The sequence below is a fragment of the Schistocerca serialis genome, chromosome 2, assembly GCF_023864345.2.
Source record: "Schistocerca serialis cubense isolate TAMUIC-IGC-003099 chromosome 2, iqSchSeri2.2, whole genome shotgun sequence".
NCBI classification, from domain to species: domain Eukaryota; kingdom Metazoa; phylum Arthropoda; class Insecta; order Orthoptera; family Acrididae; genus Schistocerca; species Schistocerca serialis.
The window spans coordinates 948,588,465-948,660,553 of record NC_064639.1 but is presented as its reverse complement, the minus strand read 5'-3'; the positions used below and the strand labels follow the sequence as shown (position 1 = coordinate 948,660,553).

The following is a 72,089-nucleotide window of genomic DNA, read 5'->3' as shown; positions in this document are numbered from 1 at the left end:
GTACAAGGTATGTGCATTTGATTGTTAACCTCCTTTCCTTTTCTCACAAATTAGTAGGTACAGAGTTGAACTTTTAAGTAGTTGGACTTGCATTTGGATCAGAATTTATTCCCCATCCAGCCATCCAAATGTAGGTCTGTTATTACCACCACAAATCACATGAGGCAAATGATTTCCTGTACATGGACATGTCATGTCAAAGCTGCTACTCAGTCTGTCTAAACATGATGACAATGATGTATGCAACTCAGATGCTTTTGCAATTTTTCATTCAGAACAACTTTTTAGTGTGAATAAACATTTGCTATATTTCAAAGAAAAAAGTGATTTATTTTAAGCCCGATTGAAAACAGATTGTTAGTTTGTTGACAGCATTTTATTAAGTTTTCCATTGTGGAGAGTTTCATAGCTTTAAACCTACAGATTTTATATTACATCTGAAGTCTCTTACACTGGAGCGAAGAATGCAAACCAGCATTCACAGATGAGTTGCCAGCTTTCACTACAATTCATTTCTGTCAACAAATGTTTACACTGGAGGGAACAACAGAAAACATGAGAGAATGAGCATAGTTAACAGCTATATGGACTGTGTTGTTGCTTCTTGGTGCTAATAATAACCACAGGTTTCACTAGATACAACCATAATTACCACCATGATGCAAAACTGTGATATTCAGAGCACTGTTTTTGACGAAGAAAGCAAAATGGTCTAGGAAAAAAAAATTTAAAACAATAATGGAAATTCCTGGATGGAGCAATACATAAAGTATCGCCCATAGCAGATTTGTGCAGGGAGTACTGTAACACGTAACAGAAAACAGCATTTGCACTAGCTTTTGAGCATTAGCTCTCTTTCTTGCAAAGTACTCGCATTGACATATATTGTAAATGGATACATAAAAAATTTACTCACAAAGCAGTGGCAGGGAACGAAAACACACACACACACACACACACACACACACACACACACACAAGGGTTTAACTTCTGCAAGCTTTCAGAGCCATTGGCTGCTCCTCGTGGCAGAAGAGTTGAAGAGGGAGGAAGAGGGGCATAGGAAAAGGACTGGAGAGGTTTAGGGAAAGGGGTACAGTTCAGGAAAGTCACCCAGAACCCCAGGTCAGCGGAGACTTACCAGGACACACATTGGCATGCACGTTCCCTTGGCAATTGCAGCCCCCAGCTTTTCTTATCATTCTTCCAAAACTGTGCACATGTCACCTGACACTTTCTCTTTATAGTTGAGGAGGAAATTTAAAAGTGAAATACTAATTACAGGCTTCCAACATAATGTGAAGAAAGACTAGCATTTTCATTCTGGTTATTAGCACTTAATGGATTTGTTAGTAGAAGACGTAATGGTAGGACAGAGTCTTCAAAACCAGATTTTAAATTCCAAAACATTTGCAGCAGTTCAGTAGTCGCAATATCTAAAATAGTCTGATCACTGACATGTGCAAAGTGCTTCATGGATTTTAGTGATGTATTATCAAGAAGATATTGTCAATAAAATATGCTTAATGAAATGAGAAATATACTTATAACCTGTCGGATAGACTACTTCATAAACACCTGCTACCGTATATGGTTTGTTAGAGGGCAAATAGTGTCATTGTGGTAAAAGATTTTTATTTGAAAATTGCATCAAAAATCTGCAGCCAACGGTGACACCTCAGTTACGTAATTACGGTTACTATGAACACAAGCAATCAGAATGATCAGCTCTTTTGTGTATTTTTAATTTTAATCAGCATCAAACACGTATTTTTAGTAGTTTGCCCTCCAGGAAATTTGTGGTGCTAGTCCTTTTTAATAAAAAGAAATACAAAGATTGTGCCTATTCACTCTGTTCTCACCAATGCAAGCAACTAATGAATTTGCCTTTCTGACATCCCCAGTTAGGGATTTTGAGTGCCTCAGCAATTTTCTAGCACTCTCTCTCTCTCTCTCTCTCTCTCTCTCTCTCTCTCTCTGGGGATATCTACATTCTTATATCACCAACATTTCATTCTCTTCAGACTGTTCTATCATGCATGCAACTTGTCAACAACAAAAATAGTTTACAAAGCAAATGAATACTTTGTGCTACTGCTGTCAAGAGAGTACATGAACATCCTTTGGTGGTTGGTAAAAGATTGACAACCAGAGGAAGCAAAGTGAGCAGAAGCAATGCGAGTGAACATCACTAGATGCTCTTCGCTTGCACTTGCTTACCATTTACACCATTTAGAATTCTCATTAGCTTGTGTTTACTGGCATAAGAAGTGACACACACCAGATTGGAGAATAACCATGTTAATGCTGGCATTAACAAAGGAAATAATATATGTTCTGTACAATGTTCACAGAATGTTCTCTTTCAGAAACATTTGTTCTAGTTTACTGTTTGCTCTGAAAATTATTATACCAATAATACAAGTGAGACTGTAAATTTTGATGTTGTATGAATTGTAACGCACATTGCTCCTCCATTGACAGCAGTTGATTTAGGGTAGTGATATTCGTGGTATCTGTGTATCAGGCATTATGAGGTTATTTGTGTATCAGATGTTAGGAGAAGACCCATTTAAGAGGTAGATAGGATTATGAGGCAATAAGAAATTGTATGTACACCTGGGTCACAATAACTAAGTGACTGAGTTAGTCATGGAAAGCAGTGGTGTTGGTTAGCTGTTTTTGTACACCCCTGTCTCTGCAACAGTAACAGCAGTTGAATTCAGTTCGTAATTCTTTCATGCATTTCCTTGTAACATGTATTACTGATATCACATTGTAGCTTCATAGTAGCTTCAACACTTTGGTGTTCACCTTCATAATTAGCTGCAGATATTTTTAAGTATTACAAAAAAATCAGCACAGAGAAACAAAGTGCATTATGGAAAAAGTACCACAAGTTATATTAGAGACCATCATTGTTGTTCGCAGTTCGGTATGAATACGTCGAGCAAAATAGAAGGCACACAAAGCTCATTCCCTGCTTGTGTCTGTGATAGCTCTTTCGTAGACAATTAGCCGTCATTCGCTTTGTTATTCTGATTTGGGTGTAGTTTAGTCAAGACAGGCACAATGACAAAGACAAATTTAAATAAAGAAGATAGTGATCAAATATTTTAGAGGAGTAGGAGGGGATACGTTTGTAGGTGTAGTGAACACTAAGGAAAATTAAACTTGAACAGTGTTGTGACAAATCAAAAATTAGTAGCCACCTATTGAGAGAATAAAACCATGAATGTATTGTAAACTGGAAAAATAATAATTTTAGCAGTGGTGTATTCCATTTAATATTATCCAAAGCTTTCTCTAAATCTTAAAAGTGCTGTAAACAAAGGTTTTTTTCTTCATCCTATCTTTTAAGATAATGTCAGTTATTCATCAAGTGTTCCTACATTTCATTGCAATCCAAACTGATCTTTCTTTAGGTCAGCCTCTACCAGTTTTACCATTCTTTTGTAGTAATTGATGGTGATACTTTGCTAGTACTTACACTTAAAAGCACCTATCTTCTTTGGAATAGTAATCATTTTATTTTTCTTGAAGTCCAAGGCTTTCACCTGTCTCATATATTGCACACAATTTGGAATGGTTTTGGCAAGACAGTAATTATGAAGGAATGCAGTCTATCCAAAGGGCTTTATTTTGACTTAGGTCTTCCAGTGCTCTGTCAGATTCTTTTTGCAGTGTTGTCTCCCATCTTACCTACCTCTACTTACTACACAATTGTCCTCCTGTTTATTCCCCTTATATAGACCCTCTATATATTTCTTCGAGTTCTCAACTTTCCCCCTTTTTGCTTAATACTGGCTTGCCATCTAAGCACTTAACTTTGGCACATGTGCTTCTTTTTTCTCCAAAGATCTAACTTTCTTACAGAGATGTCTATCTCATTGTCATGAATGCTTCCAAATCTTTGCATTTCTCTTCTAGCCATTCCTACTTTGCCATATTGCAGTACATGCCTGTTTCATTTTTAAGACTATCTGTAGTCCCCTGTTGCTTGCTTCATGTGCTGCATTTTTATATTTTCTCTCTTCATCAGTTGGATTGTGTATCTGGTGTTATCGAGGATTTCTACTGAGCTTTGTCTTTTTGCCTGTTTGATCCTCTGACGACTTCAGTGACATCTCTGAAGGCTAGCCAATTGATCTTCTGTTGTGTACTTTACCTCTGTTTCAGTCAATCTTTGCATAACACTCCAATTTGAAAATCTCAACATCCTCTAGTTTTTTAAGCTTATTCATATTTTTGTCTTTAATGTTCTGCTTTTCTGGAATTTACTCAGCTTTAATCTGTTGTCCATAACCAATAAATTATGGTGCTCTACATCTACTCTGGAAATATATTGCAATTAGAAATACGGCTTCAAAATATGTCTTACTATTATATAAATCTATCTGCAATCTTCCAGTACCTCCAGGTCTCTTCAGTGTGTGTAACTTTCTTTCATAGTTCTTAAACAAAGTATAATGAAAAAAACCTTAAATTGCAAAGGAAATGCGCCATATGCAACGACACACACACACACACACACACACACACACACACACACACACAGTGCTCATACAAAAGTCTGCCAACAGCAAAATGTGTCAAAGACTTTAGGAAGACCATGCAATGCTTCATAACAAAAAATTGCTTCCGATGATTGTGAAGTCACAACTGTTTACATTAGATTCATTTTAGCGTATGCGCAGTTCAGTCTCATTTGAGTAGTAGATTCTCCCGCTTCTGGCTAGAGGAATGTGGCTGTTGATGTGCAAGCAGTCACAGCGAGCAGCTAGATGCTACCGGAAAAAGGGGGTGCAAAATTCATATTCTTAAAGAAAAAAACTTGTTTCACAAAGCACCTAGCATCCAGCGTACGTCTATCGATTCATGTGATTTTGAAACGCATCCCTGTTGGTTTTTGTGAACACATTTTTAAGTTGGTTTCTGAATGAATCGTATGTTAATTTTTGAATGCGTGTGTAGTGTACGTGATGTCTCATGTCATGAGAATCCTCGTCACATCTAGAAATAAACTTTCCACAGACAAAAGGGGACAGGGCTATACGAGCTAAGCAGAGTAAAGCCGAACAGATGAATGCCAATCACTGTCTGATTATGTGGTTGATTGGGTTTTGCGAATGATCAGTGTTGTTATAATTACTAGCGAAATCCATGGATTCAGTCTACCAGAGTGGAAATAAACAACTAACAGGAATAACATATGAGAAAGATTACGTATTATCTTCTCGGTGTATCCAAGAAAATGAAGTTTTGACAGAAAATTTTTGGCCAGACGCTACACTAGTAAGGACCAGTTGTACAGTCCCCAGCTAGCATCCGCTTAAGTTCTATTCTGGAAGTAACGCAGAAAATGTGTTGTACGAACATGTAACAACGCCTAATCGGAGAATAATCACGGGATAACTAAACCGCTGATTCTGACAGGGTTAGTGAAGTTAATCAGCAAACAAATTTTGACAATGGGAGGAATAGCTACAGAATTGGTGATGACAAGGTTGTTTTTTTAGAATAAGGAAGGATAAGAAGCAGGGACATCACACAAATTATGGAAGAATGACGATTCCAAATTTATATAAAAATTTCGTAATACTACTTTTCGATCTCGTGCTTCAGAAACTGGTGCGTCTGAATGAAATGTGAAACTATTTCCTAACGTAAACCTTTTTGCTTGTAGTAGGCCTAATAGGCATTTGATATTGGTACTTTTGTGAATTACATTCTGTCGTGTTATAAAAATGACCATAGTAGAAAGGCCTGTTTTGTTTTATCTAGCAGACAGTGACAAAATAGACTTAATCAGATCAAATACCACACCAATCTTGGGTATTATTTGTATAACAGCTTTTTCAGTATTAGATAACCGCATTTCGATTTTTCATGTAGCAAAACATTTGACGAACTTTGAGGTAATAAATTCTTTCGCAGAAAGGAAAGCATGCCATGTAAAGCTGTAGCAAGATCAGAGAGAGAAAATTCTAGGAGCTAAGGACTGAAGAAATGTGTACTTTCTTGCTTGTCTCTTGCCTTTATTGGTTTTATGTAGCCTACATTTAATTGTGTCACAAAACAGCAAGTCATTAGCTAATAGGCCATAAAGAGTGCAAATTTTCTGAAGAGTTCTTGTTCTCCTGATTACAAATAATCTCATCCACTATTAATTGCGAGATTTTTTAAAAAAGGGCAGGCTGTCAAACCGGTTGACGGGGAGCAGGAGAGGCACCACAGGACATTTCAGTTTCCACTGTCCTGAATATAGTTTGATGGCACCCATTAAAAAAATACACATTTCAATTCCACAGAGCAAAATACTGTGACGTGCGATAGAAGAATGCTGTATAAAGAGGTGTGGCACTGCACTTTGGCACAATTACGACCAAATAACATGTCCTACATTTCCTCCAACACATATGTTTTATGTTTCAGACTTTTCAGAAAGCTGTGCGCTACAAGATGAACATATTTTTCAAAATACTATTTTTTTAGTATTGCCCCGATTCGCAAATATTGTAGATCCGGGGCTGATGCGCAGAGCAGTCTAAGTTAAAGTGGGTAGTATCCATGTGACCCATACATTTAGTGATTTTTTTGCTTCCCCTTCGTTTACTCTCCCGTCAGAAGCTATCAAGAAAATTAAAATACATTCACACAATTACAGAAGGCTAAAATATTTTGTTGGTTTCAGATTTTATTTCGTTTCTACCGTTCTAACAGTCCAGCATTAATCTCCTTGCAGAACAAGGAAGTTATTTTTGTCTGTTTGCTAAAGAAATTTGACCTTTATTAACTTTTTCCACAAAGGTAGTTAATGTATTTGAAATGAAATGTTTACTTCCACAGTACTGGCTAGTTTAAACTGTTCACTGCTTTTCAAGAGGATGTTTTCATCTTCAAACGTGTGGCATTATGCAGTAATAAAGAACCAAACATGAGATAATACAATACTGGTGCTCCAAGAAAATTTACATCCCAGAAACCACACTGAAAAGCTTAACATCAGGTTGAGGTCTACTTCATTGGGAATCTGGACATATGAATATGCACTTTAAGTATGCAATATAAATGTGCGCATTTTAGTGTGGTTCACGAAATTCCGATGCTCTTGGATTATCCTCTGGTGTCTTGTTTCTTTTATGACATAATGTATGATCTTTCAACATTTTACACGTACATACATACGGGCTTTCTGCGTCATCGTAGCTGCGCAAGTGCCGTGTCACCTGTTACCAGCGCTGTCTGGCAACTGCTGAAATGAGCCTATTTCTAACAGTTCGCAGGAAAAAATGCGAATGTTTGTTTGAAAAGCATTACTTTCAAAGGAAATATCCGTTTACGTAAGTTGAACTATGTGCGAGAATGTACCATGAATCTCTTAAATCACGAGCGTTTGACTCTCATTTAAAACTCAATGATGATCCATTTAGAAGAATTTATAACCCTGAAGATCAGACATTTATGTCGGTAATAAAAATTTTACTGGCACATTTGTGATGTATCTGAAAGTGTAACATGTGCAAAAAGATAAACATTATATACGAAAGCTTGCAGCTTATTAACCTTAGAGGCCAATATTACATTTGAAAGCTTTGCTTTTCTTTTAGCAACACTATGTATATTAATTTAAACCATTAACATTCCTGTTTGTGTGTTCATGCTTACCTAACAGTGATGTTGCTGTTGGCTGACTACATCATGTGTCCTATGCTCTAATTATCTGCTGTCATCAGCTGGCGACAGCGACGTGCACTGTGACTGGCTTACAAAAGCGCATCACAATCTTGATTTCAGTGATTTGGAAAGTAACTTGCAGTGAGGTGTAATTTGAATGTATACTTTCGTAATACGAAAATACGCAGTGTACACGTTGTTGCACATCAAAGGTATTTCCAAAACGGGTCTTCTTCCCTAATTTCGTTTTCTGAAGTGCTGGAAAATTCTATGCCCGTGTATAAAACCATAACCATTCAAAGGATTAATAAGTTTTGCAGTTTCGGGGGAAAATATACTGTCACTTAACTCGTAAAAAGTGTGTTTACACCCAGGAGAAAGTGTATTTTTAATCAGTAAATCCAGGAAAAATCCAGGAATGTTTTTCCTTGTCCATGTATACACCCTGTATATACAGCAGCTATCTGCAAGTTTTTCCAGTCACTTGCAACTTTTGCGCTGGGCGAGAGATTTGTGATAAGCTAGGTAAGGGGCAAATGCTGTAGAGAACTCTTTGAAAAACTGAAATGGTATTCCATATGGACCCGGTGATTTATTTATTTTGAACTCTTTCAGATGTTTCTCTATGCCAGGGATACTTATTACTGTCATCCATATGGCAGTCTTTTCTGCTTGTGGGGAATGCACCTTAACAATTACACTACGCTACCAGTCTGTGCATTGGTACTTTTCAAGGTTCTAGATCATCATGTAAAATTCAGAATTTTTTTCTTCAGTTACTCACAAATGAGGTCTCATAAGGGTGAATGACTGCGGCATGTTATACCTGGGGCCCTAACCTATACACCCATATAACTTAGTGGTCATCAGAAGCTTTAGTTCAAGAACAGAACTTATCAGTTGTTATGAAAATTATTATGTCAAGAGTCCTCAGTAGACTAGCATTTGTAGCATAAGTTAGCTGACAGCCCCCACCCCCACCCCACCCCCCAAAGTACTGAGCATTAACTCGGCACCATTTGAAACACTTCAGGTAGATTATTCTGTTGGAGGTCCCTGCCAACCTTAGCAGCTCCAGAGTTGTAAAACTGTAAAGGACTGATGAAGTATTGTTGTGTTGTCTGTGTGTGCAGATGCATAGTTGATAAGTAATATTAATTATATTTCAATGCAGTATGTTCTACAAGAGATGATAACAAATGTTTTGAATGTCATTTTTTCTTCTACCCGTTACATTGTATTACGCCAACCTTAATTTAATTTTATATTCCTCGCTGCAAATGCAGGGTGGTTCCATGACGATGTTACAAACTTCAAAGAATGGTGTAGAAGGGTAAATGTGTCAATTTGAGGTAAGAGATTCTGGTCTGCAAATGACTGAGCGATTGTTACAAGTGAAAATAATTCAAAGACCTATGACAGTGGAATACATGACTGGCACTGTTGGTGCTAGGGTTACAGGGTAGTCAACTTTACGCAAGTGGTACTGTGGACAAAACCAAGAAACAAAGTGCAGGAAAAATGGGCTCTAAAAAACACAACTTCAGAACTATGAGCACTTCATCTTCACTACTGTAAAACACACCTCTCGAAAAGTGGCTGTAACTCTTAAAGTACATAGACATACCTTATCTTGGATTGATGTGTTTATGCTTCATCATCCTTGAAAGTTTGTAATGTCACGCAATCATCCTGTATATACCACATTCAAAGAAGACACATCCCTAATAATGTGCATTCACAGATCCACGTTACTTCCATCTGAAATTTATACTACAGCAGCTGATGAGTAAAAGTAGCACACAGCTGTGAGTTTTCAGTACTGGAAGACAGACAAGAAAACATTTCCCCCCTCACATCCTCTACCCCTGTATTGGCTGCACTACGTAACCCTATACCCCTGAGATAAGTGGCAGAATTGACAATTGTCAAATAAAATAAATCACATTTTGCAATATTACTGTATGTTTTCTTTTTTTAGTGAGCTGTAAAAGTGCACTCTTAAACTCTTAAGGGCAGTTGACGTTTGTGGATTCAGCTTGCTACATGTATATTACTATAAGATACGGCTGAGAACCATGGGCTGCACAAGTACCTTATTCGGGCCATGGTTTGTTGACCCCTCTCTCTCTCTCTCTCTCTCTCTCTCTCTCTCTCTCTCTCTCTCTCTCTACCCCATTCAGAATAGACATGGCTTGTTCGTACTAAAATGTCCTTCTAAACAAAAATAATCTGCGTACTAATTGTATAGTCGAGTAGCCAGTCTGAGCTGCCAAACAGCTACTATTTTCATTTTCCTGCGATATCCTACATGAGTAATTCATCAGCCCTTTCAATAAAGCCAGTAAATTTTAATTGAAGTTAATTGAAGTTAATTGGAAGTTCAATTATTAGTAATTATTGGTAAACAGCAACTCTGTGTAATGCTGTCTGTATTGTATAGCCCATGGCAAAATTATTACTGCAGTCATTCGTTACTGTAAAACGGTTCCAGTAAGTGGCATGCAGAATGGATAAGATAAACCTAAGTCTTTTGGTCAGCACTTCGGAAATGATCCTGCTTCTTTCCTTTCGATGTTAAATATTTTGTGAGTAATAATGTGGTGGTTGGTTAAGTCGTGTGTGTGTGTGTGTGTGTGTGTGTGTGTGTGTGTGTGTGTGTTAAAATTAAATAACACAATATTAGAGTAGAATGAGTTTTAAAGTTTTCTAAGTTATGTTTACTGCAACTCACAGAAATGAATAGTAGTGAGCATTACAGCATGCCTTCTCACCTAGCTATAATGGTAAGATTTCTCAAAGCCAATTCTGGGACTGTTTCTGCATTCTGTCATTGCTGAGATGTAGATACCTCCTTGCTCATTTTGGTGCTTTGTTGAATAACAGCACATAAGCAAAGTTGAATGTATTTTTCCTTTTAAAAATGACTTGTTCCATTGTTAGGTGCTATGTCTATATAAGGGCTGGACACCACTGCAAACAAAATAGTGTGGAATACCTTGTTTTTCATGAACTGCCACTCTTTCATTGCTTGTTTATTCTGTTCTTTTCCAGATATGTTTCATTCTGCTTTTATATAGTTTTTACAGTTTGCACTCTCTTTGTCAGGGTGGAAATAAAAGCAACAAAGAAAACAGCAACTGGCCTGAGAACATCGTTCCACCACATCCGAGCGAACTGCCTCTGCCCTCACCTTGCCTTGTGCGCGCCGACACACTGTTACAGGAGAACGATTCTTCTGAAAAACAAAAGCGTAAGTAACTTTTTGTTCTTGTTTAAGGTTAAATATTAATTTTACATCCACAGTGGTCAAGAACTATCACCTTCCAACTTCTGGAAAGTCCAGCTTGGAATGTCAATTAAAACAATCAATTTTTGAAAATATATTTTAACTGGATAGTAAAAAAAAAAAAACCTCGCCAAGTGACGGTAGGCAGTGGCTCGTCCATCTGGCAGTAGGGTTGAAGGGGAAGGAAGAGGGATGAAGGAAAAGTATTCTTTCCTTCTCATCCGATCTGGTAAGTCCCCCTTGATTTGGGGTTCTGGGTGACTTCTCCAAAATAGATTTTTTAACCTATCTAAAAAGGATAGATAGCTGCTCACTGTAAAGTTGACAATTCCTGACAAAACACAGCAAGCGTGAGCGCAAGCGAGCACATCTCATGCACATGTGACCATTATTCCTGCCAGAATCCAATGGAGTTGCATCAAAAGGGAGCAATCTGGAGTTTGGTAGGGAAGAGGGAGGGAGAGTGGGATATGGGTAGAGGGAGAGGAGTCAGTGCAGTCTGGCAGACCATTTTGGATGGAGGGAAGACAAGGCTGCCAGGTCCAGTGTTGGGAGGCTATGAGGGAGGGAGTGGGGAATAGAAAAGGAGAGGAGCAGAGCAGGGAAAAAACTAGGGGGTGCGATAGCAAAACTCTGATCCCAGTGATGGTGAGGGGACGTGAATTGGGAGAAGGTGGTATGACGGGGAACTGAAACTGTTGCATGAAGGGTCTGGGGACAATAGATTATTGCGAGCTGAGGCCAGGACAATTTCGAGAGTGAGAATGTGTTGCAAGGATAATTCCAGTCTGTATAGTTCAGCAAAGCCGTTGGCAGAGGGGAGGACCCAGGTGGCCTGGGTTATGAAGCAACCATTAATATCAAGCATGTTATGTTTAGCTGCACGTTGTGCCACAGGGTGGTGCACTTTGCTCTTGCCTACAGATTGATGGTGACCGTTCATCCTGGTGGACAGCTGGTTGGTAGTCATACACTACAAAAGCTGTGCATTGGTTGTAGAGGAGCTGGTATATGGGATGGCTGCTTTCATGAATGGCCCAACCTCTAAAGGGGTAGGACAAACTGTAAGTCAGGTCTTGAATAGGGTGTGGTGGGCGGTGATGTGGGCAGGTCTTGCTACTGGATCTTGCGCGGGGGTATGATCCCTGTGGCAAGGGGGTTGGGATTGGTAGTTGCATAGGGATTGACCAGGATTTTGTGTAAGTAGGGTGAGTGATGGAGCACCAAACCCCCTCATTTTATGAGGGGGGGGGGGGATGATGATGATGATGATGATGATGATGATGATGATGATGATGATGATCAAAGCTGTGAGAAAGGAGGTGGCTCAGTTGTTCTAATCCTTGGTGGTATTGGGTGACAAAAGGGCCACTTCTTTGTTGCTGGTTCTTGAGGGTGATAGAAGGATTGGGGTTGTGTAGGGAAATGGCACTGGAAATCTGTTTTGCATTTTAGGTCTAGAAGGTTAGTGCCTTTGCGTAAAAGTCTTTGAGACCTCCGTCGTACTAGGCAAGGGAGTTCTCGTCACTGCAAATATGCTGTTTCTAGGTGGCCAGGCCATATGGGAGAATTTTTGGTGTCAGCTGTCGAAATGGTTACTGTTAGTGGTTTGTGGGCAGATATTTGGATGAGGCCGTCAGAGACAAGGTGGTAAACATCAAGGAAGGTGGCATTGTGTGTTGAAGAGGGCCAGGTCAAGCAGGTGAGGGAGCAGGTGTTGAGGTTGTGAAGTAAGGACAGGATGTCTTCTCACTGATCCCAGATCATGAAGATATCAGTGAACCTGAACAGCACCAGGAGTTCGGGGTTTTGGGAGGCTAGAGTTTCTTCTGGATGGTCCGTAAGCAGGTAAGCATAGGAGGGTGCAATTTGGGTGCCCACAGCTCTGCCATTGGTTTGTTTTATACCTTCCCTATAAAGGAGAAGTGAGTTATGATGGTGTTAGCAAGGTGTATGAGGAATGAGGTAGTGGGTTTGGTGTCTGATGGACATTTGAAGAGACTGTGTTCAATAACAGCAAGACCATGGCATGTGATATGTTGGTGTATAGGGAAATCTACATCTACATGGATACTCTACAAATCACATTTAAGTGCCTGACAGAGAGTTCATGGAACCAACTTCACAATTTTCTATTATTCCAATCTTGTAAAGCGCGCGGAAAAAAACGATCACCTATTTCTCTCTGTTGTATTATGGTGGTCATTTCTCCCAGATTGAAATTTCTTGATAAGATTCTGCTGCAATGAAAAAGTCTTTGTTTTAATGATGTCTACCCCAAATCCTGTATCATTTCAGTGACACTCTCCCCGCTATTTCCTGATAGTACAAAACTTGCTGCCTTTCTTTGAACTTTATCGATGCACTCCATCAATCATGTCTGGTAAGAGTCCCACACTGCGCAGCAGTATTCTTAAAGAGGACAGACAAGCTTAATGTAGGCAGTCCCTTTAGTAGACTTGTGTCCTGCCAATAAAATGTAGTCTTTGGTTTGCCTTCCCCACTACATTTTCTGTGTGTTCTTCCCAATTCAAGTTCTTCATAATTGTAATTCCTAGGTACTTAGTTGAATTTACAGGCTTTAGATTTGACAGATTTATCGTGTAACTGAAGTTCAACGGATTCCTTTTAGCACTCATGTGGACGACATCACACTTATTGTTATTTAGGGTCAGTTGCCATATTTTGCACCATTCAGATATGTTCTAAATCGTTTTGCAATTTGTTGTGATCTCCTGATTTACTAGTCGATAAATGATAGCTTCATCTGCAAACAACCTTAGCTGGTTGCTCAGAATGTCTCCCAAATCATTTGTATAGATAAGGAACAGCAAAGGGCCTATAACACTATCTTGGGGAACACCAAAAATCGCTGCTGTTTTACTCAGTGACTTTCCATCAATTGCTACGAACTGAGACCTCTGACAGGAAATCGCGAATCCAGTCACATAACTGAGACAATATTAAAGTGGCATCAGCAGTGATGAATAGGGATACAGGCAGTAAAGGGGTTGGGATGAGAAGAGTCGTAGAAGGAAGTGGTTGCTGTTTTTGGCATGGGAGACTACAATTTGGGCAGTTGGTTGTAGGTAGTAGTAGTGTGCGGCCAATATTCTTTCAATGGGGCCCAATAACCAGCTACAATAAGGCTTCCAGGATTGTTGGGTTTGTGGATTTTGCAGAGGATGTAGGTAGGTGTGTGTGGGGGGGGGGGGGTGTCATGGGGTTGTTGGGGAAATAGATTCAAGGGAGAAGTTCTGGGAAGAGCCTTAAGGCTGAAACTAGGAATGGAAGATTACATTGGACTTCTGGGGGTGGAATCACACTGGTAGAATTTATGGATGGAGTAGTCAATCAATTGCCAGAGGCCTTCAGACAGTTAGTCACTACTATTCATAATCACTGTGTTATAACCTTCATCTGCAGGTAGGATAATTAGGTTGAGACCTGTTTTGAGGCATTGTACGGCTGTCCTTCCTTCTTCTGACGTGTGTGTTCTTAGGGAAGGGACCTGGCGAAGGATGGCAATGCCAAGTTGAAGGTATGGAATTTCTGTAAGCTGACACGGGAGTAAAATGGGATGAAACGGCTGAGCTACAGGAGTAAGTGCATGTTGAGGGGAGGGGGGGCAGGGGGGGGGGGATGGTTAGGTAGAGGTTCACAAGGTCTTGCGGCAGAGGTAGATGTCAAAAATAATGCCTGAAAATATGTGTGGCGAGGCAGGAAACGTGATAAATAGGAATGATCAGTGAGAGGAATCTAGGGCATGAGATGCTGCACCAATAATCCATGCAGTCACATAGAAATGTGTTGTGCGCAGATGAGACCGTGGATAAATTGTGGCTCAGATGCAGTGGGTGTATGGTTTGGAAGGTGATACAAAAATACAAGAAAGGGAGAGTGAATTTGCACTGAATAATGCTTTAGAGAATAGTAACAACTTAAAACATCTGGGGAATGTAGACTGCAAGTGCTAGGCAAATTCAAACACTGGAAAAACCAGGTTGAAAAGTCATCAGTATTGTGAAAAGTAACAATATTGTTACATTCCATCCTTTATTTTCCATATTATGAAAGATAGATTGTTCCTCACAATAAAGATAACATGTTGAATTGCAGACAGACGCACGTGTGCGTGCGTGCGCGCGCGCGCACACACACACACACACACACACACACACACACACACACACACACACACACACACACACACACACAAAAAAAAAAAGCACGAGCCTGTCTCCAACTCAGCATATCATCTTTACAGAGAGCAGCAACGTATCCTTTCCATAATATTTTTGACCCTGTCCCCTATAAATCTAGTACTGCAAAAACCCATCTCCGTGGCACAGGCATCCCAGCACCATCTCTGCTGTCTCAGCAAAATGCTGCTTCTGTACAATCACATCTCCAAACTTGAATCTCTTGTGCTCCAGCACTTGGAAGGGCATTCAAGACACGAGCTCTATAAGTTATCCAGCCTGCCGACATCCTATTACTGCCTCACGACACCTATCCTACTCAACCCATCCCATACTAGCACCCTAATTAGCATCCCCCTTTTGACTGTGCCACACTCCATCTTGCGCAGAGTAGCAATGAATATCTTTGCGTCAGAGCTCAACCATGGAGAGGAATCAATAGAAATTTACCACTTTCCGCCAAAATCCTCAGCCCACAGAAGTTCGTCCTATCCAAAGGCCTCACCTTCAGTCCTACAGCCAAATTTAAACATTCTGGACTGGTTAGAGATCTAATCTACTTCTCCCAATCCCAGAAATGGAAGCACCTTTTCCACTAATCCCAAAAACAAAAGCCAACCTAATCCAAACATTGAACCCTGCCTCTCACAGTATGTACTACCATCCAACCTGATCTTCGCCCACCCCTCCTATCTTGCCTAGCCACCCCTTGGTTCAGGTTCATTGATGATCTGGGCTCAGGGCCAGGGCACCCTGTACTCATTCCTCCATAATCTTACCAAATTCTCCCTCATCTCCTTCACGTGGTCCACGTCAGTCCAAAGTGCCACCTTCGTGGACATTGACCTCTACCTCTCTGATGGCTCCATCCACATTCTTGTTCATTTAAATGCACTAACCACCAACAGTACCTGTATTTTGACATCTGTAATCCCTTCTGCACAAAAAATGTCACATACAATCTGGCTGACCACGAATGAAGTATCTGCAGTGACGAGAATTCCCTTGCGCAGTATGCTGAAGGTCTCGAGAGCCTTCGTAGACTGGCACTACCCCCCCAAAACTAGTCCACAAACAGATTTCCTGTCCATATCCTCACCACCACATCCAAGAATATTTAGCTGCCTAGGACTGAATTGAAATGATCCTTGTCTGTGCAGTTTGTACGATATTGTGCTCTGTGCCTGCTAGACTGCTGAATTCATGATTAGATGACTGCATATTGGCATCATCCATACCCCATGGAGCACACAAAGGTCCCAATTACTGGTGAGAAGATCTTGTTGACCTTGAAATTTCACTTTTTTCTCTTGTAGCACAGAAAATTGTATTTTCTCTTTTCACTTGATTCCTTTTGGTCCATAGAAGAAACATGATCGATAAATCCGTGGTACAGCAAGAATGTGTTACTTGTAGCCTACTACTATCACTCTGCAGTTCACAAGATTGAACAAGAGTTAGGAAAGTCTTGAAGGGTCTCACTTGACTGCAGAAAAGGGCCAAACTACAGTTTTTATTAAGTTGTGCAGCAGCAGGAGGAAGGGGTGAGCTTTTGGGAAGTGGGAATCAGTGGTGGACAAGTATACTACAGTTATATCTACTTTATTGCCACAAATAGGGACCAGATTCTGTGCAGCAACATGCTGCAATGGTCTCCTTGCACCTCAGTAAGCTGTGTACAAGAAAGGGAGAACACACAGCCAGTTTGGCAATGTTCTGTATAACTGTCTTGACTGCTGGACAGTGCCAAAAACACTGGTGTGATAAGGGAAAGACATACCAATTTTGAAATTCACAAGGGGAAAAAATGAACTACCTGCCAACTAAACAAACCTAAGTTATATAGTATTTGTTGAAGCCACAATATCTCCATCATACTTCACAGTGCTAGATACACGGTTTTGTACAATTGCAGATATTCATATGTAAAAATGTAAGAGAATTTGTAATGAACAAGGCTACATCTAAGATTCCAGGATGGGACAAGTGACCCCTCTTGCCTCACATTCTCCCCCACCTTTCTTGCTTACACCTATGACTACATAAACCACCTCATAAACTTTTCTTTTCTTTTTTTCTTTTTTTAATGATTTATTTGATACTGATTAAAGCTTTTGAATGTGTGTGCAAGTTGTCTAGCACCAGCGCAACACTGGGGCCATTAACAAGTAAAATGCAATCAGGAGTCCAGTGATAATAAGTGCCTTCACTATGTTTCTTTTAAAAATTGGCGTATCGCCAACTGGAAGTATGCATCATTTGTAATGTTTATATAAAAATTTATTGCGTCAATGATCACATAGATCTATAGGAAATATTCACATTACAGGTTTCGGCAAATAATGGCCATCTTCAGGTGTGCTTAACCCACAAAAAGCTTTGTACAGACATCCAAATATAGTTGGGCACTTTGAACATCATAATGTCATTTAACATTTTAACGAATGTACATATTGTAACATAACTGTGGCATTGTTCAAAGTGCCTACCATATTTACTTGAATTTAAGCCGCTCTCGAATCTAAGCCGCACCTAAAAATAAACAGCTACGGTTGTTTGGTTCGATTCGTAAGCTTAGCAGTTAAGCCTTACCTGGTAGCAATTGCTATACATCAGGCGCTCTGCCCATATTTATGAGTACCCTTCCTTTTTCACGTGCTTCCTCTGTTTACAGTCAATTGCTTATTTTGCTTTGATCTGATAAGTGCTCTTCTCTACTTCTCTTTGTTATAGGTGTTTGTCATGCATTATTGTACTGTGTCATGAATTGTTTGTCGCATTCTGATAATGAGTGTTTACGACCTGTTGCCGCTCGCAGTATGGCTTCCTTTTGTGAGTGCTACTGCCACTTACAATAAAAAAAAGAGGAATTGTCTCATTAGCGAAACAATGGCAAGAGACTGCTATATGTTGTTACTTACACTGCTGCTTTCGTTGATAATGATCAACAAGAACCAAATGATAGACTGCATATGATAGATGATGATCTGAATGAGAGTTTAGCGAAAATTTTTCTCCATTTGAAATTCTTTGCAGATGCCTCTTTACACATTACGTTCTGCACAGAAATTAGTCATCTTAGATTTAAAAATTTAGTCCGTTGGCGTGCTTCATTTCTGACTGTCTCACTATTCAGCATAAGAATAGTAGGAATATAAAAATGACATGATACGTATATTCTTCCGCGTTTGCTGTTGTCTCACTCTAGTTTCATAGTTGATTAGGCAGACAGGATTTAAATGAGATGGCAGCAAACGTGGAAGAATACATGGCGTAATGTTTACATTTGTATTATTCTTATGGTTAAGAGAATACTGCAGGTGATTCAAGATTCATAAAAGTTCCTATTGGCAACCATCTCTTGTCACAGGTAGGAAAAAATTGAGAACATTGAGTTGGCCATATTGACATATAGACCCAACAGTCTTGCCAGTCGGATTTTCGTAATAGATTTTTAGTAATGACTTCAAATGCAGTGTGTGTTATCTTCAGTCCATAGACTGGTTTGATGCAGCTCTCCATGCCTTTCTATCCTGTGCAATGTAGAGTAGCAACACTTATAAAATAAGAATGAAAATAACTTAGAAATTAAACGCTGATATTTAAAACAAAATTTTATTAGGTTTGTAATACATCTTATATGAAATGTTTAAAATATCAGTCATGATTCTGAACCACTACCACTCGATTCTTTGTTGCTCATTTCTTCACACAGTGCATTGTCCTCCATACCATCTAGTGCATTGAATATCGAACATTTCTTAAACGCTTGTTGCACAGTCTGATTTGGAACACACTTCCATGCACCATAAATCCATTGCCACACTTGCGACAAACTTGTGCATTTTACACGTCCTGTTTGTGTCAGTTGTCTGTCACTTTTTGAAAGCCGGTGTGTGTACATGCGTTTAAGCCTGTCCTTAAATGGTTTATTGAGACAGAAGGCAATTGGTTGCAGAATTGACGTCATCCCGCCTGGAATTACTGCCAAGTCCGTTGTGCTTTCCTCCAATTCTCGTTTTACTGCAGGCGTTGTAGGCCTGCGTACGCATCTAATATCAACAGAATGCGTAAACTAAGCATTGTGCCAGGACAACGATTCCACACATGCCTAATCCATTCCAGCACCATGTCCGAAAACCACTCAGTTTCGTTTGCTCATACAATTACAGTTTTTGGAAACACTTCAGATTTCGGTAAAGTCTTCCGCCTGAAAACTATGAATGGGGTAATTTATGTCCATCTGTTGTGCAAGCAAGCATGACGGACGTCTGCCGTTTTTCACCCCCTGGTGCAAGAGCACTTGTCTTTCTTTCCTTTGGTGTCAGCCATATAATTTGACAGCATGTCAAAATATATGGGAGTTTAGTCAGCATTTCCTATCTGACCAAGAAGGTATTGATTTTCTGTACGCCGCCTAATTATGAAACGCTGAAATTCCACAAGTTTTTCTTCATAATTTTTCGGCAGCTTCTGCGCAACTGAAGTTAGCCTCCGAAGTGAAAAACCCCAGCGCTTGATAAACAGATCAGTCCGGCTGCGACTAGCATTAAAATTTTGATTTTTTTGCTCTGTAGCAATTTCGTGTGCCTTAATTCTTAAAATTTCGGCATTTACAGGCAGGAATTTCTGACACTGTTCCTTAACAAATTCATTTAAAATCACTTCTAGTTCATGATATTGGCCACACTTTGGCCCACTAAATGCTTTCCTGCTAATTAACATTTAAATAATTTGTCTCTCTGCAGTCGCCATCACCTGACGTTGCTCTCATCAATCCTGTGCCGCAGACATGCAGACTTTGTTCCGCAAATGAAATAACTCCCATCTTGAATTTGGCACTATAATGAAAGCGCTTCATTATGGTTCACTAACACCAACAGGCACTTCACAAAATTCCACGAAGCAATAGGTGCCACTACGTGAAATCTTAATGAGGCCTGGCGTATCATCTCGTGCAACAATCCTAAAGCCTTGTGTTTTGTTAATATTTTTCTGTAAAGAAATTTATTTTTGTTGCTACAAATATTTGAAAGGCTGCTACATTCGAAGATGAAAAATACGGAATTTCTATTTACTTCATTGGACAATGTGTGGAAATGCAGTGGTCGAAACTTGGGGCAGAGAAAAAAGCTCTTCTTCTACCCCTTTTTTTACTGACCCAGAGGTTTTGGCGCCAGCATTTATCTTTGTGCCTGCAAAGCATGCCTGTGTAGCGCTGCATATATTCGACGGCAGAAGTTAGTTGTGGCGGCATCTACCAACATTTTTTCAGAACTTCCACTTACTTTGCACTGGATTCTAAGCCGCAGGCGGTTTGTTGGATTACAAAAACCGGAAAAAAAGTGTGGCTTAGATTCGAGTAAATACGGTAACTATTTTTGTGTGTCTGTATGAAGCTTTTAGTGGCTTCAGCACATCTGAAGGTGGTAATTGTTTGCAAAAACAAGTAATGTGAATATTTTTTATAGATCTAAGTAATTGTTGACATAGTAAATTGTTGCACAAAGCCTTTACAGTTTTATTTCACAATGAGCACGGGTGGCAGTCTGGGGTTTGGATTTAATGTAATAATATATTTTACTTGCAAAAGCTTTCTATGGTGTAATTATAATAGCATGTTTATGGCTGCCGGCTGTTGTTGCATGGGCACTGTTCCTGCCACCACTGAATGCAAGATTTAAATGCTCGATCTGTTCCTTGAAAATTTACACTTGTTTAAGTCCTTTGAAAGATGTGTTTCTCAGAGGCAGGAGAAAGAGCTAAGTTATTTTAGTAGCCCCATAGACTGGGCTTGGTTTATGTATATTTTAAAGGCCATTTTTACTATGGGATGTATTGCTCATTAGGTGTCTTGAGAACTTCGAAAAATTGTGGGTGTCACCAGTGCTGTGAGTATGAACTTGGGTAATTATGATGTCCAAAGGGGAGTATAGGTAACTATAATTTGGTGTGGCACCTCCCGTAAAAGCTGAAAGTAGGTGTCAAGCCTGCAAAAAAAAAAAAAAAAAAAAAAAAAAAAATCTACAAATTTAGAACTCAGTGCATCTGAGTGAAAATTTCGGTATTTTGGCCTTGAAAGCGGGTTTGGTTGTTTCGTGTCCAAATTGCAAAATTCTTGCATGAGGTCAGTTTAAGGTGTAGAAGAGATCAGCCAAGTGAGGTATAGCTGCAGGTTTGAGCATTAGGTATGCTTTGAATGGATAGAAATAGTAAAGACCTGGTGATAGTTACTGAACTCTTGGGACAATCACATTTTTAACTGCTCTCATGAGAATTACACCCAAAACAGATCTCAAGCTTTCTTTCTGCAATAAGCACACAATTACTACTGGTAGTATACCACCGAAACTTGGAGGTGAACTTAAAACACTGAAAATAGAGCAGATGCTCCATGAGACGTGATGAAAGTCTATACAGACAGCTGAAGTCCAGCAGCAACACATTCACCATACTGTCAGAAGCAGTGCAGTGTTGGTCTTTTTACCATGACTATAGCCGTGAACCACAAATTTTGTAAGTGCCGTGTGTGCACTGTGATGGCACTCTCTGTAGTTATGCTGCTTCAGTCAGCTTTGATATTTTGTCTAAATTGCTTTCCTACTTAAGTTTGTAAATATGTCTGTTTTTGTGTTTTTCTGTTATATATTGAAGCAAACAAAAGACTCTGAAGCCATTTGTCAGATATCTTAAAATTTTTAGTTAACCCTCCAGCAGGCGCGTTGACTTTCATGACGCCACTAGTCGCGATGTATCTCGTGGATACATGCGACGATTTTTGTGGTTTTTTGTTTGTTTACAAGTTCTTCTTCTTTTGTTTTTGTTTTAAATTGCAGTTACCTTTATTGTTACAGATTTTACAAATACAGAAGTGAACATCAGGCTCATTACACTTTCAAATTAACAGAAATATTTAACGTTTTGTGATGGAGAAGTACATGAAATTCTTTTAAATTTATTTTGTTATAGATACAAATAAATTATTGAACTAATCAAAGCATGTCTCTTTTTTACTGATTGCCCTCTACAGAAAGACATTGTTCACAAATTATTTTTGTGTGCTTTTGCAAACAAAGATGTGTACCGCATTTTTCACATGTATAATTGCTGAGACAAGTCTTTTTTGTCTCCCTATAGCATGACTGGCACCTTTTTCTTTCCTTGTTTTCTGATTCCAAGGATTGTTCAGCGTTTTCTTGCTCTTTTCCTTTAGGTTTGTACTTTACTAGCATTGACTTTATATCATCAGGTAGAGTCATAATAAGAGCTCTTCTTTTGAGATGATCGTGCAGTAGAGTCAGAGCCAAAGGTTTGAGGTACTCAAGCCGATTTGAGTATTTATTCTTGTTGCCCAAGAAAATTACTCTTGAGTTGATGCCTGCAATGTTAAACAGGTGGAAAAAAATCACCATAGGCCATCTTCTTGTTGACCTAGCTATATTGTAGGTTGCACAGAGTTTGTCAACTACATCAACTCCAGATTTGGTGTCATTATAGTGTAGAATGATTGCTGGTTTTTTCTCTAAACCTTCCAAAACCTCACTTGACGATACATGCATACTCGAAAGGACGACTACAGTTTTCCCTTTTTTCGGGACATATGACACAAGGGTTTCATTCTTGCTGTAGCCAAATACGCTATCCTATTGCTGTCTACTTTTTGGTGCTACGAAATTCGATGGCAGTTCCTTCTTGTTTTTTCTAATTGTGCCTACAAACAACAGTCTCCTTTTATGCAGTTCTCTAACTAACTCCAAACTAGTGAACCAGTTATCTGCTGTAATGTTTCTACCCGTCCCATATATTGGCTCGGCAAGTCTCAGAACTACTACTTTGGCGGAGTTGTTATCCTGAAAGGGTCCTTCTGGTTGTAATCCACGATATATTTCCATGTTATAAGTATAATAAAGCTTGGTATCACATAGGCAGAAAATTTTGATGGCATATTTAGATGGTCTGGATTGTATGAACTGGTGAAATCCACACCAGCCTCGAAATGCTGGTAGCTGCTCATCAACTGTGATGTTCTGACCGAGGGAGTAAATGTGTCTTGCAGTTATTCAAACATATGGTGAACATTTCCCTCATGGCTGCTAATTTGTCTGTCTTGCGCCGTTCTTGTCTTATTAGGAATAGGAAACGTTTTTCAGACATGGTCATTCTAAAAATATTCAGACCAAGGTCATCTGCTGTCCAGAAGTTGTGAACATTCTGTCGCCCACCACAGAACACACCAGCAACGTATAACAAGCCAAGAAAGGCTTTTATTTCGATTGCGTCTGTGTCCTTGCAGTCACTCTCGCGAGCAAAGTTTCCTTTTAGATCAGCTATACACCTGTTAGTGTTGACCACAATTAGATCTAGGATATCATTACTGATGAATAGGCTCCAGCAGTCAATTTCAGTTACCATTTTCTTTGCGTCTCCAACTACCCCAGGCAGTTTGGTTAGTATATTAGGGGGCCGTGTCTGTGTTGCTTTCCAAGGCACTTTCCTCCATTTAGTTCCATCCTTACCTAAAATAAAAAATAAGTACATTACACCATTATTAGATATTGTTATTATTACATCTGAAAGCATATTTGTTGTCTTTTCTACTCGCCAATATAGTAATGTTCATCAGTTTCCTGCACTTCATTATTTTCCTCTTCATCAAATTCATGACCTGTGTCTGAGTCTACAGATCGTGTTTCGAGTATATCTTCGGTTTCTGAATCAGTTTCTGCAAGATCATCTTCATCTTCAATGTATACCTTCCCCCTGCGGGTCCGGGGATTAGAATAGGCCCGAGGTATTCCTGCCTGTCGTAAGAGGCGACTAAAAGGAGTCCCTCCCCCTCAAGGGGGTAGTTAACGCCTGCATCCGGAGACGGACGGTTCCACGACCTATATTTGCGGTCATTTTGGTTTTTCACTTCCTCTCGTTTCTTCCTTCCTTTGGTTGGTTCCTTACTTTGTTCTTCTCCATCTCACGGTCTTCCTTACTCTTTCCCTTGCCTTCTTTCCCTTGCCTTCTTTCCCTTGCCTTCTTTCCCTTGCCTTCTTTCCCTTGCCTTCTTTCCCTTGCCTTCTTTCCCTTGCCTTCTTTCCCTTGCCTTCTTTCCCTTGCCTTCTTTCCCTTGCCTTCTTTCCCTTGCCTTCTTTCCCTTGCCTTCTTTCCCTTGCCTTCTTTCCCTTGCCTTCTTTCCCTTGCCTTCTTTCCCTTGCCTTATTTCCCTTGCCTTATTTCCCTTGCCTTATTTCCCTTGCCTTATTTCCCTTGCCTTATTTCCCTTGCCTTATTTCCCTTGCCTTATTTCCCTTGCCTTATTTCCCTTGCCTTATTTCCCTTGCCTTATTTCCCTTGCCTTATTTCCCTTGCCTTATTTCCCTTGCCTTATTTCCCTTGCCTTATTTCCCTTGCCTTATTTCCCTTGCCTTATTTCCCTTGCCTTATTTCCCTTGCCTTATTTCCCTTGCCTTATTTCCCTTGCCTTATTTCCCTTGCCTTATTTCCCTTGCCTTATTTCCCTTGCCTTATTTCCCTTGCCTTATTTCCCTTGCCTTATTTCCCTTGCCTTATTTCCCTTGCCTTATTTCCCTTGCCTTATTTCCCTTGCCTTATTTCCCTTGCCTTATTTCCCTTGCCTTATTTCCCTTGCCTTATTTCCCTTGCCTTCTTTCCCTTGCCTTCTCTGGTCTCCGCCTCGGCGTTTGAGACGGTCTGTCCTCTCTCTCTCTCTCTCTCTCTCTCTCTCTCTCTCTCTCTCTCTCTCTCTCTCTCTCTCTCTCTCCTTTTTCCGCTTCTTCCTTCCTCCCTGTGTGCGCCTGAAGGCCAACCCATGCGTTCGCACGCGTAGCCGGTGACGGGGTAACGCGTAATTCCCCGCCCTGGGTAGACAAGTAAGGCACGCACGTACCCCCTGGTAAAGGCCAGGCCCAGGGAGGGGCAATTGCCTGAGCTGATACCTTCTGACCATGCCGATTGGTCCCTCCGTCTGTTTCTCAGGAGGTGTGACCTGAGGTGTAAACATTCACCTAAGGCGGGAATGCCCTCTGAGAGGGTCCCCACAAGGAAGGAGCGCGCCATCGGAGACGCTGGCAATCATGGAGGATTCCTCCGCAATGGATTTCTCTTCTTCTTCTCTCTCGACTTCGGCCCATAAACGGAAACTTGCCCAGCCACCAGTGACAAAAGTACTACCGTCTGCCCCACAGTTCCTCGTAGTTTCTCAATCTGAGGACGGCAAGGATTTTTCCTCTGTCAACCCTTTCTTTATCCAGAAGGGTGTAGATGCCATAGCCGGATCTGTCAAGTCGTGTACCAGGTTGCGTAATGGTACCTTGTTACTAGAAACTGAGAGCGCCTTTCAGGCACAAAAACTGCTTCGGGCCACACTCCTACGTTCCCTGTCCGGGTGGAGGCTCACCACACTTTGAATTCGTCTCGTGGTGTGGTATATACTCGATCACTCGACGGATTGACTGATGAGGAGATTCAGTCTTTCCTCGCTGAGCAGGGCGTGACGGCTGTCCATAGGGTCATGAAAAAGATCAACAATGACCTTGTACCGACCCAGACACTTTTCTTGACCTTTGATAGTGTTCAGCTGCCATGGCGTATCAAAGCGGGCTACGAGGTTATTTATGTTTGCCCCTATGTCCCGACACCTACGCGCTGCTACCAGTGTCAGCGTTTTAATCACACTCGCCAGTCTTGTTCCAATGCGGCTAAATGTGTCACTTGTGGCAGGGATGCCCATGAGGGTGACTGTCCACCTCCGTCTCCTCATTGTGTGAACTGTCAGGGTGACCATGCAGCGTCCTCTCGCGACTGTCCCATCTACAAGGAAGAACGCTGTATCCAAGAAATTCGGGTCAAAGAGAAAGTGTCCACCTCGGCTGCTCGCAAGCTATTTGCTAGTAGGAAGCCCACACTGCTCCCAGTGGGAAAATACAGTAATGTCCTCGCCTCTCCTCGGACTACCAGAGAGGTGGCGACGCAGACATGCGATCTGAGCTTCAGCACCACGGTCGTCCATTCGGCCAGTGCTAAGATCGCGCGGTCGACGTCTCCTCTTCCTCCCGTCACCCCTCAGACACAAGCACCTTCATCAGCTTCTGCCAAGACGAAGACCCAGAAGTCAGATGCACGGGCCTTCAAGAAGGAACCGTCCCGTGCAGACTTCCTACGTACCTCGAACTCCCAGCTGTCGACCAGTACTTCCACTAAACGACCTTCCAAGAAGGCTCATAGGAAGCGCAGTTCGCCTTCTCCGCCACGGCGCATTTCTTCTCCTGCGCCACCCAGCGGTTGCCGCCCCAGGCTGTCATCCGTTTCGCCTGGCCACACCGCTGGTAGCCGAACATCTGGCCGTCCACCGGCGGAGGAAGCTGCTCCTCCCGGCCATCTTAACGAGATGGCCGATGAACCTATAGAACCAGTGGACGATGACTGTCCGCCTACTGAAGCAGTGGCAGTGCTCGCTCGAAGCCAGGCCCTGAGCGGCCTTCGAGGTGACCCCTTCTTTCATCTTCCTTTTCTTCTCACGATGGCACTTATTCACTGGAATATTCGCCACATTCGCTCCAACCGACTTAAAGTTGCTGCTCCGCTTGCACCGTCCGCTCTCCGTAGCCCTGCAGGAAACGAAGCTATGCCCATGCGATCACATTGCCTTGGCACACTACACCTCTGTGCGTTTTGACCTACCCCCTGTGGTAGGTATTCCGGCTCATGGAGGGGTTATGTTGCTGGTCCGGGATGATATTTACTACAATCCCATCACATTGCACACCGGCCTGCAGGCAGTCGCCGTCCGAATTACTCTCCCCACTTTTACATTTTCCATTTGTACCGTTTACACTCCATCATCGTCTGCCGTTACCAGGGCAGACATGATGCAAATTATTGCTCAGCTACCTGCACCATTTTTGTTAACTGGAGACTTCAATGCCCACCATCCCCTTTGGGGCTCTCCAGCATCCTGCCCGAGGGGCTCCCTGTTAGCAGACCTTTTCAACCAACTCAATCTTGTCTGCCTCAATACTGGCGCCCCTACTTTTCTTTCGGACACATCTCTCACCTATTCCCATTTAGACCTCTCTATATGTACTACCCAACTTGCACACCGGTTTGAGTGGTATGCCCTTTCTGATACATATTCGAGCGACCACTTCCCGTTTGTCATCCATCTCCTGCATCATACCCCCTCTCCGTGCTCAACTAGTTGGAACATCTCCAAAGCAGACTGGGGGCTCTTCTCTTCCAGGGCGACCTTTCAGGATCAAACCTTCACAAGCTGCGATAGTCAGGTCGCACACCTCACGGAAGTCATTCTCACTCCTGCTGAATATTCCATCCCTCACCATACTTCTTCTCCACGTCGCGTACCAGTCCCCTGGTGGACCGCAGCATGTAGACGCTTTACGTGCTCGTCGACGTGCTTTACGCACCTTTAAACGCCACCCTACAGTGGCGAATTGTATCACTTATAAACGATTACGTGCGCAGTGCCGTCGTATTATTAAAGAAAGCAAGAAAGCCAGATGGGCTGCTTTCACAAGCACCTTCAACAGTTTTACTCCTTCTTCTGTTGTCTGGGTTAGCCTGTGCCGGCTATCTTTCACTAAGGTCCACTCACCAATTTCTGGCTTGACGGTCGCGAATGACGTCCTTGTGCCTGAGGATGTCTCCAATGCCTTCGGCCGCTTTTTCGCAGAGGTTTCGAGCTCCGCTCATTACCACCCTGCCTTCCTCCCCCAAAAACAGGCTCCTCGAATCGTGAAAGTTATAATGCCCCTTTCTCCATGCGGGAACTCAAAAATGCACTTGCCCGGTCACGGTCCTCCACTCCAGGGCCTGCTTCTATTCATATTCAGATGCTGAAGAACCTTTCTCCTGCGGGTAAAGGTTTCCTTCTTCGTACTTATAATCACATCTGGATTGAGGGACATGTTCCCGCATGCTGGCGCGAGTCTATTGTTGTACCGATTCCTAAGCCGGGGAAGGACAAACACTTGCCTTTGAGTTATCGACCAATCTCGCTTACCAGCTGTGTCTGTAAGGTGATGGAGCGAATGGTTAACTCTCGTTTGGTTTGGCTGCTCGAATCTCGACACCTACTTACCAATGTACAATGTGGATTTCGTAGGCGCCGCTCTGCTGTTGACCATCTGGTTACCTTGTCGACCTTCATTATGAATAACTTCTTGCGGAAGCGCCCGACCACGGCTGTGTTTTTTGATTTGGAGAAGGCTTATGACACCTGTTGGAGGGCGGGCATTCTCCGCACCATGCATACATGGGGCCTTCGCGGTCGCCTCCCTCTTTATATTCGTTCCTTTTTAATGGATCGACAGTTCAGGGTACGTGTGGGTTCTGTCCTGTCAGACACCTTTCGCCAGGAGAATGGGGTGCCACAGGGCTCAGTTTTGAGCGTCGCTCTCTTCGCCATAGCGATCAATCCAGTAATGGATTGCCTCCCAGCTGATGTATCAGGCTCCCTTTTCGTGGACGATTTTACCATCTATTGCAGCGCGCAGTGTACATGTTTCCTGGAGCGCTGTCTTCAGCGTTCTCTTGACCATCTTTACTCCTGGAGTGTCGCCAATGGCTTCTGTTTTTCTGCCGAGAAGACGGTCTGTATTAACTTCTGGTGCTACAAAGAGTTTCTCCCACCGTTCTTACGACTCGGTCCCGTTGCTCTCCCATTGGTGGAGACAACAAAATTTTTAGGTCTTACATTTGACAGGGAAGTTAACTGGTCTCCACATGTGTCTTATTTGACTGCCCGTTGTACCCGTTCTCTAAATGTCCTCCGTGTTCTCAGTGGTATGTCGTGGGGAGCGGATCGAACCCTCCTACTTCTCCTATATCGGTCGATCGTCCGCTCAAAGCTGGATTATGGGAGCTTCGTATACTCCTCTGCACGCTGCCTCAACTCCATACAACATCGGGGTTTACGTCTTGCGATCGGAGTGTTTTATACTAGTCCCGTCGAGAGTCTTCATGCTGAAGCCGGTGAATTGCCACTGACCTACCGGCGCAATATACTGCTTTGTCGGTATGCCTGTCGGCTACTGTCAATGCCCGACCACCCGTCTTATCGTTCCTTTTTTGACAACTCCCTCGATCGTCAATACGGGTTGTATGTCTCTGCCCTGCTACCCCCTGGAGTTCGCTTTCGTCGCCTCCTTCAACACCTTGATTTTTCACTCCCTGCAACCTTTAGAGTGGGCGAGAGCCACACGCCACCTTGGCTCCAGGCTCAGGTTCGCGTTCACCTTGACCTCAGCTCGCTCCCAAAGGAGGTTACCCCCGGTTCGGTATACCACTCCCGTTTTGTCGAACTTCGTTCGAAGTTCATTAATATGACCTTCATTTATACAGATGGCTCTAAAGCCAATGACAGGGTCGGGTGTTCTTTTATTGTCGGGGCACAAAGTTTCAAATACCGGCTCCATGGCCATTGTTCGGTCTTCACAGCTGAGCTCTTTGCCCTCTACCAGGCTGTTCTTTATATCTGCCGCCACCGACATTCTGCTTATGTCATCTGCTCTGATTCCCTGAGCGCCATCCAGAGCCTCAGTGATCTGTATCCGGTTCACCCTTTCGTGCACCGGATCCAAAGCTCTCTTCAGCGGCTGGTGGACGACGGTTCTCCGGTTAGCTTTATGTGGGTTCCTGGCCATGTCGGTATCCCTGGGAACGAAGCTGCAGATGCCGCGGCCAAGGCTGCAGTCCTCCAGCCTCGGACAGCTTCTTGTTGTGTCCCTTCATCAGATTGTAGCAGGGTCATTTGTCGGCACATTTTATTGCTGTGGCATGCCGATTGGGCTGCACTTATGGACAACAAGCTTCGGGCCTTGAAACCTCTTCCCGCGGCTTGGACGTTCTCCTCACACCCTTCTCGGCGGGAGGAGGTAGTTTTGGCCTGGTTACGGATTGGACACTGCCGGTTCAGCCATCGCCATCTGCTGACGGCTGCGCCGGTGCCGTTCTGCCCGTGTGGGCAATTGCTGACGGTCTGCCATATTTTAACGTCCTGTCCAGATTTTACTACACTGCGTCTTGATCTTGGCCTGCCATGTACTCTCGATGCCATTTTAGCGGATGACCCAGGAGCAGCTGCTCGCTTTCTTCGTTTTATCAACTTGACAAACCTGTCTAAGGACATTTGATTATGCTGTTTTTTTAATCCTATGCCTGTCAATCTTTTATCGTGTTTTCCCTTTTAGTTGCTGTTTTAAACTTGTGCCTCGCGGTGCATTCCTAACATAGTCTGGGCACTAATGACTATTGAAGTCGTGCGCCCTGAAACCACAAAAAAAAAAAAATGGCTACCTCGTCGTCGAGAAGAAGGCGATGTACTTCTTCCAAATCCTTAGGATTTTCTAGATCATATCGTTTACTCATTTTGAAAGAGAGTGCACGTAGCTAAAACGAAACTTTGCTTCATTTAGAAGACAACAACGCAACTGCCGACTTGCGTACGCTGCAAACAATGCAACAGCTGCAGTCATTAGCGGCGACAAAGCGTGTTACCCGAGTAGGTGTGCTGTATCTGAGAGATACAGGCAGTACACGTTCCCACACCTGACTCATTTATGACCTTGTCAGTATCGGGATAATACTGAAATTCCTGTGAAGCAATAAGAAAGGTATGACACAAGATGTCGTGGGCCAGCAAACTGTTACCACTGTTCATTGCGGTAATATTAGAGAAAAAGTAGGTCGTGTATCTCACAGATACATGCGCGACTGTCGGAGGGTTAATTGAGTTCACAGCCACTAACTAAAATAAAGAGCATCAAATACTTGACTAGCATGTGGCAGATCTGCAATTAATTGATGATGCATGTTGGTGCAGTTACTTACGGATACAAAATCTTTTGCATGTAAATGAGAGTATGCTTTGCATTTCAGTTTGCTGTTGAAAGAAATTAACACTGCATTTACATTGAAATTGCAGTAGCTTATTTCCAACAATATGTAGTTACCCCTTGACCAACAGTTCCGTCAGTAGGATGATACTTAATCCCCCCCCCTCTTTCTGATTGGTAGTAACTTTTTGCTTTTATTGTTTTGAAAATAGGCAAGAAGAGGCTGGCAGCACAGTTCAGCAATCCTCTGGAGATGCCATGAGTGGGTATACTGGTTTAATTGTACCTGAGAAGGAAAAAGCAGCCATCCACAGAAAGAGATGGGTTTTGATACTCCCATCGTAGTTAGTTTCTGTTGTGTATGTATGAACTGCATGCATTTTTATCTTTGAGAATACCAAAGTATTTATGTAAAGTGAATGGCAACATCACAACATCTCTTTTTATGAGATAGAAAAATTAATATTTAGTTTTAAAGACCAAACAAATGTCCATAGTTTTTTGTGTATTGCTGCAGTTGGCACCTAGCCACTGTCTTTTATGAGAAGTGGACACATTTGTTTTAATATCATATGAACGTATTCAATAAGTTTTAATATTGTAGCACAATGATGGACAAGTACTCCGCACATTAGACCACCATGTTAGATCATCGGAAAGTTTTAATGACAACTTTAGAGTGTTGGTTCATGTCACTACTGTGTTTGTGATGTGTATGGAATGTGTCTGACTCCCATTCTCACTTAAAGTTGAATTGTTAATGCACAACACATTCAACCATGTCTCTTATTGTCAGCATCATTTTATTTAGCTCAGAAATGGAAGCGGTATTTAATATAAAAGTAATTCAGTGTCCGTAAGAGCTGTAGATCCTGTATGTAAGCAAAATACTTGTGTATTCCGATATACTTGTATTCTGAAAGTGCAGAACTTTCAACATTGGTCTCGGATTCATTGTAAACAATAATTGTTGCCATTATTTTGGGTGGGTAGTAAACTCTCAACTAATTACCAGGCTTAAACTTACATAACTGTTAATTTCATAAATGTTATGTTAATAGCCATTATTATTGTGTTATATGGTTTTAGGACAGAAAATTGCTTCTGTTTACAAGCATTATATTAAAATTATTCTGTATGTTGTTTCAGCTATTTTGAAAGAATGTATAATTATATTATGATTTTAGTTCAAGATTTTACAACAGTATTTCTTTGTTAAGGTCTTTTCAGAGATAGAAATAAATTTTTTAAAGTCATTCCATTATTTCTGTAATACAAATTTTATTTTAATAATTGTTTTATTTATTCAGCTTTTTGTGAGTGTAAAATTTTTGAAATGTTTATATATGAATATTTTTATAGACAATTTGTCTTTATTGATCTTGAAGTTTATTTTTCCATTGAATTAAAACTGTACCAGTTGTAAAGTATTTCAGTGAAGTAGAGAGTGTGTGTGTGTGTGTGTGTGTGTGTGTGTGTGTGTGTGTGTGTGTGTGTGTCATACTGACTTATCCACTTCTCCATTCCCTCTTTATTAGGGTAAAAGGTACACAATTTGTTCAGTGTATGCTACTTAATTGTAAATTCAGTAGGAATACTTAACATTGAAACAGCTAGATTGAAAATAGCTAAACCTTATCATTACTTACGTTCATATTAGTTTTTTCATTAGAAAAATGCTAACCTTTGCTCCAGATTTAGTTAGGAATGTACTCATGATCATTTCATGAGGACACGAGTTTACTACTTGTTGAATTGCATAGCAGTTGTTAGTTAACTGTTTCTGTACTGTGTCTGTTTTTCTCTGTTAATTTGTTTGTTAGTCAGGTTGAAGTGAAAGAAATCCATTTGGGGAATTGTGTGTCATTTTTAAATACTTCGTTTTTGTGTGAAACTGTAAGTAGAACTATCCTCATCATGGTTTTCCTTACAACAAAATGTTTTTAGTGAATTATCTGTCTGCTACAGAAGACATTCAGTATTGCTGGAACTGCAATCATTATTCTAAACAGGAAGGTGCTGTTGTCATGTTACTTAATTCAATCAGTTTGTTGTTTTGCATTTAAACCAAGGCCTGTGTTGATATTTTCTTTACATTCTGCTTCAAAATTGCAGTTTTCAGCAAAGCATAAATCAAAATTACTCCACTTGATCATTTGTCATAATTACACATGTAGTGAGTGGATGAAAATTGCTGGAATTTAGCAATATGTTATCCTGTAGTACTGATTGTGGCTTTTAACCAACTTGCAAATGCAAAGTTCCTTATTCTTGCATACATGAATGTTTAATGTGTAAACTGGGACAAGGAAAAAAGTAATTATGTGACTATAATTATTATACTGCTTGCAACATGCATTAAGTCGTGCCTTTTGGAATTTGGTGTTTATTTTGATATTCATGTGAACTGTCTTATAATATGAACATTTCTCTTTGGTTGTTTGGCATTCTATGCTGTTGCCCATCAACCTTCAGATCACAAAGGCAAGTCTCTACTATAGATTCAACTGGAATGCACAAAATTTCAAATGGAAGTGTAGCATTCATATTATAATTTCCGTATAGATTTGCTGGTATTGACACCTGATGCCTTTTCCCCTCTTCACTGCCATTCTCCAAAAGATTCAAGTAACTCCAATACTATCATACATATTCATAGTGTAAGGGAGACCTGTTATGTGCTTGCCAATTTCTAGCACTTGACAGTCTAATTATAAGAGTGCACTTGTCTAGGTGCAAGTTCTTGCCTCCTCTTTCCATATCATAACTCATTCGCCTATGCCATTGTTCAGGCTCATAACTGGAACTCAAAATTTATTGTCTGTGGACAGTGTTGGTACAGCATGGTGTAAAACTAATTAGATTACACTAGATTCAAGCTTCTTGTCACCATTAATTCAGAATGACACTCATGGTCTATTTTGTTAAAACAGTTGTATGTTTGTCTCACAAGAAACTAACATATGACAGTTTTTCCTTGAACCTTTCTTGTGTTGTTTATGCCTTATTATTCCCTTGCTAAGCACTTGCTTTAAGAGACATGGATGAAAAGGATCTGGCGTACCTTTCCTGAAGTACATTTGCTTATGATGTCCATCAAATCTTCCATTTTTAACATAAGAGTGGCTAGCATACAGTTAATAATTAAGGTGTTACAGTTCATGAATCATGACTACCTGTAATATCTACGTAATGATTTATTTTATATTCACATTTGTGAAATTTCATTATTTCGAGTAGATAACAGAATGCAACAGAGGAAATTTCTTGCTTGCCATCTGAAGAATAAAATGCTTATTTTCAATGAAGAAATGTCTTCTGCTGACAGTGAAGGAAGTATTTACAAAATGTTCTGTCTCCTACTGTGGCTAATTGTACTAGATTATTTTCGTAAAACATGTTTGTTAATAACTAGATGAGTGACCAGTATGGTTTTCCAGTTGGTCTGTTTCTCTGCAGAATTTGTCTGTTGTTAAGTTTCCACATCTTTGTGAATATCATGATAAACTGATTCATGCTTTCCATACTAAGGCTTTATTCACTGCTCATTAAATTCTTCCCATAAAATGCATTTTGCTATTTCAATTATTCTTCTTGGCCCTTTCCAGCAACTGCAGTCTTTCATAAATATAGTGTAGAAGTAATATATGTACATTTTGAAGTTATTTCTGCCAAATTTGATGTCTGGTATTCTTTTTACTTCGATTTGCTATTGGTTATGAGTTTGGTAGTTTCCGTTACAAGCTCAGCTATGTAAAATTTGTTGCAGACTTCATTTTTAATTTCCTCTGAAACTTCGGTTTCCATTACTCGTACACCATTTTGATAACAACACAACACATGGGGTGAATTATTACTGAAATAAAACCAGTATCCAGGCAATAACGGCAGTTATTAAATTGCTAAAATTTGTTACTGTTTTTGAAGCATTAGATTCATCTTCAAACAGCTGATCATATTCGGTGTTTACTTAGTGATGAATGCAAGATGTTTGCAGGTTCCAAAAAATTCTGGTTATAATTTCTTGGTGTCGTCCAAGCTTCTGTGCTGTCAAATTGTTGAAGTGTATCTATTTCTCTAGATGGAATGTCTCCAAAAGTGGAAAAGTGTTCATTTCAACTTATTTCACACAACATGAACAACATAATATCCAACCTGTATCCATTAAACAGAAAGATAATTGACAGTAGCACCACCCTAATAAACTTTAAACACAGTTATAAGTTGCTGAAATATTCTACTTTCATTACGAACCCATCTGTATTTTCATACTGCAACAATCTTTCTCAATTTTTACAAAACAAAAATTCAAATATGTTTCCAGGGACAAAAAATCACTGAGATGCTCCCACATTTCATTAGATATTCTAGCAAAAATGTCATATCAGTGCTGTCATCTTTGGGTAAGAATGGCAACTGTATCAACTGAAAACCACAAATAATTTAATATTATGGTTTTAGAAAGGCCATATGACATAATATTGAAGACTCTGCTCAGTAATAATTCGTTTGTTCACCATTGTTTCTCACCTGATAAGATTTGCGCTCTCTGCACAATTTACGTGTATTGAACAGTCTTCTACAAAGTAGATATTGGTCTAATACCTTAAACATTTTATATAAGTTCGTATCTTGCCTGTACATAAAGAATCATAATCTATTAGTCCTAGCATTTGAATTAATGTCAACTCTCTTGAAATTGACAGCTTGTGTAGAAAGCTAAGTATCTTTTACCTAGGTGTACTCACTCAATCATGACAACCTTGGTTATTTATTCTTCATTTTGTACTATAAAGTAATGAGTTTACAGACTGAAGAGGGCAGGCACCACTTACTGTTTTCTAACACAGTGGCTATGCTGCACTACTAATTTATTTGTAGTGACATCCTTGCTGAAAAGCAGATTAGTGGATAAATGTTCTCATGCTTTTCATTTGCAGATAGGATAGAATTTGTACATTGTTTCTGATGGGGGAGGGGGAATCCTATTCCAAATTTAAGTATTTGCTAACAACACCAGTTGAATGTAGTTTGTACCAAACAATTTTCTTTTAACAACTGTTTAAGGGTAGTTGGTGCTTGATTGTTGAACCATTTTTGAAATGTTTTTGCATGTGCTCATTGATAAAAGAATATATGATAAGTAGTGTGCAGTGTACACGAGTTAGATTATACCTTTTATCCTATGAAGAGGTAAATGGTCGACATTTTTACTGTTTAATATCAGTTTCATGACAGGAAATACACATTGTACTGATATTTGAGAAGTTACATCTGATCAAAATTGTGAACCAGCTGGCTTTGTGTTCATATAAATTTAATTTTTTCATGCTGTAACATGAAGTTGAAGGTGACAAATAAGTGTAAGTGAATGAAACAAATATGAATGGACCAAATGCTGACTTATTTCCACATGTAACACTTACTTGCTTTTTTGTGTGTTCACGAAATCAGATCTGTTCGAGGCTAAACAAGAAGTTACTGTATTTATGTTGTGCTGCAACCTTATGTAATGGAATGCATGTTATGATCAGTAGATTAGGAAGATTAATGTGCAAGGAGTTGTGTAGTTTAACTGCACATATTTCCAGCAAATGATGGAATTATCATTATCTGTAAGAGATACTGACCATCACACTGGAAGACTTGAAGTAGCGATTTCGTCTGACACGATTGTTGCATATCTACAAAAACAAAATACTTTTTGAGATAGTATCCTAGATAAGAAGCTACTCTGTATTTTGTTTCGGATATGCAAGTTGATAAGAACAGTTATAGCGAATATAACTGTTTCAGCCTCATTGGTACATGAAGTATCAAGAGGCTACTGCAGTGGTTTCGAATGTGAAAGTGAGAGGTGTAGATTTTGCATTAACGTGTGCTCTTCCTAGCTGATCTTAGCAGGCATTGAATTGTAATAAGAATCACCGTAGTGTTAAATTAAGTAAGAAAATTCGGTATACAGTGTGTGTTTTTTCCTGGCAAGGGCTGGAAGGAAAAAAGTATTAAATATAATAGAAAAATTATTTTCTCGTAATCAATACTACTACATATCAGTTTTTTAACACTGCTGCTGTAAGACATAAATGGCTGTAGGTGGATCCAGTTTGCAGTATAAAATCTACATACTCATGGAAAGTACTTAACTGTTCAGTGGAAGTATGTGACATTCAAATGTTAAAAGTAACGGCAATTTCTTTGCTTTATGTAAGCTTAGTGGAGTACAGTTTGCATTTTCTAGTTGTTGAATGTGAAAGGAAAGAAAATTCCAGAAGTTCAATGAATGATATGCTCCTTTTAATCTTACATGTTTAGAAATTGGTCTGAATGTATGAATTTTTGTAGTTGAAATAATCACTGATACGAGCTTAGATATGCAAATCTGGGAAACTGATTTTATGTACAAATCCGAGGAGTTAACGACATTATATTTGTGTCACTGTAGCACCCACAAAGAATTTTTCATTTTAATCTGTTTTTCCTGTTAAGTAAATCCTGTTATTTCATTGTTTCTTGAAAGTTATGTGCATGAGTTTTTAGATGTGTTTGTGCTCTTTACTAATGAGAACTTTCTGTATGCATGAATTCTTGTAAACATTAAGAACCACCATCTTTGTTAATAAACTTGTCTAACTGTATTTTATAATGCACCTTCATGTTATGGTTGTGAAACACACACAAATTGAAGTAGCAGCTCTAAAAACTATAATCAAAAAGATGTATGTCTGAAAATAGTTGTTGTTTAGTTGTGGTACATGAAAAAATAAAATATTTTGGCTATCAAAAATTTTTAATTCTGTCTGTTTGTTCAAACCTTTTAAAATAGCATATAGTTTCAGACCTCTAAGTTTATTCTAGAATTGTCACTAATAAAGTACTACTTCCTTAGAATGTTGTAAGTACATATAGTAACAAGGCAAAGAGTAGTGATTACTGGTGGTATCAAGGCTGATGTTTTGCAGATGAATAATGGCTGTACTGATCCAGCTGTCTTAACAGATTTAGAAATTTCAGTGGAGAAAATAATGAAGTTGGCTTCCCTATACTGTCTATCCTGTGGCAAGAGGGACCAATGAGAAGAAAATAACAAAACAATTTATTGAGTACCTGCTGTGCACTAGAAAAGACTGAGGTGCTTTTTCAATGACTATATAGTTATTTTTAGTGGATCAAATAAAAGATAAATTTGGAGAAGTAGTTTTGTTGGAAAAATATGTAATGAATTTCTTTTGCGTAAAGAATCAACTGCTGCACAGTGTAGAAAACTTCAGATGTGTGAAAAGTTGGGAGACACGTACTTGTTAATACTATTCTACTTAAAATTTTGAATATGATTCAAGGAGTTATCTTTCACAGAGACCATACACTTCAGACAGGCAAAGAGCAATGAGCTCATTATTAGTTGTGAAGAGTAAGTTTCATCCAGTGTGTTAAAAAAGGAGCGACAGACAACTGAATAGGTAGAGGCTTATTAGTCTTAACTTTTGAAGAAAAACTTTGTTATGGTGTCCACATCCAACCACCCATTAAGTGTTTCTGATGTTTACAGCTTAGGCATGTCATATGACTGCGCAGCAAAAGTTCGGGAACTGTGGAAGATCACTGCAGAATGGCAATCATCATGAATAACAGCCTTTGTTTGTAAGTTGCCCTGTACACCATCCTCCACTTTTACCAGTTTGCCCAATATTGGAAATAAAAAATAAAAGAATGTGAAATAACTACCTGTCATATCTTGAGGAAAGAAAAAGTTAGAATGCGTGCATATAGTTGGTATGATGGCAAATTATGTTCACAGATTTTACCTCAATTGCCCCAATGTTTCCAAAATCATTTATACCACCTACTATAAACTATGAATATGCAAAAATATAAAAAAAGTTGTTTGAAAGATCTGCAGTCACCCCAATCCTCCTCGATTTGCCCGTCTTACAAGCCAGCCGGAGCCTTGCGGCTGGTAGAGCATGAGAATTACCTGTGTCTCCAGCATCGAATGAGGGGCAGGCCAAGTTGATGGTGTTTTCATCCCAAAAGACAATGTATTCAGAACCAAATGTTACCAGTGGATAAAAAGAGGACATCCGACCATAAAACTATCTTCTTACCCACTATTACAACCTGAAAAATGAAGGAAGAAAAAATGACAAACATGAAAACTGACAAGAATAAGACAAAACTCAAATTCAATGACTCTGAAAGAATGAGTCCTTTCTGCCAGCAGAGGAAAATATGTGGATACTAAGGCAACCACACAGGAGGCACTGGAAAAATCTGAAAACAGGTATAATCTTCACTGACCACCTCCATTTTTCATTGATTTTGCAAAGAAATGATGATGGTTATCACCTCCCAGAAGAAGCAGAAGTAATAACTAATTGTTCCACAACAGGGATCATACTGCAAGAATCACTTTTTTCATATCGTCATCTTGAATAGTTTCCAGCCCCAGGTTGGGTCTGTTTGGAACATAAGCCTCACCATCTAGTCCTGTTTTCCCATCTTTCTGCAGTCTCTGGTCCAGTCTTCTTTTTTCAACACACTCCTCCACATCTTTCAGCCACCCGTCCCTTGGTCTTCTCCCTGGTCGTTTCCTTCACATCTCATTTTGTGTGCCTTCTTGGGAATCCTCTTGTTTTCCATTCTCTTTAAGTGCCCATACCATCTTAGCCTTGATATTTCTATCCTGCTCTGCAAGGATTTCTCCTTCACTATTTCCCTTACCCTTTCATCCCTCATCCTGTCTCCCCTTGTTACTCCTATTTCTGAGAAACTTCATTTCACATGCCTGTAGTCTGCTTACGTCTCTTTTCTTCACTAGCAATGTTTCAGATACATAGGTCAATATTGGGTTCTAGTAACTTCTATGCATCACTACTTATCTTTATCCAGGCTCGTAATACTTCACAGAAATATTTCTGCCTATCCATTATATATATATCCCCCTTCATTCTTCCATTTTCCTCTGTCACACTTCCCAATTACTTGACACTTCACACTTTCTTCACCTCCAGTCCGTATTCCACTAGTTGGTCTATCTTTATTTCTAGTTGTAACTAGAATCTCACATTTGTTTGCATTAAATTTCATCCCATATTTCTGTTTCTTCCCAACCATCCAGCTGATCCTGAATCTCCCTGTTTCCCCAGATCATAAAGCCATCCATAAAGACCATTGCTTTCGTCTTATCTTCTCCAGTTTTTTCTGCCACCTTAGTCATCACTGTCATATTAGGCAGTTTTAATGCTTGTAATTATATATGGGCAGTGAAATAATAGATTGTAGAGGGCAACTACTAGAGAGATCAGTCTGAAATCTTTACCTGTTATGAATAGGAGCCTCGGCACACTTCAGTGCCACCTGTGACACCCATTTTTCAGTAGATTTGACACCCCGCAATCGTAACTTAACATCTCTGACCCTTTGGAGCATTCATGATGACCTTCACAGTACTGATCCACACCCGATTATTGTATCAATCCAGATTTATATATTTTTTAACTTTATTTTACATGTCTAGTCCAGACCAGACTGAGGAGCAAATATCTAAGGTCATGGAATGAGCCAGTAGATGAAATTAACATCAGAAGAGTAATAATAGATCAAATAAGATGTACCCGAATCCAATCCAGATGACAAGCTGTGAGTAGATATTAGCATAATCAACAAGGAACTCCCAGACAGAATAAGAGTGAGTAATGAGGCATTTCATCAGTTTAAACGTGGAAGTTTGAGGATTACTGTTAGGATTTTTTAAATACTTGTAGATGCAGCAGAATACTGCAAGCCTTTCTAAACAAAAGTCAAGGAGATGAGATCCAAATGCAGACTGCATTTTTGCCTAGTATTAACTGAGTGAAAGCTGCTAGTACATGGGAATAAGCTCATTGTTAACAACAAATGACATTAAAGAAAATAAATATTGAGAGACCAGTGGCAGAGAGAGATGAGATGTCCTGTGACTAGGCCTCCCATCAGCTAGACTGTTCGCCGGGTGCAAGTTTTTCGATCTGATGCCACTTCGGCGACTTGCGCATCGATGGGGATGAAATGATTATGATTAGGACAACAGAACACCCAGTCCCTGAGCGGAGAAAATCTCTGACCCAGCCGGGAATCGAACCTGGGCCATTAGGATTGACAGTCGCTGACCACTCAGCTAGCGGCGGCGGACACCTATGGCAGAATTCCCAGACTCCTGAACAGGGGTCAACAAGAGCTTCATGGATGTAACACCACATATCAGTTGGACTGCCCATTTCTGAGACAAAAATAGCCTTTGTGAATGGAAAGAGTTACCTCAGAATATGTTGCTGTATGTCATAAGTGAATGAAAATAAGCAAAGTAGACTAATTTTTGTGTTGGACTATAACTTATTGCAGATGCTGTTCTGATGTTTTTGAGCAGGATCTTGAACGTAGGTTTCCCTTGAGAGCTTACTATCTATCCGAACAACTAGGAATTTGAACTGTTCAGACTCACTACTTGTGGGCTCATTCTGTGTAGTCAGAATGTCAGTTGTAGTTGAATTGTGTGTAAGAAACTTTAAATACTGAGTCTTGTTGTGATTTTGCATCAATTTTCTACAAGCCATTAACTCATATCTTGAACTGCAATATTTGAAACACTGCATATGTGCTGGTCACAGTTAACACACAGAAGCAGAATTGACACTATCATCAGTGTCCTCCCAAGTATTAGGCCTCTTGACCTGTTACGGTCTCATTGAGAAGTTCTCCTGCTGTCTTTTCATTGGCCGAAAGAGCTAACTGCTTTACTTTTTGGAGATGATTTACCTCTTGTAACATCTTCAGAGGATGGACTACAGCATTCTGTACACAATTTACAGATTATGTACAAGAAATACAATATGAACATTGTTGTTGTTGTTGTTGTTGTTGTTATTGTGGTCTTCAGTCCTGAGACTGGTTTGATGCAGCTCTCCATGCTGCTCTATCCTGTGCAAGCTTCTTCATCTCCCAGTACCTACGGCAGCCTACATCGTTCTGAATATGCTTAGTGTATTCATCTCTTGGTCTCCATCCACAATTTTTACCCTCCATGCTTCCCTCCAGTATTAAATTGGTGATCCCTTGATGCCTCAGAACATGTCCTACCAACCGATCCCTTCTTCTAATCAAGTTGTGCCACAAACTCCTCTTCTCCCCAATTCTATTCAATAACTCCTCATTAGTTATGTGATCTACCCATCTAATCTTCAGCATTCTTCTTTAGCACCACATTTTGAAGGCCTATATTCTCTTCTTGTCCAAACTATTTATCGTCCATGTTTCACTTCCATACATGGCTACTCTCTATACAAATACTTTCAGAAACGACTTCCTGACACTTAAATCAATACTCGATGTTAACAAATATCTCTTCTTCAGAAACACTTTCCTTGCCATTGCCAGTCTACATTTTATATTCTCTCTACTTCGACCATCATCAGTTATTTTGATCCCCAAATAGCAAAACTCCTTTACTATTTTAAGTGTCTCATTTCCTAAACTAATTCCCTCAGCATCACCCGACTTAATTCGATTACATTTCATTATCCTCATTTTGCTTTTGTTGATGTTCATCTTATACCCTCCATTCAAGACACTGTCCATTCCGTTCGACTGCTCTTCCAAGCCCTTTGCTGTCTCTGACAGAATTGCAATGTAATTGGCGAACTTCAAAGTTTCTATTTTTTCTTCGTGGATTTTAATACCTACTCCGAATTTTCTTTTGTTTCCTTTACTGCTTGCTCAATATACACTTTGAACAACATCGGGGAGAGGCTACAACCCTGTCTCACTCCCTCCCCAACCACTGCTTCCCTTTCATGGCCCTCGACTCGTATAACTGCCATCTGGTTTCTGTACAAATTGTAAATAGCCTTTCGCTCCCTGTATTTTACCCCTGCCACCTTCAGAATTTGAAAGAGAGTATTCCAATCAACATTGTCAAAAGCTTTCTCTAAGTCTACAAATGCTAGAAATGTAGATTTGCCTTTCCTTAATCTTTCTTCTAAGATAAGTCGAAGAGTCACTATTGCCTCAAGTGTTCCAACATTTCTACAGAATCCAAACTGATCTTCCCCAAAGTCGGCTTCTACCAGTTTTTCCATTCATCTGTAAAAAATTTGTGTTAATATTTTGCAGTTGTGACTTATTAAACCGATAGTTTGGTAATTTTCACATCTGTCAACACCATCTTTCTTTGGTATGGGAATTATTATATTCTTCTTGAAGTATGAGGGAATTTCGCCTGTCTCATACATCTTGTTCACCAGATGGTAGAGTTTTGTCAGGACTGGCTCTCCCAAGGCTGTCAGTAGTTCTGATGGAATGTTGTCTACTCGCGGGGCCTTGTTTTGACTTAGGTCTTTCAGTGGTCTGTCAAACTCTTCACGCAGTATCATATCTCCCATTTCATCTTCATCTACATCCTCTTCCATATCCATAATATTGTCCTCAAGTACATTGCCCTTGTATGGACCCTCTATATACTCCTTCCACCTTTCTGCTTTCCCTTCTTTGCTTAGAACTGGGTTTCCATCTGAGCTCTTGATATTCATGCAAGTGCTTCTCTTTTCTCCAAAGGTCTCTCTAATTTTCCTGTAGGCAGTATCTATGTTACCCCTAGTGAGACAAGCCTCTACATCCTTACATTTGTCCTCTAGCCATCGCTGCTTTGCCATTTTGCACTTCCTGTCGATCTCATTTTTGAGACGTTTGTATTCCTTTTTGCCTGCTTCACTTACTGCATTTTTGTATTTTCTCCTTTCAACAACTAAATTCAGTATCTCTTCTGTTACCCAAGGATTTCTACTAGCCTTCATCTTTTTACCTACTTGATCCTCTGCTGCCTTTACTATTTCACTCCTCAAAGCTACCCAATCTTCTTCTACTGTATTTCTTTCCCCCATTCCTGTCAATTGTTCCCTTATGCTCTCCATGAAACTCTGTACAACCTCTGGTTTAGTCAGTTTATCCAGGTCCCATCTTCTTAAATTCCCACCTTTTTGCAGTTTCTTCAGTTTTAATCTACATTTCTTAATCTATAGATTGTGGTAAGAGTCCACATCTGCCCCTGGAAATGTCTTATAATTTAAATCCTGGTTCCTAAATCTCTGACTTACCATTAAATAATCTATCTGAAACCTTCTAGTATCTCCAGGGTTCTTCCACGTATACAACCTTCTTTCATGATTCTTGAACCAAGAGATTAAGTTATGCTCTGTGCAAAATTCTACCAGCCGGCTTCCTCTTTCATTTCTTAGACCCAATCCATATTGACCTCCTACGTTTCCTTCTCTTCCTTTTCCTACTGTCGAATTCCAGTCACCCATGACTATTAAATTTTCGTCTCCCTTCACTACCTGAATAATTTCTTTTATCTCATCATACATTTCATCAATTTCTTCATCGTCTGCAGAGCTAGTTGGCATATAAACTTGTACTACTGTAGTAGGTGTGGGCTTTGTGTCTATCTTGGCTACAATAATGCGTTCACTATGCTGTTTGTAGTAGCTTACCCACACTCCTATTTTTTTATTCATTATTAAACCTACTCCTGCATTACCCCTATTTGATTTTGTATGTATAACCCTGTATTCACCTGACCAAAAGTCTTGTTCCTCCTGCCACCAAACTTCACTAATTCCCACTATATCTAAGATTAACCTATCCATTTCCCTTTTTAAATTTTGTAACCTACTTGCCGGATTAAGTGATCTGAAATTCCACACTCCGATCCGTAGAACACCAGTTTTCTTTCTCCTGATAACGACGTCCTCTTGAGTAGTCCCCGCCCGGAGATCCGAATGGGGGACTATTTTACCTCCAGAATATTTTACCCAAGAGGATGCCATCATCATTTCATCATACAGTAAAGCTGCATGCCCTCGGGAAAAATTACGGCTGTAGTTTCCCCTTGCTTTCAGCCGTTCTCTGTACCACAACAGCAAGGCCGTTTTGGTTAGTGTTACAGGGCCAGATCAGGCCCTCTTCAGGAACCACACGTTTGTCTGGCCTCTCTACACATACCCCTCCATTGTGGTTGCACCTACGGTACGGCTATCTGTATCTTTGAGGCATGCAAGCCTCCCCACCAACGGCAAGGTCCATGGTCCATGGGGGGGACATGAACATTAACAAATAAAAAAATACCACACAAACTACGGCATTCTGCAGAAAATGCTGAGTACAAAGTAAGCTCTGTTTGAAAAATAAAACTCTAGAGAGAGTAAACACATTAATATAAACTATCCTTTGTGTAAGAAACAGACCTATCTCAAAAAGCCATCAGGTATACAAAAATGGTGGGAGGCATTAATAATGTAATGAAATCTTCCCGGATTCAGCACACCAAAGTACACTTTTATATGATCTTAGAAAGTACGAGTTGGAATATCAACAATATTATGAAAGGAGATACTGCTACTCGCTGTAAAGATGACATATTGAGTTGCAGATATGCATAATGTAAAGACTGACACACATTGAGCTCTCTCTCTCTCTCTCTCTCTCTCTCTCTCTCTCTCTCTCTCTCTCTCTCTCACTCACTCACACACACACACACACACACACACACACACACACACACACACACACATTACATCTGTGTGCAGAAGCTGGAGGTAGGGGTTATGTGTCCTTGCTTGTTTGTGTGAGTGTGTCTTTTCCGTTCTGAAGAAGGCTTTGGCTGAAAGCTCCATGTATATCAGTCTTTTTGTAATGCCTGTCTGCAACTCAACAGGTCATCTTATAAAGACGTATTCTGATGTGCTGGACTAGGAAAGGTTTCATTACACTATTAATGACTCCCATTAATGAGATTTTCACTCTGCAGAAACTTCCTGGCAGATTAAAACTGTGTGCCCGACCGAGACTCGAACTCGGGACCTTTGCCTTTCGCAGGCAAGTGCTCTACCGACTGAGCTACCGAAGCACGACTCACGCCCGGTACTCACAGCTTTACTTCTGTTTTTATATACCTGGTGGCTGTTTCAGATAGCTCTGTTTGTTACAGAAAGGATAGTTGATATGAATGTGTTCACTCATTCTAGAATTTTGTTGTTCAAATAGATCTTACTTTGTACTCAGTGTTTTCTACAGAAGGCCATAGTTTTGTATGTGGTATATATTTTATTTTATTTTTTGTTAATATCCATGTTGTATTTCTTGGACATAACCTGTAAATTTTGTACAGAATGCTGCAGATGTTACATGAGCTAAGTCATGTCCCAAAAGTAAAGCAGCTAGCTAGCTCAATGGTAACAAGGGTATTTGTGAAGTGATGTCTGCTTTGGCTCATATCCCTAGTCTCGCAGAAGGCCATATTTTTATCTGTTTTTATTTTATTTGTGAACAGCCACATTTCTGTACTACTTGAGAGTGACAAGGGCAATAAGTAAACATAGACAGTTTCGAAGATCAGTGTAAGTAATATCTTTCTAATTTGTGCTGATATAGGCTCATTCATGTTACAGTTAGCTAAAGTTTTATTACTATAAACTTTCAGTATACAGTTTTCACGGTAAGCAACATTTCATTTGTGTTAGTACAGTGCATAATCTAATAGCGTCTATTACTTTACATCAGATACAAATTGATCACCGACTGATCATTCACGCACATTATCAAAAGCAATCTGACAATTCTCAAGTAGTTTACCGATTCCACATCTGTAAAATTTTAAGGGATCTGAGTTAAAGATGTTATCAAATGAGGTATGAAGTGCAGTTTCATTCAGAAACGTATTTTTGTGATGGTTTGTCAATCAGGAGCAAGAATGGTAAACATTTGAGAGTATAATATCAGAAGAATAAGTGCATGAGGGATTAATTTTAAAACAAACTCCTGGATTATGTTGTTTGAGAAATCAGCAGAGTGCATTATGTTATAGCAGAAACATTTGACGCAGTTTTGCAGGTTGTTTTTATTACGTAGCAGCTGAAAGATGTGTTAGCTGTTGGCAACAAATACCAGCTGTGATAGACATGCCCCTATGGAGTGGTTTGCTGTGCACAACATCCTTTTTGAACCACCAGATGCAAAATAGTGTGTTTGACAGACCTTTGCTCAATTATTTGTCTTTTGTTAGGGCTCAACCATTAATTTCTTTTTAAGAAGTTAACATAATTGCATCATAACACATCACTAGTAAGAATATTGCATAGGAAATTTCAATGAGCAAACTGTTGATGTTCATGCAAAATGCAGCAGTAGTCATTCCTTCAACTTTTGTTGCTTTGAGTTAAAGCATCCAGTACTTCTACTCCAGACTTCTGAATCTTGCTCATTGGAATGGCAAATGTCACACAACATTTAAATGGTGTGTTTTCCCAAAAGCACTCATCTCACACACGATACAAAGGTTCTGTGTTGCCTCTGTTGGCTTCATCCCTATATTAAACCAATAGTGAAGAGTATGTCTCAAATGTTAGACGTTTTTCCATTTGCGACTCTATTTTACACATGTTGAATGATATTCATAAGTTTTAAGCATGCAAAATCCCTTATGTAACTGAAAGATAAATACTAGAACTGCAAATCGGAAAATGACAGTTGATAATACACTCACAGCACTGTGCCATGTTCAGTTGGTTGGAACGTGCCTGGCATTAGGCAGCGGGTGGTGTGTGGCGAGTAGCTGTTGGTTGATGACAGCTGTAGAGTAAGGAAACTTTTGAGCATGAACTGTTCTCATCTTGGTGCAGACACAAGCAGTTTGGTGGAATTAGTTTCTGTAAATTTTTGCTGTTTCTTGTGTGTTAGACAGTGAATCAAATTATTTTTGGGGTTACATCAAACAGAACTTTAGCAGACACTTGAAATACAATTTAAAAAAATAATGCAATGAGGGGGTCTCAATCTCATGACCTCATATGTGCACTGCACAACATTTGCCACTAGACCACGAGCGGATACAGCTCTGTAGCAGCTCAGGAAGAGTGACAGCACTTCCTCCATACACTTCAGCATGATGCAGTGTTGGCAGATCGTGCCTATCGCTGGATTTTAATTCTGAAGGGTGGACGGTTATAATGACCACCTTAAGTGAATGATTTCAACTTATTCTATGTGGTGGCTGTCAGCACCCAGATTTTATGTCTAAGACTTTACTTTTCCACCTCGTGAGACATCTGCCGGAGTCAGAAGGTTACAAATACCATCTCTCCATTGTTGACCAAATTTCACTGTGCGTAGAAGCGGTTTGGCTGACAGATATCATGGAAGAAACCATCGCAAGGCTTCCATTATGACTTGGATATCACGATTTGATTCCCAGATACTGATACCATGAATCAGGTGCACCAATTTGAATCAGAACTCTTCACTGTCCTCTGCAGCATCTACCACCATCATACCACAGCATACCATCCCCAGAGCAATGGCATCACATGATGAAGACAGCAGTCATGTGCCACGAGGGTGCATGGACAAAGGCCTTTCTGTGGGTGCTTCTTGGCATCCGCAAGGCATGTAAAGAGGACCACAAGCCTTGCTCGTGGACATTCTTTACGGCAAGTAGCTCATATTGCCTCCCAAATTTGTTTTACCAACTCCTACACCAGACCCACTAGAACTTCCCACGATGGTGCATCGGGTCAAAACCTACATCCACAATCTGCTGGAGCCTCCTCCATCAGCACACTTGGCTCCAAACCCATTCACCCCAAAGAGACTATGGACTGCACACATGTGATGCTCCATGACATCACTATTCTGCCAGTCTTATAGCTTCCCTACAATGGAAATTTCGAGTATTAAATCATGGCAGCCGCATATTCGATATTGATATTAACAGAAGCCCTGTGATAGTCTCCATTAACAGACTAAAACCGGATGGGAACCTCGTTGTTGGGGTGGATACAAACGCCCTTACAGATGACAATCTAGGAGTGTCTGATGAAACCCGATCGTGACTTAAGGAACCAGAAACACTCATGGTCATTATCTGAGATTTCTAACTAGATGAAGTTGCAGTCAAACTAGTTGACACCAATGTCTATGGTGGAAGCAAGATATGCCATGCTGCAAGCCAGAAGTGAGGCAGTTTACTTTTAGTCACTTCAGGACTTTCCACTTAGAGACTTTGGTGAATTTCATGGAAGTATCTTCATGAATCTCCCTAGCAGGTGAACTCACTATTACTCAGACAGTTACTATGCCGAGTAGCTCACCAATTCCAGTTATGCCTCGTCATAAGCCACCACTGACAGATGATTCACCACTGCTGTCAGCAGAGTAACAACCAATGTCAACGACCACCATCTCCCGCTATGGCCAACCAGATCACCTCCTGCAATGAGTCGCAACATACTACATGTACACAATACACGAGCAACAGCCAGTGACAATGACCATCATCCTTCACACCTCGCAGATGCTGACGTAACACCACACCCCAGTCCATTTTATTGTATCTATCTTGTCATGGAACAGGTTCAAGTTATTTTTACATAAGTTTTTTATGTACTAGTCTGACTTACCATATGGTTTATTCATTCCTGAATAAAGAATCCAGAATGTTCAGAAATTTCTAAGTCTAAACATAACTTTGTTCAAGTGTGTAATTAGTTAACATATTTTTTATACAAGTAGCTGAAGTGGCATTATCTCTACAGAACGTAGAAAAGTTTAGTTTAAAACCAGAGTTCTGAATTAAGACAATACACAGTTCTGAGATAAAGTCATGTCGTTTCACATTTACATTAAAGTTAGCTACTATGGTAATATTTTTCTTCCATTCCTAAGTTTGTCTGTAAGACACTGGAGTTTGGATGGCTGGCTGTCTGATGTAAATACGAGGTGTGGACAGCATTCTGGTGAATTGGGAAAGTGCGTAGGCATCATACTTGTTGCAGGATCCTATCACTGTAGTTATGCCCTAGGTGTCAACATTTTTGGTAGTAGTCTATGTATTATTGTAGCTGTTTCTGACTTATTATGTTGGAAACCAGAAACAACTTTCTACCATACTGGGGATGTTATTTGATCTCGCTATTATTCGATTACTGTGATTTATGAGTTTGTCCATTACCTTAAGATAACGCTGATTAAAAATGTAACTGACATTCAGTTGGGTTTCTGTTCTTTCCTTCTATCATCATTAGGTAAGGTTGTTTCCCCTTTCTGCCATAGCTGAAACTTTTTTATTTTCATGTAATCCAAGTTATATTAGGAATATTATTTGAAGCAGCAGCATCCTTTTTGTAAAAAAATAGTTTTACATCCTTTTATCAGTCTTCTGTACCCGCTCTTATTTTCATTGTAAGCATCATGGCTAGCCTGAGATTTGTTCATCTGGCAACTTTCATAATTTATACGTGAAATAGACCACGGCCACGAACATACACATATTTCCAGGTTCTTATAAAAGAAATGTCATTTGTATGGCACTTGAGGCCTATGAGGCAGGCAGGCCACGGCGGGTACATCATGAAGGTTGGCCTGAGCTCACTTAACTTAGCAAACAAAATGCTTTCCTAAAATTGTTAACTTGCAACTGGGATGTGCGTATTAACAAGAATTGCATCTGCTACTGGAATCTTACTGATTACTATTCGTACAGCTAAATTTAAAATCAATTCTCCACATAAATGGTATAACAGCTTGTTTGTAGCATTTGCGTAACAGTACTCATTTCATACAAGATGTAGTGCCGTATGCAACTGATAATGAAAATGATTTTAATTTTATTGTACCCTTGTACAGCTGTAACAAATTATTAGTAGGCTTTTGCACTTTCTATCATTGTAGGACTAATAACAGTAAGGTTCCATATGCATATGTACATTAATCCTTGTTTCATAGATCATGAATATGACATTTCGTAATGATGTGGAATGAATCACTTTCACATTAGTTTTCTTAACACAAAGTAATTTTTTTTTAATACTTCATATCTAAGACTTCATCTATTGAGTAGAAGGAGTTGTCATTCAGAAATCCTTTTAATACTATTTGGCAAACGACCAAAGATTTTTGTGGCAGCATAATTCACCCCTTTCTGTGCCAAAGCGAGATTTAATCCAGAATAGCGAAAATCATCCTTTCTTCTCGTGTTGTAGCTACGCACTTCGCTGTTATTTTTTAATTGAGATGGGTTATTAATGACAAATTTCATAAGTGAATATATGTATTGCGAAGGTACAGTGAGTATCCAGAGTTCCTTAAATAAATGTGTGCAAGGTGATCTTGGGTGGGCTCCAGCTATTATTCTGATTACACACTTTTGTCCAATGAATACTTTCTCTCTTGATGACGAATTGCCCCAAAATACGATGCCATATGAAAGCAGTGAATGAAAATAGGCATAGTAGGCTAATTTACTGATATGTTTATCACCAAAATTTGGAATAACCCTAATGGCATAAGTAGCTGAACCTAGCCGTTTCAGCAGATCATCGATGTGTTTCTTCCAGTTCAGTTTCTCATCAATGCACACGCCCAGAAATTTTGGGTATTCTGCCTTAGCAACACACTTCTGCTCATAGTCTATATTTATCAATAGTGTCATGCCATTTACTGTACAGAATAGTATAAAATGTGTTTTCTCAAAATTCTGTGAGAGTCCATTTGCAGAGAATGACTTAATAATTTTCTGAAAGACATTATTCACAATTTCCTCAGCTGATTCTTGCTTGTTGGGTGTGATTGCTAAACGTATATCACCAACAAAAAGAAATAGCTTTGCATCTACATGAAGTGGTAAGTAGTTAATATATACTAAGAACAATAACGGACCCAAGACTGAACCCTGTGGGACACCATTCTTGATACCTCCCCTGTTAGACGACTCTGCTGATCTTTGAAGATGGATAATTTCGACCTTCTGCATTCTTCCAGGTAAGTATGAATTAAACCATTTGTGCACTGTCCCTCTCATACCACACTACTTAGGCTTATCTAGAAGAATTTCATGATTCACACAATCAAAAGCCTTTGAGAGATCACAAAATATCCCAATGGGTGATGTTCTGTTGTTCAATGGATTCAGTATTTGATCAGTGAAAACATAAGTAGCATTTTCTGTTGAAAAGCCTTTCTGAAAACCAAACTGACATTTTCTTAGTACTTCATTTTTACAAATTTGTGATGCTACTCTTGAATACATTACTTTTTCAAGAATTTTGGATAAAGCTGTCAGAAGTGAGATTGGGCGGTAGTTGTTAGCATCAGACCTATCCTCTTTTTTTATGCAATGGCTTAAGAATAGCGTATTTCAGTCTATCTGGAAAAATGCCCTGTTTCAGTGAGTTACTACGTATGTGGCTGAGAATCCTACTTATTTGTTGGGAACATGCTTTTAGTAATCTGTTGGAAATGCCACCAATTCCATGTGAGCCTTTACTTTTGAGTGAATTTATTATTTTCGTAGTTTTAGTAGGAGTGGGTTGAATTTCAGTTTATCAAATTGCATAGAAACTGCCTCTTGCATGAACTAATTGCATAGAAACTGCCTCTTGCATGAACTGCTTTGCATTTTCTAATGAATAAATGGATCCTATTTTCTCTACAACACTTAAAAAATGATTGTCAAAAATGTTTTCTGCTTCTGACTTCTTTGTGTTTGATAGAAATACAGTCTTCCTGTGCTCTCGGTTGCCCTGTTTCCCTTTTAACAATATTCCAAATTGTTTTAATTTTATTATCAGATGTGCTAATCTCAGACATAATGCACATGCTTCTGGACTTTTTTAATGACTTTTCTTAATACAGTGCAGTAGTTTTTATAATGTTTCACTGTTTCAGGTTTCATAATAATGGGTTCCAGTAGAAGATGCAATTCTTGTTTGTACATACACATGCAGTTACGAGTTAGCAGGTGTAGAAACGCAGTTTTTCTGCTGAGTTGAGCGAGCGAGCTCGGCCTACCCCCGTGACGTACGCGCCGCGGCCTGTCTTCCTTGCAGGCCTCTTTAGGTTATTGCTTATGGAACTAAAGTTTACTTTGTTTTGTGGTGTAATTCAGTCTTCCTCGAACAAAATCAAGTTTAATGAATTTCTTCCAGTCCTGCAAATGCAGAGATCTTGGAAACATATTATTTGCACACAAATTCCGTGAATAGTTGTGTACAAAATTATCTACTAAAATATGTCGGCGACATATAAGACGGTTTTCGAAATAAAAATATGTGTATATTAAATATATGAGAAGACAGAGTGTTTAGTATCATCAACTTCCAGAGTTTTCTATTCATACAAGTTCCAGTCAATGAAGGAATTTAATACGACAGATTTATTATCAAATAAGCACTCAAAAAATACGAACGCCACTACTCTGTTTGTAACACCTCTGGACCTACAGTGTAATTATTACGTAACATCTGCGGATCGTCTGCAGGAGACCAGTAGGTGAAGGTGGAAGTTGAAGGTGTGGGGTTAAAGTGTAGGATAGTGTGCACAAATCAAATTATAATGGGTGACAATCCACCAGGAAGAAATCCGATGCAAAGATTTGCTAATGCAGTTTCATCAGTAGTTGAAGGCCCCGTAATATGGTTTAGAGGTATTCGAAATAATCTTGCGCATTTGTTTTGACATTAATAACAATGCAAATAATGTTAGATTAGTTTGTTGTTTGGTAGGGAATTGGATTTACAGGCAGTAAATTTTGCATAATTTTATGTATTTCCCATATAATGAAAAATAATTATTATTTATTTTTCTAGAAAAGGTAGTCGAACCAAATCGACCCACTTATTATTGGTATCATCGTAAAATGAGACGTGTCCCAACAATAGATGAATGCTATACGGACGACGCTGTGTGCTACTTAGAGGCTAATGCACAGTTCAAGAGAGACAAGTATGTATGTCGCAAAGCATTACACACACACTTCATAGCATTCTTCTATAACAACAAATTTCAAAATCTTATCTTTCTGCTTAGCCATACTGTTTATTGCCCACATTTCACTTCCAAACAAGACTCTATCCCAGACACATAAAGAACGGAACACTTATCATGAATAACATTGAAACACATCCTAACAATCTAATAGGAGTCATTGGATAATGTTGAATTGAGAAAGGGAGCTGTACAAATCTGCATTTTCACCCATACCAGTGTTTTGTGTAAATTGATAGCCGTATAATATTGTTAAAATATAATTTATCAACATTTGCATCCTCGTGCTGAGACTCCCTATTTATGTTCTTTATCAAGGCAGAAACACCACTCTTTGACAGTATAGTGAGGAGATTTGTGTATTTCTTAAAAGATTCACAACTTATTTCTGTAATGAATTTTCACTCTGCGACAGAAGTCTTCTGATTGGACACTTCCGGGCAAAACAGAGCGTTGTGCTTGACCACTACCCCTCACTCTTTGTATGCTGTTAGCTGTTGCACTACCAGTTCTTTCAAATGAAATAACAGTTGTAAGTGGAGCAAGCTTACCAGTAGCTTTGCTGTTAAAGGTGTAGTCAGCTTTTTCGTTACCATCATTAGCAACACTGTATACAACTTTATTCCTCATACATGTGATCATTTCCTCCCTTTATGAGGGGAAAAAAAAAATTGAAAAAAAAAGTGCACTCAAATCTAAATCGAAAGCTCAAGTTTTGTAATTTTCTGTTTGTTTTTTTCAAAGGCTATTCTATTTCTGCAAACCAGTTACAAATTTGTTGCTCAGTGACATTTCCGTGGGAATAGTCAAATTTTTGTCATTTAAAAGAGGATGTGTTTTTTTTCCCTCCCTTATTCAAAAATGGTGTGACCATTGTGTCTAGTCTTTTGTTAGTAAATTGATTTTGTCTTCTCATTTTACTAATTATTTGCTGTACACTGCCCAGCAGTAGGCTATTTCTTTTGTTACTGGATAGTGCTCTGTTGTAGTTGACAAAAGCCACTGGACTGGAATATTTTCTTCATTCTCATCCATATGTTTGAAGGACTTAACTTAAATAATTTGGGTCTTGAGTCACTTAGTCTGTATCACAATGTTACCCACTGGCCCACCATAATCTTTGGCTGCAGTAGCTATTGGAGTGCCCGCTTGGACAGCTTCTGTAACTATTGTTGTTTGTTCATGCTTTTAATTTCCCTTGGGACCCCATACTTACGACAAGATGCTCCAGTTATTGACAGCCAATTATTACTGTGATTGGTATCATGTTAAAGCTGGAACCAAAATTCATAATGTGACTAATTTTGTTCACTGATATGTTTCTAACACATTCTAAAAAAATATTACTATGGTACCAGTCTTACACGCCCCTCCGTAACATTAACACTCGGGGATTTATCTTTTTCATTGGCTTTACTACATACAATATCATGGATCAGTCCAGTACAATATTATTAGTAAATTGAACTTTTAAATGCGACACAGTGTTTTAAGGAGAACCGTATCTAAATTTTTGTCTTTGTGAAAATACTGAAAATTTCTCTCAGAATGTCAACAAACACTTCTCAATTTATTTTCCTTCCAAAATAATTGATTGGTCAGGAACTGCTAACCTCCAATGTTGCCATGCAGTAATGTTACTGAAGAGAATGGTTTTATGGTCCTTATTGTTTAAACAAATCAGTATTGCTGTCAAAGGTTGGGGCTTCTACTTTATTTTTATACAGGAGCTCTAGAGAACAGGGTTATGATCTGAAAAAATTGAACTATTCACCATAGAGTTGCAGATCGTGGACTAACGTGTGTTAAAATTGTGGATCTCATGTTATGTAAACATTGGTGATATTCTTGTATTGTCTTAATCCAAACAATTACATTTTAGCATTAGAAAGAGTACCATATTGGTAATATCTTGTGCAGCTGTCTCATGTAACTGGACAAGGAATTTCTGTGTGACAATTAAATTTCAATATGGAACCTTTCAGATGAAGTGGCGCTTTGAACCACTACTGTGTAATGGCAAAATAGGTGCCACCAGGCTAATAAAATTTCTCTTGACTTTATCAGGAGTGTTCAAATTTAGCTTAGCAAGTGCTGTATCACATAGCTATTCATCTTTCCACTTCCATTATACAGTATCACCCTCTGTGTGGTCAGTATTAACCTAGTGTCCTATTTACCACCTACAAGCTTAGCTTCATCTGAGTAAAGAGTACCAAGACTTTGTCAGAAGAAATTTTCACTGGAACAAGTGAAATTCGTGCATGGATTTTGCAACTGTTGGTAATATGAACAGGCATTCGACAAAGACATTGGGATTTCTTTCACTTTGAATTTGGAAAGGTAGCAAGGGATATAGGAACAAGATGACAAAAACTGTAGTAAAAACGGATAAAATTAAGAAGATTTAAAATAGAAGTAGATTGTCTGGCATTTGTAAGGTGATACGGAAATGTCTAAAAAACGAGATTGATAGGAGGTGCAAAATGGCTAACAGGAATGGCTAGAGGGCAAATGTAAGGACATTAAAGCATATGTCACTAGGAGAAAGATTGATACCATCTACAGGAATACTAAAGAGGCCTTTGGAGAAAAGAGAACCATGTAATGACCATAAAGAGCTCAGATGTAAAATCAGTGCTAAACAAAGAGAAGAGGACATAGATGAGGAAGAGATGGGAGATATTGCAAGAATAATTTGACAGGACACTGAAAGACCTAAGTCAATAAAAGGCCACTGGAGTAGAGGACATTCCATCAGAACTACTGATATCCCTGGGAGAGCCAGCCATGAGAAAATTATTCCTCCTGGTGTGCAAGATGTAAGAGATGGTTTAACAAGAGAGTAATAATTCCAATTACAAAGAAAGCAGATGCTGACAGGTCTGAGTGTTGCTGAACTATCAGTTTAATAAGTCATGGTTGCTAAATATTAAATCAAATTCTTTATGGAAGAATGGAGAACATGGTAGAAGCCAAACTCGGGGAAGTGGATTCCTTTTTGACTGGTATACACACTTTGAAATTCTGAAGGTGGCAAGGATAAAATACAGGGAGTGAAATGGTGAATACAACTTGTGCAGAGAACAGATGGCAGTTATGAGTTGAGGGCCATGAAAGCGAAGCAGTGCTAGAGGAGGCGATGAGACCAGATGTTGTTCAATCTATACAAGGAGCAAGCAGTAAAGGAAATAAAGCAGAAATTTGGGAAGGGAATTACTGTTCAAGTAAGGAGAAATAAAAGCTGTGACCATGTAATTTTGTCAGAGGCTCCAAAGAATTTGGAAGAGCGGTTAAACAGAATAGACAGTGTTTTGAAAGAAGGATATAAGATGATAATTAACAAAAGCAAAAGAAGGGTAATGGAATGTAGTCCAATTAAATTGGGTGATACTGAGGGAATTAGATTAGGAAATGAGACACTAACAGTAGATGAGCTGTTCTACTTGGTTGTGGCAAGAAAAGTGGAAGAGAAATTTTCTAACTTTGAATATAGATTTCAAAGTTAAGAAGTCTCTTCTGAAAATATCTGCCTGGAATGAAGCCTTGTTTGGAAGAGAAATGTGAGCAATAAACAGTTCAGTCAAGAACACAACAGAAGCTTCTTAAATATGATGCTGTAGGAAAATGCTAAAGATGAGATGGACACAAAATTAACATTACATGCTGTCTAGAAATTACATCACATTCTGTCTAGAAATTTTAAAATTTAGAGTAATAGATAACATCGGAGTGGTGACTGGAAGGCGTCCAGACACCCTTTAAATATAACACGTCAGATCCATTCTGAAGTCACCAGAGGTACGGGGATGCTGGGGTGTAGGCTGTGGGCCGGGGCACAGGGCAGTGCACAGCTACAGAGAGAAGCTGGGCCAAACTGTAAAAATTTTTTTCTCTTTTGCCCCAGACAGTACAGGTGTCCATCATTGCACTCGTGTCGAATTCCGCTCTCGTGGCTGTTTGGTCGATGTACTTTGCTGTGGATACAGCTCTGTTGCCTGTGGTCCAGTTGTGACAGCCCCAGCGAGACACACTACCTCAGCAATGAACTCTTTGATGGCAGTTGTACGCTGGCCTCCAGTGACAAGTGGCACTGACGCCCTGCTGATCTGCTCCCTGAGATGGTGGAAGGCGTATGCTGTTGGGTGGATGTCCTCTGGAGCAGCTGGGATGCAATCCCCTGCCTACAGGCAGGACTCAACCAAGCTGCTAGGAGGCCTGGTCTGGCCTGCTCCTGGCTAGCTTGGAGTCCCATGCAATCTGGAACTGTGGTCCCCCATCAGAAGCTTCATGTGGCCGCCCATGTGGCACAGCTCCATCGTCAATGAGAGCTGTAACACTAAAGACACTAGCATTACTTGACTTCCTCCTATTTATACTTAGCAGTGCGCATATGTTTTGCAAATATACCTCTTCAAGTCATGTATTGACACATACTAGATTAGTGCCAGTGCGCTGATTTCAGTGGTGGTTTGTGGCAAGAGTTACTTGCAGTCCTGCTGAGCATGCCATTTTGGCAACTCTTGCATCCATGTCAGCCCGACATACTGTGCTACTTCACATTGCACAAAGTTATCATCAACAAGCCCGCACCTGACCTACAGTTATGGCTGCCATCCACTGCCACAAATTCACCCTAAAATTACCTTATGCGGTAACTGCTACAGTTCATATAACCGTGCTGACCCAGTATGGATATGGAACACAGGCACAAGAAAAAGAATAATTATGCGCCATTACTCACAGTGTAGTTCTCGTAAGGTTAAGTTTTAAGATATTAGACTTTATTTGCGAGGAAAAAAGTTCAGATACCTTCTGGCCAATGTGAATTAGCTTTTTTGTGGTTTTCTCAAATTGCTAAAGGCAAATGTTGGGGTGGTTTCTTTAAGAAGAGCGAGGCCAGTTTCCTTCCATGTTCTTGTGCTGTGGCTCCAGTTACCACTGTATATCTGACTTTAAGACCTCAAGCATCATCCATTCCATCTAAAAGTAATCTAAATTGTCACTGTCACAGAATGGGTAAGAAGTGAGAATATGACACATTTCACCACAGTCAAATTACCAGTACTAGATTTCTAGCACACATCATCTCCAAAGTTGTGCAGGCACGAGGCTTGTTAGAAGTGTTAAGATTCCTGCAACATATAATTTATTGTCTGTTGTGAGGACAGTGATTTGAATAAAACGTCAGTGCCTATGAGCTGTTCTTCCATTATAACAAGTGAACGGCAGCTGTTGTCATCAGCAAGCCCAGAAAATTAATACCATTGTATGAACCATAATGCAAGAGATCAGTCATGAATGCAGCTGGATTGCATTAAAATATGTGAGAAGCATTACCATTCAAAACCATCTCCACATTTTTGCTACTGCAGTGTACATGCAATGTGGCAGCTGGGTGCAAGCAACTGCTACACAATAGGCGATAAGGCCAAAATTGAGAAATGTGGCTGCTGCAATATGTTTCCAAATGTCTGTTCTATGTTGTTCATGAGGAGTTTTGGGTACATCATTTGTGTCCTGTTGATTTATTTACTAACTTTGTTTTAGCTCACTTTGCAGTGTGCCAAGCTTTCATAATATTTAAGCCTTAAAAACCAGTTATTGTGCACAGAGTCCATGTTCTTTGATTTTATTTTTGTAAAAATCGGGTAATGTGTGCAGGGTCCATATTCTTCGATTTTATTTTATTGCGTTGACCTTTGGTCTACATGCCATGCACCCATGACCAAATTACAAAAGTGGTACATCTCTTGATTGAAAAAGGTATCTATAAATACATACAGAGTATGTAGAACCTAATAACAAATCATGACAACACATCATGGTAATGAGCAACAAATAATTATTTTAGGCTATTAAAGGAAGAAAGAATAAAATATCGCAAAATGCAATAATTTGTTCTAAAGTGACATTGTGACACAATTCTCTGATTGTGTGATAGCTTTCAAAAGGCAAAGATTAAGCAGTGCATAGGTGTGGCACTATTATCTCACAATCTGTGGTGTGGTATAGAACAGGATGTTCCAATGCAGCCCCATACGGCATGGCACCCCCGATGGCCCCATTCCATCTTCAGGCGGGAGCATCTGGTATAGGCAGTCCATTTGCAGGCATACTGCACATATGTGATGTATTTGGCTACCTCACAGAGAATCCAGGAGGATGGCATGGGCTATGACCTGACTGCCCGTGCGTCAGCTGTTTGCCCGTCTGTGCCAGTGAGTGTGGACAATTGAGAGGCAAGAGTGTGGTATAAAACCTTTCCTTTAAAACACTTAATTCTATGCGCTGTTTACAATCAAGTGAGAAGTTGTGATGATTTTGTCAGCTGTTGCATTTCCTAATGGATGGATAGTGGTGGTAATGGTTATCAACATTACTTTGTCTCTTGCACATAGTTATTTGCTTATCACATCACCACTCATGCTAAAATAATGTATCACTTCCTTGTAATATAGGTGCACAACTTCTATAAAGTTTTTAAATGTAGCCATCTTGCTTTTAGCTGTTAAATTTTTGTTTTATGGTTGAAATTTCGACATTGAGCCATTTTCAGGTGCAGGGTTTTGACATAAATGCGTAACATAAACCTGTATGTCAAAATCTTATGCTTGAAAATCTCTTAATGCTGCAACTGCAATCGTGAAATAAAATGCAAACAGCTGAAAGCAAGATAGCAACATTTTAAAAATATTATATGATTTGAACTACCTCCTGATGTTGAGTTGCACCACCAGTTTGGAGTAGTTGCTTTAATAATGGTTTCTGTTCTGAAATAGAGGCACAGCATGTGGTCTTTGAGGGAATTAATAAAAGGTTATGCTTGCAGTTATACCTAAATTAAATTATGTATGGAATTATATTTAACTTTAAGGATGCTCAGCTTGTGCTCACCTTATCATTCTTCTGTGTCTGGCATGTGAAATTCAACAAGGAATGTATTATTTCTTCTAGAATGGTGGAGAGTGAAATCTTGAGCATACTGAGACAGAGGTATGAAGATTGTGTGCATTATGAAACTCCAGATCATGTGCCTAAATGTAAACTGCTTCTGGATCAGTACAACAAGGCTGCAGAAAATTGGTTCATTAAATGTGAGTTTAATATTACTGCTTTCCCATAACTTTATTTAAATATGCTCTTGAATAGTAAATATATCATTAACATCGGACATAGCTTTTTGTTTTTGTATTGCCCAATTTGAAAATGTTATTGAGTGGAAATGTATTTCAGCCTAAACTGGAGAAAACAATCTCAAAGCCTATTTCATGTAATTAGGTTGATAAAAAAATCTACTCACCAAGCAGTGACAGAATGCACATATAAAAGGTATTATAGTTTGGAAGCTTTTGGAGCCAGTGGCTCCTTCTGGCAGAAAGGTGGGAGGGAAGGGAGGATGAAGGAAAAGTGCTGTTGAGGTTTAGGAAAAGGGGTGAAGTTGAGAACCCGCCATGGTCAGGGGAGACTTAACGGATGCATAAGACCCAGTTTTTATGTGGGCACCCAAATAAATGACCACTACCATCTGCGGCCAAGAGAATTTTTTTGATTAACTTTTATCACTATACCTATGCTATTCTTCAGTCATGACTGGACAGACTGTGTCAGTGTTACTAAGTTGAGATTATGCACAATTCTAATACAGTAACAAGTTAGCATAAGTATAGTATAATACTTAATATCATCATCTTGGACAGTTTCCAGCCTCTGACCAGGTCTGTCTGGAACGTAAACCTCTCCATTGTCTTCTGTCTTGACACCATCTCTGAGTCTTCACCTTGTTCCAGTCTTCTCCTTTATTCAGGACTCATTCCTTCACTCCTTTCATCCATCTGTCTCTCGGTCATCCATCTGTCTCTCGGTCTTCCTCTTGGTCTCTTTCCTTCCAGCTTCATCTCGTGTATTATCCCAGATGTCCTCTTCTCCTCCATTCGCTTAACATGTCCATACCATCTCGGCCTGTATTTCTCTATCTCCTCCTGTTATGGTTCCACCTTCATTAACTCTCTGGTCCTCCCATTTCTTAACCTGTCTATCTTCGTCACTCCAGTATTGTTCCTCAAGAAGTTCGTCTCACGAGCTCATACTTTGCTTTTCTCTCTTCCTTTCATAACACACAGTTTCGGATGCAGGATCGGGACATAGTATGACCGTTACATAACTTTTTATGTTTTTATGTAATAACATAATGAGATTTAGGTACGGCATGGCTGTATGCTTCGTGCGGCTGCCTCGAGTCGAATGAACATGCTGCTGCCTCTCGACACAGTTATCAAGCACCATGACGTCAGAACTTCCTGCCCCCACTCGCGCGCAGAGAGCCAGCGCACCTGATGTGACTTACCATACGAAAGCGCTGGCAGGTCGATAGAAACACAAACAGACACATACATACACACAAAATTCTAGCTTTCGCAACCAATGGTTGCTTCGTCAGGAAAGAGGGAAGGAGAGGGAAAGACAAAAGGATGTGGGTTTTAAGGGAGAGGGTAAGGAGTCATTCCAATCCCGGGAGCGGAAAGACTTACCTTAGGGGGAAAAAAAGGACAGGTATACACTCTCGCGCGCGCGCACACACACATCCATCCGCACATACACAGACACAAGCAGACATTTAAAGGCAAAGAGTTTGGGCAGAGATGTCAGTCGAGGCGGAAGTAAAGAGGCAAAGATGTTGTTGAAAGACAGGTGAGATATGAGCGGCGGCAACTTGAAATTAGCTGAGGTTGAGGCCTGGCGTATAACGAGAAGAGAGGATATACTGAAGGGCAAGTTCCCATCTCCGGAGTTCTGACTGGTTGGTGTTAGTGGGAAGTATCCAGATAACCCGGGCGGTGTAACACTGTGCCAAGATGTGCTGGCTGTGCACCAAGGCATGTTTAACCACGGGGTGATCCTCATTACCAACAAACACTGTCTGCCTGTGTCTGTTCATGCGAATGGACAGTTTGTTGCTGGTCATTCCCATATAGAAGGCTTCACATTGTAGTCATGTCAGTTGGTAAATAAAGTGGGTGCTTGCACATGTGGCTCTGCCTTTGATCGTGTACACCTTCTGGGTTACAGGACTGGAGTAGGTGGTGGTGGTGGGAGGGTGCATGGGACAGGTTTTACACCGGGGGCGTTTACAGGGGTAGGAGCCAGAGGTTAGGGAAGGTGGTTTGGGGATTTCATAGGGATGAACCAAGAGGTTACGAAGGTTAGGTGGACAGTGGAAAGACACTCTTGGTGGAGTGAGAAGGATTTCATGAAGGATGGATCTCATTTCAGGGCAGGATTTGAGGAAGTCGTATCCCTGCTGGAGAGCCACATTCAGAGTCTGATCCAGTGCCGGAAAGTATCCTGCACGGCGTGTCGTTGCCAAAGTTTACTATCCCCGTAAAACACAGAAGTTTCACAGCCCATTCACAGTTCAGTTGTCCTTTGCCACTAAGGCTACATACCAATTTTTGGATTTTGTCTTCATTGATCTTCATTTTGTTTATAGCAAACCATTCCTTTGTCACACCAAACAAAATATCTGCTTCTTCTTGAGCTATGCAAGCACTGGTGTGTTTTGAGTACAAAATTGTGTCATCTGCAAACTGCAAGAACTGTCTGTGAGAGCTTAAATCATTTACAAAAACTTGGAAAAAGAATGGTCCATTACTGAACCCTGTGCATATAATATTAGACAGATACATTCTGCCTTGTGTTTTCTAAATAAGAAATGAGGGTTGCCAGGTTCAGATTGTTTGGAAGGACCATATGAGGAATGCAGTCATACACCTTACTTAAGTCATGAAGTTGTTAGTGTTAAAGATTATTTTTCTTCAAAACTGTGCTTTATCCTAGTAATCGGACCTTGTGTTGTTATTGTTGAAGACTTGTGTTTCCAGAAACTGTGCTGTGCATCTGTAAAGGGTTCATTAATTTCAAAGTAATTTGGGATTTGGTCTTTTATTGCAGTCTCAATGACTTCAGCAAAGACTGGAATTATTGAGGTTTGTTTGAAGCTTGCTCCCATGCCTGGGTCACTCTTTTTACAAACAGGTACTGTCCATGTAAGTTTCTGAACGTCCGAAAATAACAACAGAGAAACACTTATTAATTACCGTAGTTAATATGTCAGCAGTTTTATAGACAATTTTCTTGAAAACTTCCCGTGGACATTCCATATATATTCTATCAGAAGGCGTATAAGAATTTATGAATTAGATTAGATTCAGTGTTTGTTCCATAGACCTAAAGATGAGTTGATACTCGTGGGTTTGGAACAAGTCAGAAAATATAACATGAAAAACATAAAACATTTGAATATAATACACACTACCATGATCAATTCTTAGGAGAGTATCAAAATAGGTGAATACATTATAGTAAACTGGAACTGTTAATATTTACAGAAATAATTCAACTTTTAAAAGGAAACATTAGTTGATGTGTTTCCTGGACATTTTTTGGTGTTCTTTAGATAGATATAGTCAAATTTGGTTTTTATGATCTGGAAGAAGTCTTTAAATGCCATTTGCTGTAGTCTGGGCTGCCATGCTACTGCTGATGGTGCTGTTTGAAAAGCAGTTAATGTTTCCTTATTTATGACCCTTTTATGAATACATAATTAGAATTCCAGGAAACAGGTGGTTGCTTATTAACTTGTTTTGTATCATAGATAATTGGGTTAACTACAGTCGTCTTGTAGTCCTAACTATATGGATTTTTGGCCAGTATAAGGGCAGGCATCACCTCTAGTTGGTAGATGGTTGTCTACAAACAGTCAGTAACTGGTCGTTAAATTTATAAATTCTGTCTCTTTAGTGCAATCTTTACCAAAGTGTACACTGAAATCCCCCTCCCCATGAACCATGGACCTTGCTGTTGGTGGGGAAGCTTGCGTGCCTCAGCGATACAGATAGCCGTACCATAGGTGCAATCACAACAGAGGGACATCTGTTGAGAGACCAGACAAACGTGTGGTTCCTGAAGAGGGGCAGCAGCCTTTTCAGTAGTTGTAGGGTCAACAGTCTGGATGATTGACTGATCTGGCTTTGTAACACTAACCAAAACGGCCTTGCTGTTGTGGTACAGCGAACGGCTGAAGGCAAGGGGAAACTACAGCTGTAATTTTTCCCGAGGGCATGCAGCTTTACTGTATGGTTAAATGATGATGGCGTCCTCTTGGGTAAAATATTCCGGAGGTAAAATAGTCCCCGATTCGGATCTCCGAGCGGGGACTACTCAAGAAGACGTCATTAACAGGAGAAAGAAAACTGGCGTTATGCGGATCGGAGTGTGGAATGTCAGATCCCTTAATTCGGCAGTTAGGTTAGAAAATTTAAAAAGGGAAATAGATAGGCTAAAGTTAGATATAGTGGGAATTAGTGAAGTTCGGTGGCAGGAGGAAGAAGACTTTTGGTCAGGTGAATACAGTGTTATAAATACAAAATCAAATAGGGGTAATGCAGGAGTAGGTATAATAATGAATAAAAAAAATAGGAATGCGGGTTAGCTACTACAAACAGCTTAGTGAACACATTATTGTGGCCAAGATAGACACGAAGGCCACACCTACCACAGTAGTACAAGTTTATATGCCAACTAGCTCTGCAGATGACAAAGAGATTGATGAAATGTATGACGAGATAAAAGAAATTATTCAGATTGTGAAGGGAGACGAAAATTTAATGGTCATGGGTGACTGCTGTAATTCGGTAGTACGAAAAGGAAGAGAAGGAAACGTAGTAGGTGAATATGGAATGAGGGTAAGAAATGAAAGAGGAAGCCGCCTGGTAGAATTTTGCACAGAGCATAACTTAATCATAGCTAACACTTGGTTCAAGAATCATAAAAGAAGTTGTAGACATGGAAGAGGCCTGGAGATACTCGAAGGTTTCAGATAGATCATATAATGGTAAGGCAGAATTTTAGGAACCAGGTTCTAAATTGTAAGACATTTCCATGGGTAGATGTGGACTCTGACCACAATCTATTGGTTATGAGCTGTAGATTAAAACTGAAGAAACTGCAAACTATGTGGAAGAGTTCATGAAGGATGAGAATAATTTAAACAAGATATTTTTTATTTTATGTATTTATTTATTTATTTATTTATTTGTTTATCCAAACACCTGTAGACATTAGGAATTGTATGGATGTCCTTAACACACAAGTATATACAGTACAGAAACACACAATCATAAATGTATATGAATGCAGATGACAAAATAGGTACATTCATTATTTGCTTTAGTATGTTACATATTTGTACCCAATATTTCCCTTATTTTACTCTGTTGCATGTGTTGTGGAATACTTTTTAATCATACCAGTTAATTATTGGCATAATTGTCAACATAATTTATCATTTCAGGTAATCCTTGATAGTGTTAAAACATTTTTCTAACAGTTAATTTTTAAGGAATTCCAGAAGGCATGTATTTCACTTTAGTCTGATAAATTGTGGAAGTTCATTGTGCGATTTGAATCCATTGTGTGACACACTATTTTGGGTTTTTGTTTTGTTTTTCCTCGTGAGGTGTAAGTGGTAGCTGGATCTGGGTTCATGTTCGTGTAGAGACCTGTTCATTGCATACTAGTCGATTTCTTTCTTGATGTGGATCACAGATTGCAAAGTGTATTCACACAGTATAGTCAAGTTGGTAAATGACACAGTGCAATAAGTACTGTTACTGCTTTTTGTGATAATTTGTACAGCCCCCCCCCCCCTTTTTGCGTAAGTATAATATATTCTGTCCATTTGTCTCCCGGGGTTTAAGCCATAACTAAGTATGGATTGAACACATTTAAAGTAATATATTTGTTTGCATCGCAATCTTCCAGTGGTTGTTTAGGGATGGAACCTCTGCTTCCAACACCTTGCCTCATGGGCTCATATCTCTGATGCCTAGATGCAAGACCTGCCCCAGACATCCTCCCACCATTACCTACCCCAGTCAGGTCACAAGCATCAGCTGTCTCATCAAAGGCAGGGTTATATGTGAAATCAGTCACGTGATCTACAAGCTAAGCTGCAACCACTGTGCTGCATTCTACATGGGCATGACAACCAGCAAGCTGTCTGTCCGCATGAATGGCTGCTGATAAACTGTGGCCAAGAAACAGCTGGACCAATGAGTTGCTGTGCACGCTGCCCAATACAACATTGTTTCTTCTGAATTGCACAAAGCTCCCCCTGTTCTCACTCCAGCACTACACAGCCCTCTCTGTTCCACCTGTGCACCCACAGTCTTCTTACTTCTCCTTTTCTGCCCACCACCCCCCACCCACTCTCTGTTCAGCCTCCTGATTGCAGCAGCACTTTACCATCTCTCACCCCTTCCCTGCTATCCATCCCACTCCCCGTCTGAGCCTCCACATTAATCCTACCACGCAGATTGCTTCTCTCATCAGCACAAACTGCCCTTGGCAGCCAGAGACAGTGGTTTTTGTGTGTGTGTGTGTGTGTGTGTGTGTGTGTGTGTGTGTTTGAGTGAGTGATATTTAACTGGGAAGATGGCTATTTGGCCAAAAGCTTGCTTATTTAACAGTCTTTTTGTTGTGTCTATCTGTGAATCGACATATCCACTATATGGTGAGTAGCAATCTATCGTTTTCATTTATATTTATTCCCCATTCTTCCTCAAGATGTATCCCTTCTCTCACAATTGTAGCCATCCTTGTGTATAAGAGCTTGTTTAAAGTTTTCCTTTCGTTTTACGATTTCCATTCAGTTGGTAGCTGTCTGTATTTCATTAACTTATGAATCTGAATATCTTGGTCATTTGGGTTAGTTTCTTTCATTCTCCCTTTAAGGTTACATGTTTAGTCTGTTGATCCATAGTAATGAGATGGGTTTGGAACATGTGAAATACACTATACCTGTTTTCAGAATGAAATTTTTACTCTGCAATGGAGTGTGTGCCGATATGAAACTTTCTGGCAGATTAACTGTGTGCTGGACCGAGACTCGAACTCGGGATCTGTGCCTTTTGTGGGTAAGTGCTCTACAAAAAGCACTTGCCCACAAAAATAAAGTTTCACACCTGTTTTCATTTAAATTTAGTAAAATAACATATTAAGTAAATATGTAGTGTATGCATATTAACATACTAAACTTCATAAATAATTCCTGGGTCGTTGTAGCCAGACAATGTTAAATGGAAAAATTAACATTATTTATGCATGCTAGTTGTATTGTTGCAAACACAATGTGCACAAGTTGGATATTGCCTAGAACTCAAATTATGTGATATTGTTAGTAATATGTACATTTTATTGAGTTACCAGTTTGATCTTGATCTTTGATCTGATGATGTTAATCTGTGTGCTGTAAACAGTATGAGTACAGAGATATTTCTGTAACATTCTTCATTGTTTGGTGTCAGACATAAGTTATGTTTTAGTGTTAATTTAGTTGCTAATTAGGGTAGTTTGTTATGCAAAATGCAGTAGCACTTCCTGTGGTAGTGTACGTAACAGCACTTGGCTTCCTCACAGATGGTGACCTTGGATTCGTTGGAGATGTCAGAGATGCCTTCATGAAGCAGAAACACCGAATGGTATGGGAGCGCAGACATGGACCAGTGGGTTCAGGGATGCGAGAAACAAATGTGCCGGCATAAGTGACGTGTTGGTGCAGTTGTGTAGTTCTTGTTGTAAATTATTAATAAAGTTGTTTTGAGTTACCAAAATGATGATAATAAATATACTTGATTTGATAGCTAAAACAATAGTTTACATTGACTTTGACCTTTGAAATAATGTGCCTTATGCTCATTACTGTTTGTACCGACTGTACAGTTGCCATATTATGATAGGGTGTTTGTATGTACTGTATTGTTCTTGCAGATTAAATCACAGATATTTGAGTCTGTCATAAATTCTAACATTTGCAACTGAAAAAGAGTGTTAACGTTTCTTTTGGTTCTGATGTCATTCTTAGTAAAGCCCTCAGAACCATACAGGACAGTAATCAGTGGCAGCACTAGGTGAAAACAGAACGTCAGCGATGAATCAGCTTTGCTAGGCCCGTTTCACTTTGCAGTCAGAAAGAAAATGTTAAATTAAATGAGCTGAATTATACACTAATAATAATGATACAGACATTTTGTTCTTATAATATACAAAGATTATGGCAGTGACAAGTTACATTAAACAAACCAGACATTAAAATAGATGAAACTTCCGGCTTTTTGCATCACTGATTTTTTAAAGATTACATTGTAATTGATACCAGCCGCTATTTCTGCTTCAGTTGATAGTACTGACAATGCAGATAGTCTTACTTGGTAAATCGTGCTTCTGATGTATGTCTTAATCCATTTTAACTTTGAGAAACTTCTCTCGGCAGAGGCTGTACTGACTGGAACTGTGAGCATTATTCTGATTGTTATGTTAAGATTTGTATATACTTCTTCCAAATTATTTTCTAATTTGTACTGAATATGCTGTTTTGCGTCTTTGAGTCCTGTAGGTTGGATTTTAAAAGTTGGAGTTCCTCATAAAATACAAAAGGCTGTATGTCGCTATTTTCACCTTCTTGAAATATTGCACCTAAATCATTACAATGTTAGCGAAGGTTGTCCTTGGATAACAGTTGCAAATAATTCATATTGTAAATAAAACCAAATCATTCAAAATATTCATTGAGTGCTTTGAATAGACATTCAGTGTCAACTGTTACAGCGTCTATCATTGTTTTAAAAAAGCTGACTCTGTACTGCATTTCAGCAGATAGTATAGGTTCACCAATTTGTTCATAACCAAACATTCGTTTTTTCTGTGCTATTTGTTTTTCTTGAAACTGAGACTCAGTTTTGTAACTGCTTTTTTACAAACAATGGAGCTTCTGCAATGCTTGTTTCAAGTCCTGTGTTATGGGGTTCTTGAATCCATTCACTAAATGAAAGTAAAGTATCAGTAACGACTTTCAAGTTAGCGTGAACCAGTTTCTATAGTTCGCTTATATTGTTGACACATGGTAAAATCCCATACCACATGTGTACTGTGACAGTTAACTCAAAAGTTAACATTTCCTTCAAGACTTCTTCATAGTCGCTAAGAGTTTTGGAATCGTCAGTTCTATTTTTCAGGTCACTCACACAAAAATATCGATTTTACAGCTCCGATCCTACTTTCCCATCGCGTTTCAGATAGAAGTTTTAATGTTAATTTTGTTTTTATAAGGTCACAACACTTGCTTATCGGGAGAAAGAAAACTGGCGTTCTATGGATCGGAGCGTGGAATGTCAGATCCCTTAATCGGGCCGGTAGGTTAGAAAATTTAAAAAGGAAATGGCTAGGTTGAAGTTAAATATAGTGGGAATTAGTGAAGTTCGGTGGCAGGAGGAAGAAGACTTTTGGTCAGGTGAATACAGGGTTATAAATACAAAATCAAATAGGGGTAATGCCAGGAGTAGGTTTAATAACGAATAAAAAATAGGAGTGCGGGTAAGCTACTACCAACAGCATAGTGAACGCATTATTGTGGCCAAGATAGACACGAAGCCCATGCCTACTACAGTAGTACAAGTTTATATGCCAACTAGCTCTGCAGATGATGAAGAAATCGATGAAATGTATGATGAGATAAAAGAAATTATTCAGGTAGTGAAGGGAGACGAAAATTTAATAGTCATGGGTGACTGAAATTCGAGAGTAGGAAAAGGGAGAGAAGGAAACATAGTGGGTGAATATGGATTGGGGGGAGAGAAATGAAAGAGGAAGCCGTCTGGTAGAATTTTGCACAGAGCATAACTTAATCATAGCTAACACTTGGTTCAAGAATCATAAAAGAAGGTTGTATACCTGGAAGAATCCTGGAGATTAAAAGGTATCAGATAGATTATATAATGGTAAGACAGAGATTTAGGAACCAGGTTTTAAATTGTAGGACATTTCCAGTGGCAGATGTGGACTCTGACCACGATCTATTGGTTATGAACTGTTGATTAAAACTGAAGAAGCTGCAAAAAGGTGGGAATTTAAGGAGATGGGACCTGGATAAACTGACTAAACCAGAGGTTGTACAGAGTTTCAGGGAGAGCATAAGGGAACGATTGACAGGCATGGGGGAAAGAAATACAGTAGAAGAGGAATGGGTAGCTCTGAGGGATGAAGTAGTGAAGGCAGCAGAGGATCAAGTAGGTAAAAAGACGAGGGCTAGTAGAAATCCTTGGGTAACAGAAGAAATATTGAATTTAATTGATGAAAGGAGAAAATATAAAAATGCAGTAAATGAAGTAGGCAAAAAGGAATACAAACGTCTAAAAAATGAGATTGGCAGGAAGTGCAAAATGGCTAAGCATGGATGGCTAGAGGATAAATGTAAGGATGTAGAGGCTTATCTCACTAGGGGTATAGATGGCCTCAAACTTAAAAAAAAAAACCAAAGGCCTCACACTTAGGGGTATAGATTTATAGATTTAAGTGTGAGGAGGTCGTTTCTGAAAGTATTTGTATGGAGTGTAGCCATGTATGGAAGTGAAACGTGGACGATAAATAGTTTGGACAACAAGAGAATAGAAGCTTTCGAAATGTGATGCTACAGAAGAATGCTGAAGATTAGATGGGTAGATCACTTAACTAATGAGGAGGTGTTGAATGGAATTGGGGAGAGTAGTAGTTTGTGGCACAACTTGACAAGAAGAAGGGACCGGTTGGTGGGACATGTTCTGAGGCATGAAGGGATCACAAATTTAGCATTGGAGGGCAGCGTGGAAGGTAAAAATCGTAGAGGGAGACCAGGAGATGAATACACTAAGCAGATTCAGAAGGATGTAGGTTGCAGTAAGTACTGGGAGATGAAGATGCTTGGACAGGATAGAGTAGCATGGAGAGCTGCATCAAACCAGTCTCAGGACTGAAGACAACAACAACAACAACAACAACAACAACACTTGCTTGATTTTGTAAAAAGCACATGAACTTTATTGATGAAGCTGAAAAACTTTTTAGCTGTTGTGGAAGTGTTAGCGGTGTCTTGCAGAAGGGAATTCCAAAAATGGCACCTGCACGGCATGAACGAAGCTCGTGGATTGATGTTGAGTATTCTTGTTCTTTATTAATGCCAACCCTATTGATACCATTATCATATCCCTGTTGAGGACAGTTGTGGATGCCTAGGCCATTATTTTCTAGTTCCTTTAAAATGCATTTGTTAAATACTCTCCTGTCGTTTCTGTGATGACAATAAACCCAAAGTAATGTTCTCCAGTTGAGGAATTACAAAA

General features: G+C 39.7%; 2 protein-coding genes across 2 annotated transcripts in view; both read left to right on the top strand.

The window, feature by feature from the left end:
• LOC126458329 (meiosis regulator and mRNA stability factor 1) overlaps nucleotides 1-32,253 on the top strand; it is a 212,592-nt gene extending 180,339 nt beyond the window's left edge. Inside the window, exons 26-28 of the mRNA XM_050095288.1 lie at nucleotides 1-7; nucleotides 10,784-10,928; nucleotides 31,242-32,253. The exon at nucleotides 1-7 is cut by the window's left edge and continues 89 nt beyond it. Of these exons, the coding sequence (XP_049951245.1) occupies nucleotides 1-7; nucleotides 10,784-10,928; nucleotides 31,242-31,291 (202 nt within the window). The 3' untranslated portion in view covers nucleotides 31,292-32,253. The remainder of the gene's footprint in view (nucleotides 8-10,783; nucleotides 10,929-31,241) is intronic.
• Nucleotides 32,254-53,334: 21,081 nt separating this feature from the next.
• LOC126458328 (NADH dehydrogenase [ubiquinone] 1 beta subcomplex subunit 10) lies at nucleotides 53,335-68,761 on the top strand. Its single transcript, XM_050095287.1, has 4 exons — nucleotides 53,335-53,536; nucleotides 53,700-53,835; nucleotides 60,835-60,974; nucleotides 68,356-68,761. The coding sequence occupies exons 1-4, from the start codon at nucleotides 53,446-53,448 to the stop codon at nucleotides 68,478-68,480; spliced, it is 492 nt and encodes a 163-aa protein (XP_049951244.1). The 5' UTR covers nucleotides 53,335-53,445; the 3' UTR covers nucleotides 68,481-68,761.
• The last annotated feature ends 3,328 nt before the right edge of the window (nucleotides 68,762-72,089 follow it).

Excerpts from the sequence above, each read along its gene's own strand:
- LOC126458328 (XM_050095287.1), top strand. The coding sequence starts at position 53,446 with ATGGGTGACAATCCACCAGGAAGAAATCCGATGCAAAGATTTGCTAAT. Across the intron at positions 53,537-53,699 it reads CCCCGTAATATGGTTTAGAG|AAAAGGTAGTCGAACCAAAT; the intron begins GTATTCGAAATA and ends TTATTTTTCTAG. Across the intron at positions 53,836-60,834 it reads GCACAGTTCAAGAGAGACAA|AATGGTGGAGAGTGAAATCT; the intron begins GTATGTATGTCG and ends TATTTCTTCTAG.